Source organism: Erithacus rubecula (assembly GCF_903797595.1).
Source record: "Erithacus rubecula genome assembly, chromosome: 3".
Lineage (NCBI taxonomy): Eukaryota > Metazoa > Chordata > Aves > Passeriformes > Muscicapidae > Erithacus > Erithacus rubecula.
Genome location: NC_136689.1, coordinates 91,658,518 through 91,727,056, shown reverse-complemented (window position 1 = coordinate 91,727,056; position 68,539 = coordinate 91,658,518). Strand labels below are relative to the sequence as shown.

At 42.1% G+C, this 68,539-nt stretch overlaps 2 protein-coding genes across 3 annotated transcripts; one reads left to right on the top strand and one right to left on the bottom strand.

The window, feature by feature from the left end:
* Positions 1–25,546: 25,546 nt before the first annotated feature.
* Positions 25,547–37,541, bottom strand: DIPK1C (divergent protein kinase domain 1C). The gene is made up of 4 exons (XM_079302971.1): positions 37,194–37,541; positions 31,828–32,505; positions 28,387–28,551; positions 25,547–26,736 (listed from the first exon to the last, which is right to left on the bottom strand). Exons 1-4 carry the CDS (start codon positions 37,374–37,376, stop codon positions 26,521–26,523), a joined length of 1,242 nt encoding a protein of 413 aa, XP_079159097.1. The 5' UTR covers positions 37,377–37,541; the 3' UTR covers positions 25,547–26,520.
* Positions 37,542–51,078: 13,537 nt separating this feature from the next.
* Positions 51,079–65,924, top strand: CNDP2 (carnosine dipeptidase 2). 2 transcript variants are annotated; one of them, XM_079302135.1, is made up of 12 exons: positions 51,079–51,177; positions 53,748–53,844; positions 54,734–54,877; positions 57,321–57,483; positions 59,022–59,110; positions 60,015–60,215; positions 61,066–61,150; positions 61,281–61,441; positions 63,333–63,497; positions 63,976–64,117; positions 64,708–64,855; positions 65,259–65,924. In XM_079302135.1, the coding sequence occupies exons 2-12, from the start codon at positions 53,785–53,787 to the stop codon at positions 65,326–65,328; spliced, it is 1,428 nt and encodes a 475-aa protein (XP_079158261.1). In that variant the 5' UTR covers positions 51,079–51,177; positions 53,748–53,784; the 3' UTR covers positions 65,329–65,924. The 2 variants fall into 2 exon arrangements, with proteins under 2 accessions (XP_079158261.1, XP_079158260.1); XM_079302134.1 differs by having other exon boundaries at positions 51,141–51,173.
* The last annotated feature ends 2,615 nt before the right edge of the window (positions 65,925–68,539 follow it).

The following is a 68,539-nucleotide window of genomic DNA, read 5'->3' as shown; positions in this document are numbered from 1 at the left end:
TTTATATTGCACTAGCTGTATTTCTATTCACTTATTTTTCCAAGCTGGATTTTGTCCTGCTACTATGACAACTTTTGTTTTGTTTGGTTTGGTTTGGTTTGGTTTAATTTAGTTTTGTTTTTTCTTGGATGGTTACTGTCAACATAGCTCTAATTTCAGGGTGCCAATGTTTAAAAGAGAGTTTTTAAGCATGTCATTTTGTCATACATAATTTTAAAAACAACAACAACAACAACAACAACAAACCAACAAGCCAAGACAAATAATAAAAGAAGTTAATGCAATATGACCAGCAAGATGTCAAATTATAGTTACATTTTGTCTGGAAGCTGGTATACAAGGCTACTTTCAAATGTTGTGGTTTAGTTACCTTTCAAAAGTTTCAATGTATGCGACTGATCTTTCTCCTGTCTTACATGGAAAAGCCTGTAGAGTAGAAATTAACCAAGCTATATAAATTAGTTTGCCTGATCTGTTTCGTATTGTTACTTTTAAAATACTGCTGGTTGCCAACATTTGTCTTATCTTGTCTTATTTGTCTTATTTTGTGTTATCACAGAGGTAATGTTGCACTATTTTTGCATTTTTGAATAATTTTGTGTTATCTGTTCTAAAACTCAAAATACAGAAAAATTTATTTATCTCAGCTCCAATGTGTTCCATTAAAATAAACTACTGAGTTATTCATCTGTGCTAAATTGCCAGCTACTTCCTGGTCTAAATCCTGTTACTCCATTCCACTCACCCACTTCTTGTAAGTGCATGGGAAGGTGTTGATAGTGAGCAGAATCGTGCTGGGTGCAGGAGTGGTGGTGGTGGAAATGCCACTAGTGGGAAGGAAGGATTAGTGCTGTGACTGCCTTGGGAGGATTTGGTGATGCTGAAGGGACCTTTGCTGCCTCACTCTTCATTATTTATGTGGAGGGGTTGTAAGAGCCCACCTCATTTTCTGCTTTTAATCAGTTCTCACTAACTAGGCAGAACACCCTCACTTGTGGCAGCTGCCAGAACCTTTCAAAGCACAGGAACCCTCAACATCCAGGATCACATGGAGCTTCCATATGGGATATCTGCAGGCTTGGTTTCTCAAGATTAAAGAAGCAGACTACTCCACAGTTCCCAAAATATATAAATGTATGTAGGAGCAAGTGAAAATGTAAAAGGTTAAAACAATTCCCACGTGTGAGAAGCTGGTGAAGAGGTCAATTGGCAAAAATTATCACTTAGCCACTGACATCTGATGGATTTTACAGTGTTTTATAACTTTGCCATTAGTTCTCAAATCATTTGATTCTATATCTAAGTCAAGATTTACATTTTTGCCAAAGCTTTCTTTGGCCTCTGTATTAGAGGATTCAGCAAATATTTGTTGAGCTGAAGTATTTATGATGAGTTCACAATGTGTAGATATGCATTTCCAGAGAGCAATCTTTACTTGCATATATTCCTAAACTGACACTGTTCTTATCCTCCCTTGTCTTCACAGATGTAAGCCAGAGGGAATTTTTATGTACTTTAAATTGGCATATGTTCAAGCATTCTGTCAAATCTTAGTTTAAAAGTTTACAGATCATCTTATAGGTGCTTAAAACAGCAGGGCAGTTTGCTGTTTAGCTCCTTTGGTGCCAACTTCATACCAGCTTGCTAAAACCAGATGGTTTAAAAGAAATCAGATTAAGATCTCTAGAAGTATTATGTCACTGTATCACAAAGTAACTTAGCAAATACAGCACTTTAAGAACTTTGGGCTGAATATGTTTTGCACCAACATGCTCATCCTACCTTCACAGAGAACCAGGTACTGAAGAATTATGGGATCTCCTAAACTACCTCAGGAAAACATCTTATCCCAGCCCTGAAAACCATATGGTGTTCTGTCTCTTTGTAAATCTGAGTGGTTCTGTTGATGTATTCATAGCACAGGGCAGCAGCTCAACCTCTCATTTAAAAATTTGCAGCCAGGATGAGCAACTCTGCTTTCCCTGGGATCTGTGCAGAACTCGATGCAAACTCTGAACATGTTAATCTCCCCCCAGGGTAGTCTTAGAATCTGGAACAAGGCAGTTCAGCTTTGCTGGAAAAAATGTGAAAATTGTTTTCAAAGGACTTACCGATCCACCAGGAACACACATAGCTTCTTGCAACCATTTTTTATTGCTTAAAACAGTGACAACAAATTTCTTATTTAGCCCACTACACAAAAGGGATTTAAACTTGTTCCAGTGGAGAAGTTCAAAAGTCTTGAAGGCTAATATATCTGATCTTCTTGCAGGAAACTTCTTGTTTGGGATTAAATAATCACTTTCAGAGAGACATTTTGGTTCCATTGTGCTAATAGCTAAATATGTGTGTATATTTATATATAAACATGCACACACATATGTGTATGAATATGCACATACATACACACAAATGGCTGTGCTTCATTAGAGATGCTAAAAAAAATATGCTGAGTGTTTGCAATGTGAAAGATGTTATTCTAGTATAGACAGTTCAGATTGGGCAGCAGTGTTGGGAAGTTTCCTGTTGCCAAGTACCACGGGATGGTGCAAGAGGGATAATGTTCATCTTGTTTCTCTGTTTCCCCTGTCCACAATAGAAAATTTGATTTGCAATGACAGGAGTGGCTGCTAAAGCTTTGCTGGTTTTAATGGTGCTGGCTTAATTAAATACTATTAAACAGTCAACCACTATCTAAATAAATCAACAGTAAGAGAAGTGTGCTGGTAGCTGCAGATTGCAGTAGGTTATGGCATGAAATCTTGGGTGATGCCAACTCAGTAGTGAAGATAAAACTTTGACTCCTCTATGTGCCAGGACCTACCTGTTCCAACACTGGTCTGTGCACTGCAGGTGCCTGGGAGCTGGAAGTGATCACCTGGGTGGGTATTCCAAAGCTGAAATTTAACATAAATAAACACAAAGCATGCTGTTATGTGCTTCTCAGCTTCCCCAGTCCAATAAAATGCATTTCCCTTAATTATGCATAGTATCACAGCACAGATTTTGGCAAGAAGGAACATTTGTCTTGCAAAGCAGTTGGCCACCTGTCTCAGTGCAGCCAGTGAGAACCAGGGAATGGTGACCAGCAGGTTGAGGGAGGGGATTTTCCCCCCTCTACTCTGCTCTCATGAGACCCCACCTGGAGTGCTGCAGCCAGCCCTGGGCTGACCAACACAAGAAGCAGGTGGAGCTTTTGAAGCAGGTCCAGAGTAGGGCCCCGAAGATGATCAGAGTGCTGGAGCATCTCAGCTGTGGGGAAAGGCTGAGAGAGCTGCAGTTATTCAGCCTGGAGGAGAAAAGGCTCCAGGACCACCTCCCAGCAGCCTTCCAGCCAAAGGACTCCCACAGGAGTGCAGGAGAGGGGCTGTTCACGAGGGTGCAGAGTGCTAGGACACAGAGTAATGGCATTAAACTGAAAGAGGCAGGTTTAGATCAGATGTTGGGAGGAAATTCTTCACTGTGAGCATGGTGAGGCACTGGAGCAGGCTGCCCTGAGATAGCTGCCCCATCCCTGAAAGGGTGCAAGGCCAGGTTGGATGTTCAAGGCCTGAGCAACCTGGTCTAGTAGAAGATGTCCCTGCCCATGGTAGAGGGGGTTGGGACAAGAGGATCTTTATGGTCCCTTCCAACCAAACATTCTGTGATTCTGTGAAATCACCTAAAACTGCTCAGTGCCAAAATGTTTTCCAGGATAAAAATAAGAAGAGTTATTCTCCTGGGAGGTGCAAGCAAGAAACCCCTATATCTACACATCCAAAAAAAAAGGTACCTATTTAATTTTATGTCGCCTTTTTTATTACATTATGCAGCAGAAATGTTTTTATTGCAATTGGAGCTGGTCTCTGGGATATTTCAAAGCATATGAGGTAAATGAAACTAAATTAAGCCTCTGCTGAAGAGGGAAAAAAGAGGTGGTAAATCATAATTCAAAATTATAACATGTAGTTCTTAGCCTTCAAAATAATAAAAAAAAAAAATCAGCACATTACCTTAATTTATTTTCCATTTATACAATGGAAAATAATATAGGAAGAATTAAAATGGAGCCCTGATAAAGCAGGTAACATTCTGCAGCTTAATGTGCAGCTTTTAATTTATGTGGCCAGCACTGTAAAGTACTGAAGTATGTGTAAATTCAAACATTTGTTAACCAGAAAAATTCTGTAGCATTCCTTGTATTGCAAGAGAGACTTAAGTAAGGCTCAGTTCCATAAGTTTGTGTTTTCTGGGAGTTTGGAGACTTTGAAGACTGACAAAAGCTTTTCGTTGTCTATCAGATTTTGCAGCTCCTGTAGGAATGCCCTCAGTGAAATGCCACCCAAAGTGAGCACTTTGTGAGCACTAGTGAGCACTAGTCCTAGGTTATTATTGCTCAGTCTCATGCTACTAGCTGAATGCTCTGTCTCTGCAGGCTTTTTTTATTTTAGAAAAAGTACCAATGAAATCCAAAACCTGCCCATCAGTGCAAGTAAATGCATTCCAGTAATGGAAAACACATAGCTCCCAATACCTGGGCATCCAGCCAGCCCAGCTTGGTATTAATCATACATATTCATTAATTCTCATTCAGAGATGAGTCAATTGATGTTAGCAGCACAAGTGCACACAGTGTGAGCCACCATTCAGCTGTAAAGGGAAAAACAACACCAGTTTGGGGATTTCACAGGCACTGGGAATACTGGATAAGCACACATCCCTTGGCCACTGGCATGCCAACATCTACTGAAGTCTGAGGCTGCAGCTGGGTGAGGGGTGCTGAGCTGCACTCCCTCAAGCCCTGTGCTACCCTGGCACAGACAGATTTGCCATCTTTTGTACCAGAATGCCAAGTTTACCTATTTTCCCAGGCCTTCTCTGGGCTGGAGGGAGCCAACTGGGTGGGAGTGGGCAAGAAGCTGAGTTAAATTACAGACTCTCCTTTAGAGAGCTGATTTACATGTTTGATATATGACTACGGAGATTAATTTATTTTAAATGACTTAAATTAAAAGGCTAAAAGCTACTTATTTGCTGCATTGTTAGTTAGTGATAATAAGCCTGAAGAAATTTGTTATAACAATTACACTGGGAATTTCAGTACTCTGAATGCCTTAACTTTTGCAGCTTTATGGAGAAAAGTTCTCATCTACTGGGATCTTTTCAAATATTAATGGAAATTTTAACATGTGCTATAGAAAAGGCTTTCTTTTGAAATATTTGGGGTTTTTTCCAAACTTCAGTTTAAAAAAAAATGCTATTATACGGAATTTTAAACCTAAGATGGAGTTCTAAAGCAGTCATATTGACAACTGGAAAGGAGAAGAGAGATCTCACAGAAAGTCTCTGTAGATTAAACAGAAAAAGATACAGAGAAGGAAAGGTTTTTTGTGAACTAATCCCATTCCCTGCTGAGGGGGAATACAACCCCCTGACTGACTACCCGCCTTGCTGGAATCTCATCTGAACCTACTGAGTTGTGCATTGGTAATGAGATAGCATGGAAAGTATGCATCATTAATTTTTAAGAGAGCTACTGTTAGAAGAAAACGATCAGACTTTGTGAAGAGTGTAATAGACCTGTCAGGGCCACGTTTAACGCCAGAACATTTTTATTTTCATGTCTCCGAAGAGTCAGTTTCTGTTTAAGTTACAGCAACACTCATTTATTGTGCAGTTTCTCACAGTACCCAGGGGAAACTGCACATGCCTGCTACTGCATAATCAGGGCAAGTATTTTAGAATAATTCAGAATAATAACAATAGCCTTTAAACATGTTCATTATAAAAAAGAAAAAAAAGGAGTTTCACATAGACTGCACCAGAGACTTTTTTTGATATTTTTGTGCTAGGCTAAAATGCTTATTCAGTAACTCACTAATTTATTAAGATATAATATGTTGCATTTTCATTTTCAGATATAACAGTCACATAAGCTCAGAAGGTCTATAAAAATTTAAGAATCACATAGTATCAGTGGATGTGGCACTTGCATTTCTGATGAGCTTGTAGTCAAGCAGGACAGACGCATTTTTGGAGGCACAGACTATGGACAGGAACAGAGAGCTGGTGAGTTTCAAAATTCACAACTGGTTCAATGTCACAGTTCCCATCAAGCTCTTTGCACATTTAATCATCTCCCTTTATGATTATGGTGGTACTTCCATTAAAGGCAGTTGATCAATCACTGAATTCTGTGTAATTTTTGTCACTCAACAATCTCACAAGTTTATGCTTGCTCAGTCCAAAGGTGTAGTTCTCTGGCTCCATCCAAATGAGGGTCTTCCCACCTCTCTCACATGAGCTACAATAGGCTTAGACCTACAGTGTGTATAAAGCACTTTTGGGAATGCTCTACAGAAAGTAATTAATGGGGCTGGCTGTCATTCCTAGTGAGTCATGTTTGGGCCAGTAACAATTTTCATATGGTTTAGGTTGCTCAATCTTGCTTAATAAGACAGTTGTGATTAAATGCATTCAGAGTGTCCAAGCCAGGTGTCTTTTGAAAAGGAAATCTAACAAGAATTGAAATAAGCTTTATTTTCCCATTTTGGTCTTTTGAGATGGAAATATTTTGTTCATCACCAAACACATTAGATTTCTTTTACCTTTTCCTTCTAACATTTCTTTTTCGAAGGGAAAAAAAGTATTTTTACTTAAAACAAGACTGTGAGCATAGGTATTCAGCTCATGTATTTGCTCATGTCTTTGTTCATGTCTTTTTTATCCTTGGTCTTTTTGCACCAACTTCCGTTGCTTCTCACTTGTGCTTACAGTGTGTTGTCTCACAAAGCTGCCAAATCCCATTTGTGATGGTATTTTGCTTCTCACTGCTTTCCCTCCTGCTCTCTTCCCAAGTGGGTCACCCACAACTGCAGTTCCTTGGGGTTTCTCTGCCCCAGGGTGTCCCTGTGCCTGCCCCAGGGTGTCTCTGTGCCTGCCAGCATCTCTCTGGCCAGGGGTGCCAGCCCAGCTATGCAGTACCAAGACCATCATCTCCTGTGAGCAGACATGCCTGGGTTGGCAGGGCTCTCAGGCAGTGTGACACAGCTGCAGCCCTGGTCAGACAGCAGGGCCCTGCCTTCTGTGCCTCAGACTCCCCTTCTATACAGTATCAGAAAAGATCCTAACACAAATGGTCTTTGTTTGGATGCAAACTCGTTGTTCTAAAGTGCTGATCCCACCTGGTACTCAGGCTCTGGCCAGCTGGATGCCCCCCATCATGCTCTGATACCTATCCCTCCATTTCCCCATCCCAGGCTTGAAGTGATTATGCACTTATGAAGTTTGGTTCATGGTGATGATTGCCTCCTGGGTCAGGGAAGGCCCAGAACCAGCTAATTCTGTCTGTGAGTACATGCCAGAAATCTATTTCCGAGCAGTCCAGTGTGTGCCAGAAAACCAGACAGCACCAGCTTCTCCCACAAGGCTTGCTCTCTCCCACAGCCTTACTCCAGTCTGATGTTTTCTTATTTTCCCAGACAGAAATCTCTGTCACTAATCAGTGTTTTCTTACCCCGGTCCTGGCTTCCACAATTGTATCTGTCCAAAGACACAGGGAAGACCAAGAAATTTTCCAATTTTTTACTCTTTCAGTATTTACTTTAAAGAGACCTTCGAAAGAGGGAGTTTGAGACATGCCTTTTAGCGCAGTTGCTTTTCCAGCATGCAAGATTAAGGGAATGTGCTGCTGATTTCAGACAGATGATGCTCTTCCACTGACTGCACTACTACCTTTCTTCCAACTCCTACAGCCTTTCATGTCCAGTGATCTGTGATCACTGCCAAAAAGTATGTTCTTCCCGTTGTGTATCTGGATATCTGGAAACTGACCCTCTAGCATCCCAAGATGAGGTCACATACCAGCACAACCTCCCCATCCCTGCCAGAGCTAGAGCTGACACAGAAACTGTGTAACAGGAAGGTTCCTGGTGCCTGTGCTGACTGCACAACTTTAGGCAGCACCAGACCTGCCCAGTGAGCAGGCACACAGAGGGCATTAAAGGCTTAGAAAACCCAGAGGAGCTGGATCCATGACTGACACTCATCAGTAGCCCTGCAAGCAGCTTGTTTTCCATACATAAGATTTGGCCCCTAACTATTCTTAGTACTTGGGGAATATGTTTTATTGCTTAGAGCTTGTGATTAAATGGGGAAGTCGGTTCTCAGGCCCCTTTGTCTCCCATTCATCAGCATGGCTGCATCAAAACTAAAATAAATGGCCTTAGAAAGGAGAACTTTATGTTACAAAAACAACCCTACAGAATGTATGGAAAGCATGTGAATAGTTCTGAAATATGATCAAAACAAAACCCAGATGACTGTAAGAGGTTGAAGTAACATTATCTTTCCTTTATTCAACCCAACCAGAGTTTAAATCTGCTGCAGGCAGTCTCTAGAAATAGCATTTATGCAATGCCAGAGCATCCTGCAGAAAAGGTACAGCACATTAATGTGCATGGATTGTCTTTGATTTCCTTTAGCTCTGTGAAAAGGCTTAATTGGACAACTGCACTAATGGTAATTGTGTAATTGATTCATTCACAACAATTACTTAAGTACAGTGTTGTTCTTCCATGGTGGAGAGCAAAAACAAGAAGTTAGACCATTGAATCAATTATTAAAATAAATCTTGGCTAGTTTGGTTTGTAGGGGTTTTTGAAACTCGAGTTAGAAAAATGACAACTTTCAAGAGCAGTTCTTGGGAGGCTGTTTGGAAGGGTTTTTAATATTTTTACTTTTCCTGCCCTTGCCCCTGGGCTCTGCCTGATATGACATATCTGTAGGCCCTGAGGTTAGTGGATCGTCTTAGATTTTTGGTATGTCCTTATCCTGCCATCCTTCCCAACCCAGCCTGTAAACAAAGAGCCAATGGATCCACCCACAAAAGTGGTGCTGACAGGGCATGGCACTGACAGTCCTTGAATCTCAGGGGACTGTGAAACAGAAATATTTCAGCTGAAGTAGTAAAGCATATCTTAGCACTGAAAGGAAAACTTCCTTCAGTTCCAACAGATGTGACACAGATTTTTTAATTCTTTTATCTCCTGTATGTTTAGTATTTTTGAGTAATTCCTATTTTTTCTGAATATCTGAGGACTCAGTTTCTCTGTCCATCCTGATTTCAGAGTAGATTTTGCAAAGAAGAAACAGCATTCTAATGAAAATAGTTATTTAGTTATTGAATGCTATGGCTGGGTTTTTAAGAGATTTTTTGGCATGAGTTTTGTTAGAGATAGGTGAAACTTTGAGTTTTATTTCATTCTCTTTAGTCAACCAATCATCTGGAATTTCTTTTGGGTTTTCAGTACTGTTCTGGCCTACTCTTTATGTAGTGGATTTCTCTAACTTCATAAACAGACACTTGATGTAAAAAGGAATGCAGATGTTCATTATACAAAGCAGAAGAACATATCCATAGGATTTTTTTATCTTGTCAGTTCTCAGTAATACCTGCCTAGAGAAACATTAAAGTAAAACCATATGCTTATAGAGCATTCAGAACCTTTTAAAATTCAATATAAAACACTAATCTGTTGTGGTTTGGGGGGGGTTGTTGTTTTGTTTTGTTGTTTGTTTTTTGTTTTTTGTTTTTTTTTTTAAATTCCTATTCATTTAAATAAATATGCAAAGAGTTTTTCAATTAAAAATGCCAACAAGCATTTTTGCAGAGCATTTTGCTTGAGTGGACATAGCGTGCCTGTGCCTGACCCTGTCTTACCCAAAGCAGAGAAAGACACTGGAAGAATAGGTGGCTGGAAGCCAGCATCAGGCAGACTTAATTGAGAAACAAGTGAGAGTGATTAGCCACTGGAACAAACTGGGAAGAGAAGTGAAGGGCTTTCCATGTCTGGATGTCTTCAAATCAACAATCAAATCTCATATGGAAGAAATGAGTAATCAAACAAACAGTTTTGGGGCTTAACAAAGGGTAACTGTATGAAAGCCTGTGATCTACAGAAGATTACAATATTTAACAATTCTTTCTGGATTTAAGCCTGAGTTCAGGGAAAATTAAAATACTGATAACATGAGTGTGACTTTCTGAACCCTGAATTTCCTCTCGGAGATATTTTTCCTCAAGCCTGCCAAACTCTGAACATCCAACTATTCAGTGAGTATGGAAATAATTTTCAAAAAGGCCAATTTTGAAAAGTTGCCAGGAAAACCATGGGCCCACATGTTACAATAGACATATGTAGGTGCAAACTCCTCACAGCAGAAAGAAGCTGTTTTTATCCTGATGGGCAATCAAGGAGCCCGAGATATTTTCTGCTCGGTCTTTGGCCCAGAAACCCTTTTGTTTACCTCAAATGTCAGTCTGAGGCAATTCTATTACTCAGTAAGTTGGTCTGGATGGACATCAAATGCAAATGCTGCCTGGATTTGATTGTCTTCATGCTTGACAAGGACAGAAAAATGGATTGAGCAAGCTGACTGGTAAGCTATCACCAGTTTTTCCAATCCCATTTTCCATTCAAGCATTAACTTGTGTGATAAAAGCATTTCATCATTTGATTAAACCGAGATGTCAGGGGGTAAAGTGCAAGAACCGATTACCACATGGCAAACAATTAATCCCACACACTTCTTTCATCAGATGTTTGTGGTGGTGAAGTCTGAGCCCAACCAACAGGGGCACCCCTCAGGACTGCCCTGGGAGTGCTGCATCGAGTGTGGGGAGCACAAGTAGCCCAATCACCCCTCTGTGGGAATAGCTTGGATAGCAAGCAGTGTCAGTATTTCAAATATCATGGGAGAAGTGGCACATCTTCTGCCCATACCTAACAAATTAATAGTAATGAGAGGAGGAAGAGTTCAGTGGCTCCTCCCTTAGCAATAAATTATAATCTGCAAAATATTAAAAGAACTTCATCTCTTTCAACCCATTTTTTTACTATTTCTATTGCAAAGTAAGTGGATACATGCTTTAATTTCAGGCAAGCACTCTAGCCAGTGGGGTTTTGTTGCTTTTCAAAATTAGAAAAATTGGTTCCTTTGCTGAGTGGATTTGTGTGATCTAAAGCTGCAGTGTCTGTTATCAGTATGCAGCTGCTTGCTTTAAATCACTAACTTCTGAAACACTTTCTCAAGCATTCCTGAAATAGAATATTTCATGTGGAAATAAATGAGTTTGTGAAACCCTTTTAATTATTTTACTTCAGTAAAAAGATTAAAATCTAAATCTCTCTGAGTCCACATCGATGTTGTAACTTAGAGAATATAAAAGAGATTTATAATTTTCAAATACTAAATACAAAACAAAGTCTATTTTTTCCTTTTCCCCACACAATTTGAAAGGCCTCAAACTCCCCCACCCACCGTGTGTATGAGTTGAACATTGTCAAGTACAAATTAAGGATCTGATCTAGCAATTGCTTCTGAGCATAGTCTTACAGAGCTGAGCCAGCTGCACTGGGGAAATCTCAGGCTCGACTCAAAGCCTGCAGAGCACTTCCCAATCATCAGGCATCTCAGAGGAATAAAAAGGCTCTGAAACTGCAATTATGAGCCATATCTAATTGTGTATCTAAATATATACATATATATATATTGCTCTCTCAATTGTAAAAATGAACTTATGATCATTTAGCAATAAGATGGCCTGATGTGTTTTTGGAAGGGAGGGTGTACATGTCTTGAGGGGTTGTCTCAGGCTCAGGTTAGTGAGAAAGCAGACATCAAAATTTGATTTCATATGGTCTTGCAGTGCCATTTTTTTCCAGAGAACACAGTAAGCCTCCTGCCCCACTCCCAAGGAATCTGTTCACTGGGAATACATTAGGAAACAAGGGCTTATATGTAGCCTAGGCTACAGCTGGTAGCTATGAATGCCATGTCACTCACTGCAGAGCCATGAAAACCTTGATTGCAGTTTGGATCGCTGTAATTAGCACTTTGTATTTGCACTATGCATTTTAAATCAGGTGCTCATTAATACATCAGTTATCAAGATTGAGCAGCACAGAGCATCGAAATTTTTATAAAGACTTATTCAGAGCTAGATGATTTTTAATGTGTGTGATTAGTTGCAGTCAAAATTACAGTAATAAATAAAATTATATACAAAACAGGATAGGAGGCTTCTACATAAGAATGAGGCAAATGGTACAACAAATGCCAAATTGATTTCTAATGCTGGTTCAAATAAAATGTTTATAGGAATTGCTTATGCTTTGATCTCAGTACTGAAAATGTGAAGATTTTGTTTATTAAAATATTTTAAAGCTATTAAAAGCTTTAATAGCTTTAAAATATTTTAAAATACTTTATATGCACTCCGTTAATAGAGGACATGCAAGAATTTGTAAATGCCTTAAAGAGTGACACTAAAATTAGAAGTTTGTTTTATGCAGCATGGTGATGTCATTCATAGCAACAGAGGAATCCTAAATGTTATGGAGAGTTTTTTATCTCAAAGTCCCCATTTACTCAAAATTTCCAGTTCCCAAATGGTGGGTCTGTTCTCTGAAAATCGTTATTTGCATTGGGATGTCTACAGTGCCAGTTTTGCAAAAGGGTTTTAGAAACTGGGGAAATATGCTTTGAGGCAACTCACAAATTGGGCTATTCTGACACCAAAATTTAAGCATTTGCATGACTGCTCCTTTTGCTGAGAAGCCACAGATCAACAGATTCTAGACATTAGGCATAGTAGGTAACTTGGGCAAAAAAAAAGCGCACTAGTTGTATTGTTATGGACATATTTCAAAGCAGATCCCTTTTTTTCCCCAGAAAGTATTTGCTTTAATTAATTTGTATTCCTCATTCTTTAAAAAGATGCTAAAACATTTCCAAAAGCAGCTGGCTGTGAAGGCTTCACACTAGAAAGAATACTGAAGGACCCTTGAACCCAATCCTCATGAGCACTGCACTTCTTTAGAGCAATTTAAATCCAGTCTTCTGTAGGGTCTCATCAACTGTTTTCTGTTTTCCCTGGCTCTGCTCCACACCTTGGAGTAATTTCTGTCACCAGCTCTCTCAGTGGCTTCAGCCTGAACAGATTTTCTGCTCAGTTTCAGATTTTTCCCGTGTCTCTCAGGCACTGTGGGTTTCCTAATGGAATTAGTCTGTGCCCCTCCAGCTATGATTTAGCTGATAGGATAAAGGGTTTATTTTCTCTATATTTTGTATTTTATGTTTATTCACCTGTTTCTCCATTTGTTGCATATGTGTTTCAACACATTTCATCACCTGCTTCCCTCTGGAACACAGCCAGATGCCACCTCACCTTTCCAGCCTACCAAGGAAAGGGAATGAGCTTGCAGTGAGCCTGCTCCTGACCCCAGGGAGGCTGTCCTGGGAGACACCCTGCCTGGCTTTCCTCTTCCCCCTTCCAAAAAGAGTGAAGGAGAGAGGCACAGGCATCTCCATGGACATCCCTACCACCTGATTTCCTTCCAGGGCTGCAGACCATGGAGATGGTTGGTGCTGTAGAGCTGTCAATGCCAGCACTACCTTGGGTTTCTGTGTGCTTTGCTGGGCAGGCAGGATGCCAGCCCAGGGGGGCAATGCAAGGCATTGTTGTTGAATACTACTGGGAAAAAGTAGCCTTGAGGCCTTGCCTTTCTCAGCCTTTACAAGGTCAAGGAATTATAACAATGATTATGCACCTGCAGGGTGCATGAGAGTCGTGTTGTTTTGCAAAAGTATGTTTTTAGAGAGGTGTTGCCTTCTTTGACCAATGAGTATTTTCTATTTTGTTTTTCACGTACTACCCTTTATATATGTGTAGTGTTTCTTTAAATAAAGCCCTCCTTCTCTCTTGCTTCTCCATACATGAGGAACTATGTTGCATTATCCTTTTCACTGCTCTTACAGCCTTAAAATGCAACAAGGCATGGTAATGCTGGAAGCTTCAGGGTGAAGATGCTGTCCCAAAGGTCAGGGATACCTTTCTTCCTGTACTTTCTGTATGCTGGTTTTGTTTTTAGTTTTACGGAAGGCCAAACCTTCGAGGAGTTCACTTTTAGATGTCACCTGCACATTTCATTAATAAAAATGAATTTACTCTTCTGCCCCGAGGTAACCAGTAACAAATATGAAGTAGCTCATAACAAATGTGTATCTCAGAGCACAACTTGTCTAATTTCACTTGCAGCACTAGACGAGATGTTAGTCTGTCACTAGAACCATGCCAGATTGCAACCAGTGAGGATCTGACTGCTAATTTTTCTCTTCCAATGGTATGTACTGTTTTGCAAAGAAGTTTTCTTTAATGAAAATTCCATGAACATTATTCTCTTTCACTCCTGTTACAAAAGAAGGCTCCATTTACTTTATTAAAAAATGGTTTTTCAATTACACTTATTCTGACACTTTCTTGTTCTGGTGATGAGAAATTCTTTGAATAACGTGAGAAGAATAAAAATGCACTGCCCTTTTTTTTTTCCTTCCATAAGTAACATATTGTAAAAGATACCAACATTTGTGGCTTTCCTGCTAGCAGGGCTGCTAGACAACTCTTTGATCTGACTCAAGAGTTGCTGATATGTCTTATTTGATAAAGGATACAACTGCACAACCAGTTTAAAATGCTCAGCACCAGGTCCTCAGACTGTGTGGAAAGCTCCAGCTCCATTAACTTCATGGAGATGTGTCTATTTATATCTGCTGGCACAGTGGGAAATGCAGCTATTGTCCAAGGAGGGAAGGGGATAGGAAATGCTGGACAGGCATCCACTGACAAATCGATTGTCTCTGACAACAGAAGAGGAGCAGAATGAAATTCCCATCTCTTTTTTCAATACTGCTATTAAATGCTGATCCACTAAGTAATGCCACAAATCTTTTTCCTCCTACAAGCAGCAGGCTTGCAGCACAATTTATAAGGGCTCACAATTTCTGAGGGGCCTTCCAAGGAAGGTCCTAAAGGAACCCTCAGATATTTGCAGCAAAATTACATCACAGATCCTCAAGTATTCATCCTGGACGTTAAAAAGTCAAAATGCTGTTGTCAATGGTCACAAACCAGCTTGTATCAGAATTTCTGGGAAGCCTGTGCACCTGCTGAAGAGAGTTTGATAGGCTTCTGTGCTGTGGCCACTCCAAGTTCTGGTTCAATAAAGCCCCAGGGTGCCCCAGAGATTCAGCAATTCCTGCCAGCCACTTCCAGCTGCTAACTTGGAGGATGACAATATCCCTAATTCTCAGCATCAAGCCTTTGCTCTCTCTGAGCCCACTGATTCAGAGGAGCTGGGTTTGATTTTGCTTTTAGCAGGCGCCGTTCTCTGTTTCCTCCACCAAGCGGCAAAGAACACATTGCCAATTAGAAAATGAGGGGATTTACTGCCCCTTCTCTACAGATCTGATAAGTTATGACAATGGATACACAGTCTTCATCCTTTCTGGCATTCTGATGAACTGCCTCGATGGTTTTTTGGCAACCCAAGCTGCCCTCTTACTACAATGGAAGGATGAAGGCAAGGCAGGAGCATCTGTGCCTACAGCTGAATACCCTTGCAGATTCAAGCAAAGGAGGCATCCCAGCCTGTCTGAGTTTGTTCCTACTTAGAGACTCATGAGATGCATGCAGTTCTCTCCCTCATCTCACGTAGGTCAAATTTATGGAGAATTAATGTTTTTGCAGCATTGTAAGGGGTCAATTTCAAGGTCTCCAGCACTGTTTTATTAATAAAAATCTAAATGGTAGAAAACTGCTAATTAGATCTTAACACCCTTCAACTTAATCTTCAGATCTGTAGTAAGTTATGTATGAGAGACTATTGTTTCATGCCATTATAAATTAATGAGGAGTGTGTTATTAGTGACAATGAACTCTTTGTGGTTTATGGTTTACTGAAGAATATTTTTTAAAAGAAGACTTTGTGCTCTCAGGGCAATTTATGTTGGAACAAGAGTGTGTATAAACTGCAGGTGTCTCATTAAATTCTGCTGGTGATTAGAAGAAGCAGCCATGTGCAGAGATCTTCATCAGGGGCTCTGTGATTTGTGTTGTCATGCTCAGTTTTTCCCTAATAGCTACACATTACTTAGCATTGATGCTCAGCTGCTGTGAGCAGAGCTCTGCAAAAATAGTTGGTTTCCATTCAGAAGCAAATGGCATCAAGCCAGCTATTGATTTATAGACTGACATATCCCCCATTAAAATGGCTATATGAATACTGACTACTTACCTGTTACCTTTCTCTAGAAGTGTGTTAAAAATAATTTTCCACTTGATAAATGGAAACACAGTGTGTGATATTTATACTGGTCATTTTCATAGAGAGCTCTGAAAAGGGCTACTTTATACAACTGCACTAGAGAGAGGGAGAGAGAGAAGGGTTGAGAAAGTTTGTCAGTATTCCCAGTTCTGGTTAAATGGTTTGGCCTGAAAGCAAGATGGATACATGCCCATTTCTTCCCAGCATCGACATGTGTTTGAAAACAGCAACTTGGCATAATGTTTTTTAAAAAAACCATCACTAAATACAAAACAACAACCCTTTTGTGTCTGGAACATATACTGCTTCTTTGGGGGAAAGAGGCAGTAATATTCAAGCTTGTAACAACAGTAATACATTATTTAGAATTGTACTATGTCTTACTCATCTGAACAACTAAAGGACATTTATTTTCATATTCCTATAGAATCCATTTTTAAATTTTCTGCTAGTAATGTGATAGCTACTTTTTAAAATTTTTATACCTCCAGTGCTTGACTGGTCCTTTTTTTGTTTTGTTTTGTTTTTTTGTTTTTTTTTTTTTTTTTTTTTTTTTTTTTTGTTCTTAATCTTGCAATTGTGCTTGGGATAAAGGAGGAGTACTGGGTTTTTCTCAGGATTGAGGTTCTGTTTGGGACAGAGAATCTAAGCCACATAAAAGAATACACCAAACTGTTTGGGGTGATTCTGATTTTTCCTCATGTTGAGGTCTTGCAGTGAACATAGATTATACTGATATAACTCAGAGAAGCTCAGACATGAATGCAAACTCAGGCATTGTTTATTGCCCTGGTCCTGTCCAGGCCCTGGCACAGTGAGGCCCTTATGCACTTGGCCTGGGACAGATACCAAAATATTTAAACCATGACCATAGTTTCCTAGAAGTTCAGATGTATATTGTTTTGGGATCCAAGTATTTTACAGAGGATTCACCCTATTAGCAATGCAACTCTGCTGTTCCTTGGCATTCACGGAGCCCTTGTTCTTCCCATTCCTCAGCTTCCTCAGCTAGCTTGAGTTGGCTTTGGCTAGACCAGGGTGTAAAATCTGTTCTTCAGCTGAGAGTAGAAGATGCCTGCAAACTGATAGGCCACCTGTTAGATGGAACCTAGGCCCTTGGCTTCTTCACGTGAATAAGAGCCACAGTTAAGAGAAACGTTTAGGTATTTTGAATAACAATAGTTTGCAAAGGCCATTATGTTTCTCTGATTTTCAAACTGTGGCTGACATTTCTGAAAGGCTCCATGTTGCTACTGAGACATAAAGGCCACCTAGTCCAATCTCTAGCTCAAAAGTGATCAGTTAGACTGGATTTCTCAGGGTTTTGTCCTGTCAAGCTTCTTCTGTCTCCAGGGGCATATACTGGAGTCAGTGAATCAGGGGGTCTCTGAATTCTTCAGAGAGAAATCAGACTGCAGTGATTGAACTCTACAACCTCTTTGGAACACTATTCCAGTGCTTGGCCCTTTTCACTGTATAAAACCTTCTCTTAATACTGAGTTGGAATTTCCTGTGTTCCTGCTTGTGCCTGTTGTCTCTTGTCCTGCCATTGTGCACTTCTGAGGAGGGTTTGGCTCGATCTCCTGTGCATGCCTCCATTAGCTGTACACAGGAGTCACTGCTTAAGGTTAAACAAGCCCAGTCTCTCAGACTCTCCTCATAACAATCTTCCCTGATCCTATGCAAGACAGAGGGTGTGAGGTTTTCTGTAGGGCTTGCCTCTTCTAATGAAAAGCCACTGTTATCCTCTGTTTTTAATAGCAAGCACTTCACAGTACCAGAAGTGACTGCAGAGATCCATACAAGCACCCTTTCAAAGCCCATACCTATTGATTTGGCATGGCTCCAGCTGTGCTCGGCTTTCCAGCATCTTTGCAGCTTGAGAACATGCACTCAGAGCAGCCAGTTTAAATATTTATTTCTATGTAGTTGCACAATCCAGCTACCAGACTTTTATCCAAATGCCCAGACAGGTGTGTGTGCCTGCATTTAAATCTCTGTTGTGCAGAGATGGCATCTGAACTGGCTGACAGCTTTGTGAACTCCTGGACTAAAAATTAGACACATCCTTGCTTTGCTTTGTCATCTATAATATAAAAGGATGGAGCCAAACAAATTCTTTCTCTTCCTTTATACTTAGAAAAAGACTACTCTATTTTGTATTGATTATTCAGGCAATCCTTCTCAGCTTCCCACATGGAAAAGCAGATATTAAATACACCCCCACAATTTTTTTGCATCAGTCTACACTATGAGAGTAGGTCTTTCTCAGTAAAGTTTGTGTAAAGGCTGTGGGATAGGGTGATATCAATAGATGAGGAACATCCATGGTGCCACATTTGTTTTGTGTTCTTTCACTGCTGCTCTTGGCATGAATGTGATGCTCCTCTGAAGTGCCAGTCTCATTACAGAAAAAGTTATTTCCTTTTCTTCTGCAGCCAGAACAGAAGGATGGCAGGGGTGAACTCCTCATCATTGTGCTGGGACAGGGAAGGGTCCCAGCTATTAAAGAGACTTTCTTGGGTGAGACACTTCAGTACTGGGAATGATGCTAGAGAATCATCCTCCAGCTGGAGATCCATTAGAGAAGTAGTTTTTATTTCCCAGTGAGTTTTCACTCAAGAGTTGAGAGAGTGAACACTTGTAACTCAGTGCCTAATGGTCAGTGCAGTCAGAGGAGAGGGGCTGAGATTCAGCCCTCAGCCAGCAGGGCAGTCTGATCTATCTGCTCATTTTCCAGGTGCAGGAGAGAAGAATTCTCCTGAGCTGCATCCCCAAATTCCTTGTCCTGCCCCAGAGCCAAGAGGAGGTGCTTGCAGTGAGAGCAGAGCCCAGCCTCTGAGCCAGGCATCATCGGTGAGTGTGTATGGAGGGATAGCAATGGGCTGTGCCACAGTCCTTGAGGAAGATCCTTGGATCATGTCCAGGTGGTGTAGCCTTTCCACAGAGATTCCCACTATGGAAAAGAGAAAAGCACTGGGCTGTGGTTAAACATCTGCGTTCTCACTTTTATTAAATGAGTTTATTGCTCATGTCACTCCTACTTCTGCCCATTTAAAAGCACAAGGAGCCCCTGCTCTCCTGCTGACATGAATCAAGAGCACACACTTAAATGCCACTGAATTATGTTGGTGTAAATCCAGCCTGAGCCTTCAAACATGCCAGTATCACATGTGACTTCGTATTTGGGGGAAAACTAATGCAAAATGAATGAGGTGGGACTGAAGAACTGTCCTTGCACAGTCCATTTTCAGGCTTTTCAATGGAGCTTATCACTGTCCTGTCCAGATCTTGGCTTCATTTCTTCACTTTTGAAACATATCTACTGAAATGGCAATGGAAATTCAGGCAGTATACTTACATTATCTAATGCCTCTTCAGTGATATTGCTTTGGCTAATATAACACTGTTTATCCAATATTTTCTAAGAGTTGGAGACTAGAATCTGATCCAAAAAATGTAACTCTTTAATAACTTAAGAAAGCTCAGTGAAATCAATGGGCAAAACCACAATATTTGATTAAGCATTCTGTTAATTTTTCATTATTTCTGTGCACTGTGTGATGCTCGTTCATGTTGCTAATTATTCTTGCATTTCCCAATTTATATAGAATATAATATGAAAAATAAAACCCCAGGCATTTGTGGTCTGCCCACTGAGCATTTGTAACATGAAGTCACAGTTCAACAAAGGAACTGCTAAGTATCTGTCTGCACACTGCCTTTACTCCACAAAAATAGAATAAAAAAGACTAAAAGAAAGACCATGGCTATGACATTCCAAGGGGTGGTTTGTTCCTCCATGCTCTGGTCAGTTTTGCTAAGAGTGAAATGCAGGCTGAATCCATGTGAATGCACATCTGGACATATGTTTGGCAAAGCACTTACATAAGTATATAGAATCAGATAGACAAATACTGGTATCATTGCATTAAAAAGGTTCTGAACACTGGAGTAATTACTTGAATATTTATTTAGCTATTATTAGACATTTTATTCCATTAAATAGGCCCTGGTTCACTTAATAAATATTTAGCCACTGATAACTCCCTACAAGATTAGATTGGTACTTAATAACCCTTGTACAAGAGGAAAAAAACCCAAATAACTGCGTTTTCCTAGCTATTCCCTTTCTTGGGATAAGGGGAAAAAATCAATTTCCTAAGGTCAAAGATAAAACCTGAAATGTCTAACATAGAAATGGGAAAGAATTAATTACCATACCCGTGAAATTTGGACTAGTAAACACATTGTGCTTTCTAAATTTTCTTTTGAATTGGAAAGAAGGAGAGGGCTTTGAATTATGCAAATACAGAGGAATGTTAGCTCATTAATGTACATGGGATATTGGCTGAAATACATTTATTTCCACTACTTATATTTATCTTCCTCTTTAGAAATAAAACCTGACCTCTGTTCTTTCCTGCATGTCGTACCTTTAAGAGAATGAACCCATCCTGAACTCAAGGCAGTTTGTTTTTTTCCTGCTGTAGTATGAATCTTGGAGAGATTATAACCAATTTAAGCAGGATGGGGGATTCTGTTTCTAACTAGCTAGAAGCAAACTGCTGAAGAACCAGCAAGGGAAAATGAGAGGTATTCACAATAGTCTCTAGCTTGGATTACATGTATCTTGAAAGCACTAGCAGCAGATGCTTGTGGAAGTGATTATGCACTGGATCATGCACACATCCTTCTGGCTGCCAACATCACTTAGGCACATTTTGTAGTGTAGGAAAAATCCCCTCCAGTTTACAGGAGAAGGAGCTCAGAGTACACTGCAGAAGGCACCCAGAATCATGGTGTTTAAAGGAGCTCAGCAGTCACTCTGCTGCTCTGGGGCCCAAGCCTGCAGGATCAAAACTTTACCCACAGGATTATGGATTGTAGCCTTTCAGGGATTTCAGCATTTTGCCATACTTTGATTTATAGACAAAATAACACTATCAGTGAGAAAAGCTCTCCTTTCTCTCTTTTTGGCTGACATTGTTGCTAATTAGGGCAGTTTTATGCATTTATGTAAATAGTAGTTCTAAAAGCTTTTTCTAAGTGATTTTATTCTGTCTAGCCTTTAGGCTGCAGATGTCATTATGCAGCTCCAGTCTATTTGACAGATCCTTAGACACATACAACAAATGGTTTTGGAGATGGCTGCACTATATCCCCTGTGCTACTGCACTTTTTTATTTTAAAGAACTACAATGGAAATGTTGGAATTTTTTTCCCGATCAATTCATTGACATTCTCTGATTTTTCAGTATGGAGTTTCTTATCTCTTTGGCTCTGACTTCAATTGTCCTGGATTTTCATTCTTCCAAGCATCTCATTCTTTCCCTCGCTATGCGTTGCTGCCTTTTTTTGCTACTGAAAGCCCAGAAGCCTTTCTCCTGATTTCACTGAAGATCCAGCAAAGTGGCAGCAGCTGAGGCTCCTGCAGGGTGACTCTACTTTTTGTGTGGACTCACTACATGTGGCTCAGACAGAGGGATTTCATTTTTCATTTGTACTAGGCTTCAGAGGGCATCTGCCAAAATAGCTAATCTGGTTGTTCACATCCACTGATACAGGCTCTGGGTTTGTTTTATACTTGGCTGTCCAGATGCATAGACTGGTATCACAACTACAAGGCTCCCATGTTCCAGCCAGAAACCCATTAAAAGCTGCAATTTATCACCCTCCTGGACATATGACAATATGATCTGCTGAAAGACAGGCAACCTGGAACATGGCTTCTTTAAATGTTTAAATTTGGTTTGTTTTTTTTATTTAGATTGGAGGTTTTTTGTTTGATTGGGGTTTTGTTTGTTTGTTTGTTTGTTTTGCTTTTTTTTTTAATCTACACAAAAATAAATAGGCTGGCTTTATAACAAAGGAAAAAAATTATCACTGAGGAGTCCCTAACTTCTCCGAGTATGTGATCCCATTTAGGAAATGTGTTGTTCAGTCAATGTTTTTAATTTAAAAAAAAAAGCAAACCCTTCCCTCTCTTTTCTCCCAAAACCAAATATCTGTTGTTATCTCTAGTGATGCCTACATCAACATATCTGAATGCTCTCAGTGAAAGGGGAGTCTGGGAAGTCACATTAGGGAGTTAATAGTATCTGTAAGAACAATCCTGGCTACAGCAATGACCTGCTTTTCTGGACTAGTTGCCATTGAGTTAAGCTAGAAACACAGAGGGGACAACATAAACCCTTTGGGACAAGGAGCTCTGCTCTGGTTTATATCATCCTAGTGCAGGACTATTGCTTGCAGATGTTTTTTGCAGAGCATAAAATGCCAGTTGGAGAAAATCAGAAATAGTTCTGTAAAAATCTTGAGCACAGGGTCGAACTTATCTTTCCTAAAGATTTCCTAAAGATGAAGTAGACCTCCAACTGGACTCACCTCTTGTAAAATGTGGGAACAGACAGTGTATTTGGATTATTGCAGTTGAAGCACATGCTGCTAACTGAGATGCAAAGAAGGAATAAACAATGACTTAATGCCATTCCTGTTTCACAGGCAGCCATAAATATGGGGTAGAAGTTGCTGACTAAGGCACTAATTCAGCAAGTGGTAAAAATTAATCAGGAGGTAATGCCACTTTTATAGGGCAAAAAGGATATGGGAACAGATTGACAGAGCAAAGGGATGGGGCTGAGATCAATTGAATGGGAACAGATATTTTGGACTAAAGTGGCTGTTGCCAGTGCAACCAAATGCTATTAGTGAACCTGTGTAAGACATCTTTTATATGGAAGGGATGAGCAGTGGGAAGAATCTTACATAGTCTTTGCAAAGCTACAGTACACTAACTACCAGAGAGGGTGGGCAGTGCTGCCAGGGCAGCACAAAAGGGTCTTCATCAGAAAGGAGCACCAGTCCTTGACAGGCTCTTCCTGTCAAACACCTATAGAGAGTTTTTGACCAAAAAAATAAAAAATAAAGATATTTTCACCAAAAATGTGGCTGTAAAATCATACAGGCTCAAATTACAGGCAGTTTGCACTTGTCTCCTTAAGTTCAATGGCTACTAAACAAGGACCTTAACTTTTTCTTTCTGTCCCAAGGAGATAAAAGTACAACTATGGTTTTATTCCTGTTTTGGCCATTGCTACCTGTGTTAATTAAATTACAATATTTCATTTGTTTCACTGGTAGTGCTTTCTCTCCTGTTTCCCAAGATTTAGTGACTTTACAAAGCATGTGGGGGGCTGTGAAGAATCAAGCCCTGTGTTCCCAGAGCATGTCAGATTCTCCTTGCCTCCTTGAAGGTGTGCACCAAAGCCTGCCTGGATCTGGCTGCATCAGTGATATGTAATCTCACAGCCCAGTCAAGGACAAATAGCCCAATTGTGTCGATCTTAGAGGTTTCTGAGGATTATTCTCTGTATCCTGAAAAGAAGTGAAACCTAATGTCCTGGGAAAGTATGGTGTGGGGGAAGGAGGTCCCTGCCAGGTGGAGGTGGCTGCAGCCAGGCCCTGAGGGGGTTGGAGAAATCTGTCAAAGGCAGCTTTCCTTCCTATATCCTGCCAAGGAAAAAGGATCTTCTGAGCAGAGTCACATTCCACCAGCATTTGGCTGCCACCAGTTTTCATTTCACTACGTTTTTTCCACTTGTTTTAAAAGTGGAATATCCCACCCAACAGAAATTTATTCTGTCTGAAATGGAAAAACCTGAAAATGGGAAGGGGAACCCTGCCATGGGGGAAGCATGACTGCTGCAAAACACTGAAGATCTGTATGATGCCTGTTTTTCCCTGAAGGTACCCTCTGAGCTAGCTAGGGAAGGAGGAAAGAATGGGAGCAGGGAAATAGGAGCACAATGAAATATAAGTACCTTCAGACTACCCAGCAGAATATATCCCCAGCAAAAATATATTTAGGATATATAGTGAATTCCTCCTGACCTAGCAAGGATCAGTGCCAGCACCAGGGAGGTTGTGTGGGGGAGACAGGATCACACCAGCAGGCTCTATAGCATCATTTGCACATGGAATTGTGAGATCATTGGAGATCTCTATGCCTTCCCTTCATGGGAGAGCCCTAAGATTTGCATAGATAAAGGGAGAGATATGTATTCTTGAGTCTCAGAAGAGGGGATTTGTTGTGAGGGAGTCACAAGAGCACAAATGCTAACTGGTGATAACAGAATCACATGACTTGGAGATAAAAAGTTACCTCAAGGCAGCATCATCAACTTCATGTACATAATTCCTGACAGGCACTCACTCTTGCCTGTAGTTAAAAACCACACTCTGTGAAGTCCTGATGCTTTCCCAGATTATTTTTTTTGTTATTGGTGTCGTATCTTCACTGTTCCTTTCTTCAGAAAGTCTGTAGCAATTATCTTACCTTTTCTTCCTTGCTGCAGCTTAAGCTCATTGCTGGCCATATCCACCAAGGTAATCTGGACAGGGCAGTTTTCTCCTGCTCTCTTTTTATCAACATCTTTATTTTTTTTTGAGAGAGTTATCATGTTTATCTTCAGTCTCTTCTTCCTCAGACTAAATGCCACTTTATTTAATCTCAAATCGAGAAGTCTTTCTACAAAGGCTGACATATTTTTTACTTCATTTTTTTTTCTATTTTTCCTTCATCTCTCTTTCCTTGTGCTCTCTCTAACTGATACTTTATCTATCCCCACTCCTTTGCCACAATCTGATTATGTCCTTAATTATTTTCTCCATCTATTTCATTACTTTGTAACAGGGCTAGTTCTGGAATTTGTGTTTCTTCTTATTCTGCTTTTCCTTCCTGCTTTTGCAAAGAATGATTCTAAAGTATTGAAACATTTTTTGCTTGGCTGGCTGAAGGAGAAGCATGGACTGAGAGCCACTTTACCAGTCAGGAGCTCCTAAGCTGGAGTTTCAGTTTAGCAGCAGCTTGTCCAGCCCCAGGCAAGGCAGCTGACCTTGTTCTTGCTTTGAGTTTCTTGAGGGCTTGCATGATTTTTAAAAATATGATAGCTTATTGCAAGAAATATATATAAAAACACACTAGCATCAGTATGAAAGTTTGAGCTAGGTTTTAAGGGGTCAAGGTCTCCTAAGCAGCTCCCATTTTTCTGGTCACAGGCAGTCTTTACTTTAGAGAGCCATTCCAGAAATTGAAAGTTTATGTCTAATTAGTGCTCGGAGGATTCACAGCTGTCATAAGGCTGAGGGACAAAAAGATGGAGCAGATTAAGTGTTGTTACATGTCTCATATCCACAAACCAGTATTGCCAGTCCTAACATTGATTCTTCCAAGCTGAACAGGCTGCTGGAATTCCTGTTTGTGAGGTTTGTAATGCCCTCATGCCAATGTCATGGGGACATTGGTGGCACCAGGTCTACACACTTGTAGTATCTCCTGAACCTGTATTTGTTTCTCCATCCACAAAACTGCACATTTGAAAGGCAAAGTTAATATTTTTAAGTTAATCTAGAGATCTTTATTTACATAACTGATTGCAACATAATGAATTTGTACAAAAATTTTTCCTTTTGTTCATTAAAAAAATACTGTGGAAGAAAACTCTGGGTCTGGATATTGTTCTGTGCAAAGGACAGATTGTTGACATTCCTGGGCAATTCTGCTCTCTGGCAAAGTAGTGCTTCTTATCAAGTGCTCTGATGTACAAGTGCCTGAGGGCTTGTTCACATGGGAAAATCCAGTAGCATTATTCATACCTCTTCACTGCAGAATATGAGTACCCACATGGGAGCTCAGCAAGGGTATAATTATTTTGCTCTAGAAAAGTCCAAAGAACCTTTATATAATTTTTCTGCAAAAGAGTTAGCAATGGCACAGGTAATGCAATGCCCTGGAGAAAAAGCATTTGGGGACATCAGAAAGGACTACTTCGTACAAAAGCAAAAGCAACTCTTTCCTTGTGTCACAGCACATTTTCCTGTTTGAGATCCCCCCCACCCTTTTTTTTTTTTTTTTTTTAATACAGAATGCTCTGTCTCTACTGTAAAAAAAAAAAAAAGGCTTATTTGACAAAGAAACTAAAACAAACACCATACATGTACTTTTCCACACCCACTGACCCACCCATTCTTTTAATTATTGATAGAGTTTTGATGCACTTACACTTTCTTCTGTTAATGCATCCTCTGAGCATCACACTCAGACTGATGCTATCTGAGCAGTGACTACAGCTCAGAAGGTTGTGCTGAATGCTGATGGAGAGGGGTAGTGCTGGCTCAGGAAAATAAGCAAGAGCAGAACCCAAGTAATATAAAGCAATTTAACACTTGACAGGATATTATCAGGGCATGCTGCACCTGCAGCCATGAACTTCATTTGCATAGCAGAAAAGCAATCTCTGTGCTGTAAAAGTACAGGGTTAGGAGGGATGGCAGAGAGACTGGGATGTGGCCTGTGCAGTTGTGCCTTTTGTGCCTACTCTGCCCCTTGCAGCTCCCGCTGAGTGACCCGGAGCAGGTGGTACAGCTCGGAGAGAGATTTCAGAGTCCTCTGGTGCCCCGTGGCACCCGTGTGCCCCGGCTGAGCACACTCCTGCACGGCTTTCTGCAGCTGCAGCTGTAGGGGCAGGGAAACCAGTGGTCCTCTGAGGTTTGGGGAAAACCAGCGACGGAATATTTTGTCACAAATTACCTGGGGAAGGGAAAAAAGCAGATGGCTGCGTTTCAGAAGCTACAATTAATGCCCCACTGCTTCCCTGGGACTATAGCAAAATGTCATCTGAATCCAAAATGCCTTTAGCCATTTGAAGAGGGAGGTGTGGAAAGGGAGCATCCACAAAGGCCACACTCTAGCTAAGGGATGGCCCTTTTGCTCAGGCTGCTCCTTACTTCACACATCTCATGAGTGGCTGGGGGAGCTGGGGTTGTTTAGTCTAGGAAAGAGGATGCTGAGGGAGGACCTTATTGCCCTCCTGAAAGGAGGTTGTAGCCAGGTGAGGATCACTCTTCTCCCAAGTGACAAGCAACACAAGGGGAAATGGCCTCAAGTTGTGCCAGGAGAGGTCTAGATTGACTATTAGGAAAACTTTCTTTACCAAAATTGTTGTCAAACACTAGAATGAGCTTACCAAGGAATTAGATGAGTCACTATCCCTGGAATATCTATAAAAATGTGCAGATGTGGCACTAAAGGTGTGATCTGTTGGTGGACTTGGCAGTGCTACGTTAATGGTTGGACTTGATCATTTTAAAGGTCTTTTCCAACCTAAGCAATTCTATGATTCTGCATAACAAGTGATGAGGGTGAGAGGGTGGGAGAAGCAGGCAAAAGGCTGACAAGCTACATCCCCCCCACCCTCACTGCTGTGCTGGTGACTCCCACCAACACAAGCTGGGTGAGCTGTAAGACGCCTCATCCCAAAGCCAAGAACCCCATGGACACCCCTTTCCACTACACCCACACACTACATCTGTAGATGGAGAATCACAACCACTGCTCACCCTCAGACAGCCTCAACTTTCACAGAATCAAAGAACCACTGAGGTTGGAAAAGACTTTTAAGGTCATTGAGTCCAACTGTCAATGAAGCTCTGCCAGATCCATCACTAAACCGTGTCCCCGAGTGCCACATCTACAAGTTTTCTGAATACTCACAGGGATGGTGATTCCACCACTTCCCTGGTCAGCCTGTTCCAATGCTTGACTACCCTTTCAGGAATTTTTCTTCATATTGAACCTAAAGCCTCCCTGGTGCAACTTGGTGCCATGTTATCTTGTCCTACCACTTGTTACTTGGGAGGAGGCCAATGCCCAACTCACAGCAACCTCCTTTCAGGTAGTTACAGTGAGCAATAAGATGTCCCTGAACCTGCTTTTTTCCAGCCTAAACATCTCCAGCTCCTTCAACCACTCCATGCAAGACTTGTGCTCCAGACTCTTCATCAGCTCCATTACCCTTCTCTGGACATTCTCCAGCAACTCAATGTTTTTGTTGAAGTGAGGGGCCCAGAAATGAGCACAGGATTTGAGATGCAACTCAAGAAGGATGTGAATTTACCATCAGTGGAGACAGAAGTGCTAATCCCCTGCCCCTACCTACTCTGCTCTCCTGTCTGTGGCACTAGGCTAACACCTACAGAAAACCATAAACACTACATATAGTAAATATAAAGATCTGTTTATGTGCCTCAAGACAACATTTCTGAACAGGACTGACACTTAAGTGGCCACATTTTAAAACCTGGCTGTCTTCATCTCACAGTCTCCTAGTACATACCATGAATTTTATAGTCAGGGTGATTTTAAAAGGAATGGATGCATAAAACAGCTGTGTCTACTCACTTGCAAGTTGTTATTGGCTCTCTGTGCTCCACATTTTCTGATTTTCAGATTGCATTTTGAAAAACAATCAAAAAAATTACAATCTTCATCTCCTGTGCACTTCTGTTCCAGGATATCCCTCATTTTGGGTTCAAAAAAGGCCATATCCACATCAATGGCCACCACCTGTGAATCAAAACATCCCATCAGATCTGGCACAGAACAGCCTCTGGGAGAGGGCTGAGCAGGCATTCTCTGCTGCTTGCTTTTGAGAGCATCTCCTGGCAGGGAACTGGGATCACAGAGGCTTTATTTGACTAAACTGAGCCACACTAACCTTATAAACACCACTTTTTAAACAGAAACAGCTAATGCCTATGACATCATGAATGGAAAAAATATTTGTCACCAGTATGCATCTCTGGGGTCAATTGGATTGATTTGCCATAAAGTGGAACTATCCAATCTGAAGACTGATGTACTTCCTGGTGCAGTATATACAGATGGCACCTCAACCTCTCAATTACATTATGGTGCACAATTACCCGTGAATCAGACAGTAAACCAACATTCAAACTAGACCCCTGACTTTGCCATTGTGAAGAGCAGCAGTGGGATGTGCAAGGATAGCTGCACCTGGTACAGCTCCTGCAAACCTGTCCTTGCATTCTGTGGGTTTGAGCCTGTTCAGCTGTAGGAGAACCCTGACTTTGCTGAAAGCTGGGTCTGGCTTCATTCAGTCTTCTTTGCTATGGTTTGGCACATTTATTGTGCACAGTTCTTGTTCTTATGGTCCAGGTATATGTCCTGTAACTGAGCCCAGGCAGAAGTTGGTCACAGCAGAAAAAAGCTGAGTGAAAGGGGTCAGTCACTTTCCTCCCCCTGGCACGAGGCTCTCAGAGCAGTGCATACACAGCACGAACTGTTTGCAGAACTGCAGCCCATGCTGGGAGTCAGACCTCTCTGGAAGCAAAGGGCTGTGGTCTCTGTTTCTGCCAGTGCCACTCCACCCATGAATGCTTCACTTAAAGAAATCACAGCAATAAAGAGGGAAAGAAGGAAATCCAGTACAGGGACGGCAGCTGTCTGATGTAAGTCAAGCTGTGGGTGACCACAGGGAAGGAAGCCAGTGTCCAACACCATGGACATGCAGCCAGCAGATGTTCACAGCTGCATTTCACACTTGACAGTCAGGACCAGGGATGCTCTCTTGCAGCATCTGACACACATTTTCATAGAGGAAAATGTCTGGGACCTGGGCAAAGCAGAGTTGCTTGGGCTCTAAGGATAGTTTAATTTTTCAGATTCGACCTCCCAAGTAACAGGAGGAGAGGAACTGTGTGACTGGAACAGCAACTGGATCAGCCCCAGGAACTAAAGATGTCTGGTTTGGTGGCAGGCCAAATAAACCTTCCACAGGCAAAATAAAGAACATGGTCTAATCTTCATTTTGTTCTACTCCTTTTTCCATAGGGAAAATTCTTACAGAGATGAGGCATATCTTAAAAACATAAGTATTTTTAAGCATTTTGGAGTGCTCTATAATGATGATGTAGCCTAAGGAATGTTACATGTTTATACAGACAGATTGTTGTTGTTGTTGCTGGTTCTTTACTTCCCTAAGCTTTCTGTGGTTTTGGTGTTCAGTTCTTTGGAGAAGAAACAGGGAGAGTAGTGCAGGGCTTCCCCAGGCCCAGGGTCACTGTTCGACCTCCCAGGTGAGGACTTTTCCAGCACATTTGATCCATTGCTCCATTAGGAAAATCAGCCCTGGTTCCCAAATACGCAGCTGCCAAAGGGTTCAGTGGCTCCACTGAAATTCGTCTTTTACAAAAATATGTGGGCATCCAGTTAGACCCTGTGAAGGCACATCTGGGTGACACTGCCTATAAACAGCTACATTTTGGTGGGCTTTGCTATGATCATAGTTGATGTAAAAAGTACCCAAGGATTTACAGGAAGGATCCAGCTTGGCTCGTGACCTGATTTAAAATCATGTTTAAGGTGCTGTAGCTTTTCCAGTTTTCTCTGAAGTGTTGGCAAAAGAGGAAGCTCTCCCTGAATACAGTACATTCACCCTAACCTCCTTCTAACTCTGTACTTTATGTGGCTCCATGGCAGCTTAAAATTCTCCTGGATAGTCTACCAGACAGCTTCTCTCTGTGCTGCAGGAGAGCATGAGAAGACTGGAGGATTATCCCCTGCCACACATGAAAATAATCCTCAAAGTAAAACTGTTGCATTCCAGGCACATTTCTTTGGGTATTAGAAGTCTCATTACTTCAATGAGAAATAGTGGTACAATTGTGGGGGTTTTTATTATCCTATACAAGAAACCAGCGAGTGAAAAAATAGCTTAAAACAAACATAAGAGACAAAAAAGAGGCTGCATTGCTATGTTTCCATTCTGGAACAGGTTGGTCACTGGAAGATCCCGGCAAAACAAGCCTCACCAAAAGGACTCATAAGAGAAGACATATCCAGAATTCATCCCCTTTCCCTAAATGGAATATATTTTCCTGTAACTAGATTGTGAAACAGATGCTCTGGCGTGTGCTCAGTCACAGGCAACCACAGCCCCGAGTAACTGAGGAAGATGGGCAAAGCCTGCCTTGAGGAATTCCTGCTTTGCCTAAATAGTGGTACAGCTTGCTTTAGTTTCTTGTTGTAGCTCCTCACCCGTTCCCTGTTCAGCTGTATTGCACCTGAGTAAACAAGGGGAGGGGAGGGAAGGGTGAAGGGGAAACTTTCTAATTGCTCTTAATGGCTGTATGTTTAGGTAGTGTTTGTCTAGTACTCTGAAGATACAAGTGTTACATTAACAATCAGTGAGTACTAAAAATAGTATTAAAATCCCTGAAAATGCTCTATATTCACTCAGAGTGCAGAAACTCCACTGATGACACTGCAAATTTGGAGCCTAGTTTAAACACTTATTCACTGCACAGTATCCCCAATCTGTAGACAAAATTCCTACCAAAACCAGAGGAACTTCTGTCCACATGTTGCTGTCCTTGCATAGTTTCCAGACCTAATAAGCTGACTATGAATTTAGCCTTTGTATTCAAATTTGTACAGTTTTTTTCATTTCAGCATCACTACCAAAAATATTACTCCAATTACAGCTTCATTTAGAGCTTTTGAAATCCCCTTGCCTCCAGGAGGTGTCCCTCACTACTTCCAAAGGACCTTGCACCGGTGCCTTTGAAGAAGTGAAGCAAAACAGAAGTGAGCAAGAAGTTTTCAAAATAAGCAGCAGGATTTAGTGCTCCAGAAATGTGGCTGTACACATTACAAGGAGGAAAAGCAGTAGAGAATCTCTCTTGATGCTTGTAAATTCATTGGCTTTGCAAAAATTTAGCCAAAAGCTACGGAAGGAGGGAAGTGTTATTTTTACACAGTCACCTTCAGACTAGAATTTGACCTCAGATTCCTGGACCACCACCCCAAGGCCTCACTTACCGTGAGATCATGCCTGATAGCGAAGTTCTCTGGTTTGATGTCGCACAGGTGAAGTCTGTGAGAGAAATCATTATCAAAATGCTGCACCATGTCCAGAAAGCTGAGTGCAATGTCAATGATGGCTCTCACCCTGCTTCTGTGTCCAGTAAGGGAGGGGCCAATCACGTTTTCCAGGGGAAAAAGAGTTTTGTGCCAGGCGTGTCCAGCTGTGAGATACTCCACAGCATAAAAGTGTCCACAAGAGCCAATAATTCGTAGCACATGCTTGCTGAAGTCCTGCAGCAAACTGAAGTAGATATATTCCTCCTGCTGGAGCAAGGACCACATGCTGGCCACCTGTGCTTTCCAACGTGGTCCCTTCTTTCTTGTCCACAGGGGCCCCATGGTATTGTTAGACAGTTCTAGCCCCAGGGCATTTTTGACCTCCAAAGCTGCCATAAGCAGAAGCTCTGTTTCAGGGATATCCTGTGTTTCTACCTCCTCTAGCATACTGAGGTGCTGGTAGCTGGAAAAGATTTCTTTTTTGGATTTCAGTATGATGGGCTGGCCTCTCCAATCAGCCTGAATGACCTTCTTACCTCTGTCATAGTAAAGGCAGTGTTTGTACACCAGCTTCTGTGCCACACACAGGTCTTCACAGAGGTCCCCAGTCAGGGCTCCACTGCTGTAGTCGAGGCACTGGAGTGAAAGAGCAGAAGATTCATGGCAGAGCCATACCCCCATGGACCATGTAGAAGAAAGACAAATAATGAGCAACGGTCCTAAGCTCTAGGGGTTTGCTGCAGTCATGGAACTGCAAACACACACCTACAACCATTGGGTCATTCAATGGTTTTTCAGAAGTCTCTAGAGATCTTTTACTAGGGAGTCTTGCTTCAAAAAGGGGATTATAGGGATGGTAAAGAACAGGCTTTTCAGAGGCAAGGAAAGGGACTGGATGATTTGTTAATCTGACATTTTTTACTCATATGAGTTCAGTGAGACAAACTGTAAACACTCGGGGCTGTGTTGTGTTTAAGGCATAGAGTAATTCAGGACTTGTCTGGAAGGTTCAGGGCAGTATAACTCAGACATGGCCACTAAAACTACAGGAGAATCCGTATGCAGCTGGATTTCTGGGACATTCCACAGCTCTGCATGTTTCAGCCTTGCACACAATATACCCTGAAGGACGCTGTGATAACCTCCTCCTGCATCACCAGGTTGCGTTCAATGAGTTTTGGACCAAGAACTTTCAGAATTTTTGAGTATGTAAAGGCTGCAGAACACAATAACTCTCCAGGTTTTATATGTAGTTATCAGAATAGACATTTTAATATTAATTGCTTCAATACTTAATCTTTTTTTAGCTGGAAAGAAATTGGTCCTTGGGAACAAGGGAACTGCTGCTTGATAATTTAGCGGTCAATGCAAATTAGTACAAGAACTGCAAGGATTCCCTCACCAGTCCTCTCAAGCCAGAATAATTTCTATAATATCATTTCCAAAAGTGGAGACAGTTGATGTATTCCTGTGGTCATTCAGAAATGCAGCTGCAGGGACTGCTTTGGGTTGCTGAGTAGAGGGGATGATCAGAGGTCTCTGGTGCAAGGGGAATAGAAAGGGTGGTGTAGAAAGCCAAACATCTGTGAGGCAGCTTGACAATGTCATCCACCTCCATTGCTTTCTGGCATTTGAACCTTCATTTAAACAAACTGGCAGGTCCCCTTGCATGTGCAGGAGCCCCTTCTCATTTGTGACTGGCTGTTACACGAGGAACGTGACCACAGCATCCAAGTAATGTACTTTCTTGGGACAGTCTCTGAGGTGTGTACACCAGAGGAATATATTCTGGTGCCAAGCAACATTTAGAGTCCACCCTTTAGTAACACACTGGAGAATGGGTGGAGGAATAAGTCCAAAATCCAAGAATGGTTATCAGTTGACAAAAACAGTTCACTGAGGACAGTTCAGAGAGACAAAAAATTTCTTTGTATTCTGATGTTCTCACAGCACAGGTGAGAACATTCAGTGCCAGGAAAGAGACTCAGATAGGCAAATTCCTGCCTGAATGTCTGGACACTGAGTCCATGCATGTGTGTACCACACACACATTTGCATCCTCATCCACATCAGGATGGCTGAGGAGGCTCACTCAGCTGTCTGCAGACTTCAGAGCATGCAGATCAATGTTCTTGCTTTTGAAAATCTGCTCCTACTAATGCAATATAATTTTACTCTAACTTTTTAAGTAGAAAATGTAGTTTTCTCAACAAAAGTAGGTTAGCAGTTCTTTCCATCTGGAACTCTAAGCAATTTTAGAAAGAAAATTACAAACAGAAGGAATTTTTGGGGGTTTCTTTGGATTGTAAGTATAAGCACATTTAAAATTCTATTGACAGACCACAATCTAATTCTCTTCTGGTAAAGTAAGAGAAGATAGGAGTCAGTCATGCAACTGGGTTCACATGGGTGCACACTTGCCCCTGTGGACAATTTTACTGTGGTTCACTCTTAGAGGGTTCACATTCATTGACTTCTGTGATCTAAAAGAACATATGACCATGACCTGTAGTCAAACATGTCAAGGTGCAGCTTATTTTCCTGTCTTGACATCATGTCATTCTTAATGGAATTAGTGAGAAAAAAAATAGTTGTGGAAAAAGCAGACTCAGATTTCACAGACAGAGGAGACAGATGCTGTTTATGACTTTTCTGCTGTTTTTTCAGTTTAAGCTATAAATATTTGATTATTAACCTAGTGTCTGAATCATATTCTTCTTACAATGAACTTGGGCAGTGTTTTCCAACTGGGATCTGTGTAAGAGTACTTGACCAAAGAGCTCATGATCTCACAGTGATGAAACACAGATCAGCTTTCCAGAAGTGCATTCTCAGCTGGTCACAAAGGCAAGCAAGGCTTTCAAAAAGGCTTCCTCAAGGAAGTAGTTGAGAAGATTGAACTATTTCCTATCAGCCTTTTAGGCACAGTCTGAACTGGTAGTTCATCTTGAAGCAATTATTTGACCCCTACATTAATTCCAAAGACAAGGTTTTACAGGACAGTCTTCCATCATATTGGTATAGCTTCTATTGTTGTGCTCCCCAGTGTACTAGCTTGTATTTTGCAGTATTAAAACACAAATTTGGTGGACTGAAAACATTTAATCAGGTAATACAGACTACCCTGCCATGACAAGATGGACAATTTATTATTTACCAACACAGTAAGCTTTCCACTAACTTCAGACCTCACTATACAAGATTGTCCATCATCCTGCTGATAAAAGGTAGAATCAATTCCCCAAATAAATATTTCAGAAACGGTCCTCCACATTGCTATCTCTGTCTTAATGACAGAATTTTGAGATCTGTGATGAGACAGTTTTAAATCCACTTAGTGATTGACCTTTGAAAGCCACAGATTCTTCTTTAATTGCCAGATTCTTAAAACTAAAATATGAAAATGCTATTAAGCCAAAAGCCTTATAAAGAAGGAGCTGTACTACACAAAAATGCCCACACAAGCATGGCTTGGGCTCACTCATATGTATCTTATTAAAATGGGCTGCATAAGTTTTAATGTCTTCAGTGCACTTACCAAGATAAGTTTTAAAAGCAGGTTTTAAATTAGTGTAAAAGCTTACATTAATGTAAACCTTGCAAAGGATTTATAAAAATTTGAATAACTCACTGTACCACCATCAGTGCCCTGAAACTGATGTTTTGCCGTGTTAGCTACTATTTCTATTTAAATGCAATACAGAGCCAGGTTGGGAAGGCATCAAAATTAATTGATTTCTCCAGAGGGAACAGAAATTGATTTCTATGACTTAGTGTGTTCAGTGTAAATGAAGATGAGACTGGCATTAGGAAAGAGCAAGGGGGGTTTTTTGAGAGGTAAAGCTGGTCCTTGCAAATTGTCCAGTGCTATTTCAGCCTTTTCAGTGCAGTATACACCTGTACAGATGCTCATTTTACTCAGAATAAGGAAATAAAACCTTCAGAAGTTCCACCTGCAAGGACATTTTCACCCACTCCTTTAAAATATCTCATCTTCTACTGAGAAATACTAGGAAAATAGTTTTTATTAGAAGCTGATTTTTGCTTAATGGAAGGTGTGAGACTCAAGCTGTCAGGTTATTTGTTTCATAGATCAATTGCACGTTCCATAACTGTGAAACTCATGCAGAAGATGCAGAAAAACTTATTTTGGGGGCGGCGAAGACAAGCTCATTTTTTAATGAAGGACAATCCCTTTCTAACATCACCTGGGAAAACTGCTGCTTACAAACCTTGGATATTACTGGTTATTCACCTACTCACAGAGAAGCACAGCAATCTCAGCTACTCTTCCTCTGCAAGAGGGTCTGAACCTGAGCTGTCTCAGTGATAGAGACAACTTTACAAGCTTGCGGCTGAAATCTGATCCCTGGGCTTTAGAAGCCTTGCCTGACGCTTTCCAAACTGAAGAACAGCAACAAGTCTCTGTCCATCTGGTTATTGGCGGCAGCGATGGCAAGGACCTGGACCTCCCTGAGCTTGGCAGCTCCTTGCACCTCCATATCCCAGTGTTCTTCCCAAGCACGTAAGGACGAGGCAGGAACCATCTTTCAGCTGCAAACCTGAGCTCAGCCCTACTTCAATCTGGTTCCTGAGGTACGAAACTGGAGTTCACTGCCATTAAAAACACGCTGTCAGGCGTGTCAAGTGCTGCCTACACTTGAATTTTCTTTACAGAATCAAGGAAAATCTATGATCAGTTTTTGCTTGCTTGCAGTGATAGATTATTTAATTCCCACTAGGATTCCTCCTTTCCCACCTAACCACTGGCACTACAGATACCCTGACTAAGAAACAAAATTTAACTAAAAGCATTAACCCACACTGTTCCTCTTCTCAAAGTGTTTCCTACACAGTCCTAAATCTGTTCACTATAATTTTTAAGGGAATTTTTACTGAATATTCTCAAATCCTTTCTTGAATTTTAACCACGTCTTACACTCCAGACCATAAGGGAGGCGACACAAGCTGCCTGGCACTTCTGAAAGTCGACTTTTGTACAAACAGGACAAAACCCCCCAACACCAGGAGGAAGGCTTTCCGAGGGCAGCGCACCCGCATCCCACGCCTAGGAGCCGGCCCGCCGCCTGCACCTGACCTCTCCCCGGGAAGGGAGGCAGGGAAGGAGGCAGGGAGGGAGGGAAGGAGCGAGGTAAGGAAGGAGGGAAGCAGCACCCGCCCGTGCGCACCGGGGCCGCCGGCGATGCGGCACCTCCGGCGGCCGGAGCCGCTCAGGGCGCCCCGGGAGCGGCCCCGACGGACCGGCAGCGCCTCGTCCTGCGGGCAGCCCCCGGGAGATGCCCCGCGTCCGCCGGGACACGTACCAGCCTGGCCAGGATCCGGTGGCTTTTCTCGTCCGTGCAGCGCTCGGAGAAGACGCTCCTGTGGAGGAGGAACAGCGCAGCGCTCACCACCACCCAGCAGGCAGCCCAGAGCAGCAGCAGCAGCAGGGCGCATCGCCGGCAGATTTTGAGCCGCAGCCGCTTTAAGCCCGGGATGCCCCTCATCGCCGCGCCGGGCTGGGCTGGGCTGGGCTGGGCTGGGCTGGGCTGGGCTGTACCGGGGCGGCCGCTCCAGCTGCGGGCGGCGGCGGGGCCGGGGGAGCCGCGCTGCGCCCCCCGCTCGCCCGTCCCACTCCCGCCGGGCTGCCCCGGCCCCGGCCGCTCCCGCCCCCTCCCCGAGCCGGGGCTGCCCTGGCCGAGCCCGGAGAGCCCCTTTTGAATTTAAGCCACGTAGTTCCGCCGGCTTTTGTCTGCGCTCCCCTGTGCCAAGCGGCCCCTGCAGCCACTTGGCGGCTGCTGCCCGCGCCCCCCGCCTCTCCTCTGCGAGTTTCTCACCCGAGAATAAAAGGAGTTTGAAGGGTGATGGATGCTGCTGTGGGAACCCTTTGCCATCCAGGCGGCTGCTCGGTACTTTGAAGGAGGCAGCCTGGAGACGGACAGGTCCCTCTGCTGTAAGCACGGTCTCCCGACAAATGGGGAAAGGAATAAAAAATTGTCCTTTATTCTGGAGTAACTTCTCCAGTTTTACCCTCCCGGAGCTAATGAAGGAAGAGAGAGAGAAGCGACTCAGATGCCCCTCCAGTAAGGCAGCGCCCAGCGCCCCCAGGGTGGGTCGCCCTTGGCTCCCCCAGCCTCCGGACGGGGTCCAGGCTGGCTCCTGCCCCGCACCCCCGAGTTCTGCATCCCCGAGCGGCCAAAACAGGCAGGGTGTACTGCTGCAAGGATGCTGGGGTCTATAGATTGTCTCCCTGCCCTCTCGTGGTCTCCCTGGCACCTGTGGCTGTGTCCCTGTTATGGTGTGGTCAGCTCCACCGGACAGCCTTTGACTTCTGGGGAGTCAAAGGCTCAGATGTGTGTTCCGTGCAGCAAGGAAGATCCTGGCATCCTTTCCTCACTCCAGGTGCAGATGTTTGCTGTCTCTGTTCAGAGAGCTCGGTTCAGTGATATATATTCTTAGCATCATGTCTAATTTAATGAGAAATACTTCCTTGACAAGTCTTTAAAAAGATAGATGTCTCTATTGATATGATCGAATTTTATCTCTCAGAACAGCAAGGGAAGGACACAGGTGCAGCAGACTTGCTGTTATCCACACTTTTTACATGATCAGTGCAATTCTCCTCTACCTGGCAGAGCAGGGCTTGAAAAGGAGCTTCTAAGTAGATGGCATACTGTGGCAGAAAAGAAAAAGAAAGATAAAAATATTGCTGGACATATTCCAGCTTTCCTTTCTAGACACTGTCAGTGGGGAGGGAGATGCAAGGAAAAGCAAAATTACTTTCATCTCCAAAGTCTCAGAAGCAGAATCATTATCATTAGCTACATCTTCCATCAGTGTGTTTTGCTCAATTTCTCTACCATCTCATTTCTTCACCTGCTGAAGCTGCCTTTGCAAATTTTCTTCTTCTTTCCCCTGATCCTTTTACTGAGAGGCTTACTTTTGAGGTACTGGTGATGCAGTCTGTTTCTTGGGAATGGGGCTAGCAACAAAGACCAAGGAGGCAGCTAGGAATTAAAACATTTTAGTCCTTGTTTCTCAATCTGATAGAAAATGCTTTCAGAAACTGTCTCTGACCAGCTTGGGTTGTTATTTGGAAATTTCTAGGACAATAAGTGGGCAAGGAGGAGTTTTGCTCAGCCATTCCTGTGTAGGAGTACAATCTAGGCTTGAACACAGCCAACCTTCATCAGCGACTGCTGCCACCTAGGAGAAAAAATTGCAGATCTGCCATACCGATGCCTGGAACAATTCCGAGATATGTCCCACATGGAAGAGGGATGCAGGTGGTGGGGAAAGTCAAGCATAAATCCTACTGCTTGGTCCTAAACTGTCTGGGTAATAGTTTAGGCACTAACAAACCCACAAGTATTTTAAAGTGTGGCACTTGACTTCTCTGTGTGCCTCAAATCCCCAAAGGATATATTGCATTTTTATTAAGTGTCTGTGAAATTCTGTATATGTGTCATTGGTGTTTTGACAATAGTTCTGAAAACAAATCTAATTACAGCTGACTTTAAGCCAGGAACAAAATGCGGAGATTTAAGATCAGGTTAGGTGTCACAGCTGACCTTCTCCAATTGCTTCTGAAAAAAACAAGCATGTTCCTTTCTTCTCCACCACCACCTCCCTGTTTTCCTCTTTGTCTTGCCTGCCTAGTCCAGGCACTTTCCCCAGTTAAAGATATTCCTTGCTGCCCAGGGAGCTTTCTCAACTTGCAAACAGGACAGAGAAGTATAAATCTGTTTCTTGTTGAGGTTATTTTCAGAGAGATCAGCAAGCTCCAAGGATGCTGCCAGGCTGGTGCAGGGAGGTGCATTGCAGGGCTGGGTGCTCTGGGATGCTGGAGGCAGAGCTGTATCAAATGTCTGCACCTCAAAGATGCAATGAGATATTGCAGATAAGGTGATCTTATTGGAAATGGTGGCTGGAAGAAGCAGTCCTGTCCCCATTTCCACCCCAGCCATATGCTGCCACTGCTCCCTCAGCAGTGGATTGGGGTAGTTAGCCCAGCAGGCAGCATCACCAGGGTGTCTGGCTGCATTTTTCATCTCATCCCAAGACACCAGTTAAAATTCACTGGATTTGGGGGTCTCTAAGGAGCCCACACTGTCCTCTTTGATTTGGAAGCAACTGCTACTTGCAGCAGGAGCAATTCTAACTTTAACGTGCAGGTATCGGATGCTTTGAAATTACAAAATATGAAGAAATAAACTAAGAAAATAATAATAGGTTTTAATGTAGTTTTAATAATTTTAATAAAAAATAAAAGTGCATTATGAACAGAGCTTGATGAAGCAAATGCAAGCTGTATGACATTTATACTGGGTAGTTCACCAATTCCATTTTATGGTAAATCCCATAGGAAACATTTGCAGGGAATAACGCCCTGCCTTCCCAAAATATTTCAATATAGCATTCAGGTGGGGGAAGGGGTTGCATCTAGCTGTTCAGACTCTGAATTTTTAAATATCTCACTGACTTTAGCGGATGGGAAAAGCTAGACAAGTCTGGTAAATATGTATGTGTGTGTGTACACATACCTTCTTGCACACCTGTACATAGAGAGCTTCAGAACAGGTCAAGAATAGACTCAGAAAGCTTAGATTTAGTTAAAGATAAGAGTCCAGGTGATTTGGGATCAAGTGGTTTAGCCTTTAATAACAGTATATTGCTAGCTGTAAAATTCAAGTCTAATTTCAGATTTCCCTAAGCTTCAAGGTTAAGACTAACAGAAATACATATATATATGTATGTATATATATATATCTTATGTGCCATAGCAATTTTTCTTTTAAAAACCCCTCTGCATCAGAGAACCTTTGCTTTCTGTATGTATTAAACTGTGGCTGCTTCACATTGCAGTCCTGTGTTCCCAAAAGAAGCAATGTTGCTATTCTTATTTTGACTGAGAATTAAACCTGATGGAAGTTAATTAGTAGAAGTTGAATAAAGGCAAGTGACATTGGGACAGTAAAAATAATCCAGGACTAACTGAATTAGTTCCTACCCAATTAATCTTTGAATTAGTGCTTGGAGCACAACGTCAGCATCACATTGGTCTCCTCTTTGTTGCTGTGTTGGGCACATCACAAAATCGCACATCCCCGGTGACAGATCAGATGTGGAATAACCAGAGGCTGCAGTAGCCAGGAGTGAGAGGCCTTGGGTCAGCCAGGCAGGAGCCTGGCATGGCATTCCCCTGTGCTGTGTGCCTCTGCAGGGGCTCAGCAGCTCCTCAGCCCAAGGAGCTGCTGAGCCCTCACATTTCTCATCACCTTCAGACACAAACTGCATTGCAGGCTCGAGTCAAATTATGCTGTTAGACCTTGTTTTCCTAATTACTGAATTCTTCATGAGGAAAGAAAGTAAATCAGTCATTAGGAGCTACCTTGGCACTCAAGTTAATGAAATGTAAAACTGGTTCATTAGGACTTATTGTTCTCTTTGATTGATTTTATCACCTTCTGTCATTGGTTTTCTATGGAAATAGGGTACGTCTGCTAATCTTTCACATGGCATGTATGAATCTCCTATTTTCCTTCTAGGTCAAAAAACTTTTAAGGGCTGTTCAAATAGACTTTGAAAATACATTTATTTCTGATTTCCTTTGGCAAAGTTGCTGCTGAGAAAATCTCACAAGGTTAGACATAGGTTTGAACATGCCCTTTAGGTAGTAAAATTCCCCTGTAGAGTACTGAGTCTACCAGAGGAATCCAAATGTATTTTCTCATTTATGCCATTAATCAAAAAGAGTGTGTTGCAAACTGCTCACAGAAGTTTTATGGCACCAGTGAGCAGTGAGTTTATTGGGTCACATTGTTAACCAGAAGCAGAAAAATGGCACAGTATAAAAAACAGAGTGCAGCTTTGTGGGCAAGGGAAAAGCCTGGTATAATTCACTAATTTAAACAAGGGCAAGTGTTTAGACAAAAAAAGCTTTGCCATGAATAAATAGAATTTTAAAATTATACTTTTTCATTTTTGAAATATCTCTTAAGCATAGTTGCCCAGGAAAGCCAAAGATACCAGCTTTCTCTTTGCCTTTTAACACTTTCTAGATTCCACATAGCAGACTTCAATTGTCCTGCTCTTCTCACATATCCCCTTTCAATTAATTTCTTTTTTAACCTCGTGCCAACTTTTCCCTCTCATTTGGAAACAGTATCGCTTGAAGAAGCCAGTAAGATACCTTGGCAATCGCTGTAGCAGACTGTGGTTTACTTGTAATTCTTCAAATGAGATGGAAAAATTAAGAGGTAACAAATACTCTGGAATTTTTGTCCATATATCCAAATAGTGCCTGTTACAATATTGCCTATTGCTTCTCTGCTACATTCTTTGCCTGTTTATGTTACCAGCCACCCAAAGGAAAATTAGCAGTAAGATGAAGCTGAATCAGTTTGTGAGGGGAATTATAAGTGGCATTTTCTTTGCCTGGGATTGGAGTCAGTGGCTTGAGAACAATTTTCCAAGCCTAAGAGGATGCTCCCCAGTGAAATCTGCTGCTATATGGCATGATGTTTATCTGTCCACAGCGTGTGAAAGGGTGAACAAAAAAGGGAAAATGCTGAGATTGTTTTCCAGTCTTTCTGTGTGCAGTTTCCAGTCTTTGCATCAAGTTCAGGCCAAGTGATCTCATTATGCCAATACTGAATCTGGCTCTTTGTAGCCTCTCTTTATGAGTGTCTGAAGCAATTCCAGAAATACTTAGAAGTTGCAGTAGGGCTGTGTAGAAAGAAACACCCCACTATCTAATAAGCTAATTCTGTCTGGCATTGGGCTGTTATTTACATGAATGGCTTAAAGTAATTTAAATGAGCAGAATATTACACATAATAAACAGATGGCATTCACAGGGCTGTGATAATTTAGATATGTGGTAGCTCAAAAGAAAAAAAGTTAAGTGTCATCTTTTCTAGTCAAATGACCAAACTTATTATTTCAGTGCATTAAAAAACATTTAGACAGCTGATACTACCAGAAGAGATATCATATTGCTGCACAGATTAAATTAATCCAGCTCTATGGCTGAAGACCCTGAAATGAGTTTATGCTCGGAATTTGTACCAGACTGATTTTAAATTTGTTTCTACTGGCAAGAGAGACTTAGGATACCCAAAGTTCACAAGTTGGCATCTTGTTATGTCATAAATTGCAAAATGCAGCCATAGGTCTTCATGCTGTCTGTTACTAGAAGAGAAATGGAAAGCAAAACTGCTTCTTGGAGATGGAATGTGCCTCCTTTGTAGGCACAAGTAACCACCAAGTGGATACTTGTGATACTGCACAGGAAAAGTTTTGTGAACTGGAAATAGAATTTCCAGGGAGAGTCTGTGCTGCTTTTCTCCACTCACATAGGAAAATTTTAATTTATAGCAGTTTTCTGATTCTTCTGCTTTGTTTTTTTTGGCTTAAGGGCTGTGCACTACAGTACTGCATATTTAAAAATTAAATTGAGCCATCACATACAGTTGATCATGAAGCATTTACATATTAGCATGTCCATTTTTTGACTTCTCTTCTAAAAATCCAGACCTGAAGTAGAAAAAAAATGATGGTTTAGGAAGATCATGGATGATTTCAGTACCAGTTCTGTAAAACTTAATTACTTTCAGTTATTTCCTTGAAGCTGTCCACTGCAGTTTCTTTGCAAATGATGAATAGCCGGGCATGGAGCAAACTGCAAATTGATCCATTAGTGAAATCCAATTTTCTATCAGACTTAATAAGTAATTAGCTTTTCTTTAGGTAATATATTGTTAGTTTGCATGCATCCAATGTTGTATGACATTTGTTTAGGGAAGAGTAGACTATTCAATTTCTGTATTGCTTACAACAAACAGCTCATAACTCTATCAAAGTTAAGCAGCCTTTAGTGCAAGTGATTCCCCTGTGTTACTCCTGAGCAAGGAATCTATGTGTGGGATCCTGAGCAGCAGCAGTGCCACTATTGTAGGGTGTTCCTCCTGTTTCATGCAAGCATCCTCCAAGAGCCTGAGTGGTTCTGGTGGCCAGGCTGTTTCTGGGGAGTCACTGCTTCACGGGCACCAACAGCCAGTATAACAGCCAAGCAGTGCCATGGTGCTGGTGCTGCCTCCTGCTTTGAGCAGAAGAGTTGGTGACTGGGAAGCCTCAGGAACAGATTCCTGTAGCTTCTTCCACAGGCACAATCTTCTGTTTTCTGTCATTTGTCTTCAGTACAATCCCGTTTTCTTTCCTACTTTCATTTTTCTCCTTATTCTTCATTGATTTACCTTTTCAGTTCTTCATAGCCCTTGTTGACCACCAACATCCTCTGTCAGTCACCTCTCTCCTTGGAAGACTTATTGTATTTTAGGAGCCCCTTTCCCCCATCTCTAGCAACATCATGTTTCCTCTTGGGGGACAAAAAAAATAGTCCTTAATTCTGATCCAGAATCAGTGGATTTGCTTGGACTTGCTTTTGATTTACACAAAGGAACATAAAAGGAGGAATATGCAGAGATGCCATTGTTGGACAACATTCAATATTGCTGGTTTTGCAGGTCCCTGTTTCCTGCATAGAATGAAATTGTGCTTTCAGCCCATGCTGTACAGACTCACACACACATATGTTCTGAGCAAAAGAACTCATAGCAAGTTTCCAAAAATTAAAAACAGGGATTACAATGTTCCAGATGTGATCCTCAGTCCTGGAAGAGAGAAGATCCACCAAAGGAGTGGGAATGAAACCACAGTGAAATCACAAGAGATACCAAAAGCAGCCCTGAAGAGTTGTGTCTCTGGAGTAAAATTCCAGATGGGAAAGCACTTAGGCTCCATTTTATCAAGGAGAGCATGCACTGCTGGCCAAACTTCTTTAATATTTCTCTTTCACACTGACAAATCAACAACTTATAAAAGAGAGAAATAAAATCTCCCAATATCCCGAAATATACTTAAGGAGAAATTGAAAATGGCATCTACTCACACATATGGCACATCCCATGCACTTTCAGCATGGATAAACTGGGCATGGAGTTGTGATGAAACACTGGAATGAAATACAAGGATAGTTGAGATTTAGCAGAAAAAGAGTGAATGTTTTTGCATTTGGGATTTTTGGTCATTGCAAAGAAAAATGCTGGACTGAAGCAGTGCCCAAGAGCTGTGGTTCTCATTTGCACTCAGAGCACATCTAGCTGGGTTATTGACTCTTTGCTTGCCTTTACACGTGCCTGTTACATGACACACATCTCACCATTCCCATTTGAGCCATTGACTTGTTACATTAATGCAGAGTACCAGAACAAGCAGGCAGAAGCATAGAGTGCATTAGTCCCTCAGGCAGAGGAATAGACAATGAGCAAAGGGATGCAGGTGCATGTTTTACTCCTTTAGAAGCACTGGCACACCTGACCTAACACTTCAGCAAACAAGGAATCTTTGGCATGCCCATTCAATGACTTTCTGAGATATGTTGGCTCTGCAGTTTGCAAGCCAGTCCTCTGAGGTGCTGGAAAAGAGCAATTTACTAACAGCCTCTCACACCATTCTTTAATCAGTGCCTTAAAATGAGAAGCAGGAACAGTACCTGCCCTCTCTGAGCACAAGATCCATAAAATAGACTGCCTATTCCTGGACTATGTTAGGGCAATGTAATGGGGAGAATGCTGCCAAAAGCACATTGATATCTGTGAAATTTGCACACTGAATTTAGAAGCTGGGGGAGGGTTTGGATTTTTTTTTGTTGTTAGCTCTCTTCCACTCTCTCTAATTTTGAGGGAATCTCTCCAACCCTCTAGACAGGTCAGTTTGGGTGTTTCTGACAGTGACATTGCCAACGTGTCACTGGTGCATCCTGAGAAAAGGAAATGGAAAGGACAGGTTGAAATATAGTGTACAGACTCAACAAAATAGCACTTCTGGGGAAGGGCAAAACCACCTTAAATAAAGCCAGGAAAAAAGGAGCAAAGAGTTATCCAGCAGCATACAGCAAGACCCTTGATTCTACTTTATGCTGTCATGGTTTGCAGATCAATCTAGTGCCTAGGAGGAAAGACTTCAAGATCTATGGTGTCCTGAATTGGCTTAGTTAAGAAATCAGCTGAAGGCCGAGTAATCCAGGATGTTTTGGTACTTTGTAAAAATACAAGAGGATCTAAAGCATTTTGAGTGTTTTGTTTTGGTTTTTTTTTTTTTTTTTTAATCAGGAGAGTTACAACCTTATTGGTACAGAGACTACCAGAGATGCGAAGAAGTTTGTTGTGTCAACCACTGAGCCAGGAAGCTGGGGAAAGGAAGAGATTTGTAGAGATTGGTAAGGAAGGAGTTCTGTGAGCATGCTGGGCCTCCTGAGTATCCAACCCACGACTGCAGGGCAGATTAGCTCCTCATGCTTGTGGCAATCAAGTCAGAGAGTCAACCTAGCACAGCAGTACAGAGCCACGCTGTGTGCCTGTCTGCTCCACAGTGGCACAACACCATGGGGGCTCATGGAAGACCAGTGTAGATCTGTCTGCTCTGAGCTGGACTGGATGGAGCCACAGGGGATATAAATCCTCCACTTGTCAGGCTCAGCATAGTGAGAGGACACAGAAGATGACAAAAGGAGTAGTCAATAAATAGTAGAGGAAGGGAAGAAGCAGAGAGAGGGAGAAGGGTCCTCTAACATTTACTATTGCTTGGGCTACTGAGCCACACAGGTTCCATTTCACACTACTGCTCCATTATGCAAGGATGGGAAGAAGGATCACAGCACCAGGACTCTAGACTTTGATTCAGTTCTTTCTCAGTTGCAACATTCCTCTGTGTGCATGTTTCACAGCAGCAAAAGCTGAGTGCAGAGTCCAATGAAGTGCCATAGAGCATTCTGTCTGGGTTCTGACCAGGGACTTGGGCACACAGACCCCCACACTAGGCTTTCTCATGTCAACATCAACATTTACTACGTGGTTAGGTCTAGGTTAAGTGTAATCTGTCCTGTATTTTGATTAATCACCTATTAAAAATTATTTTGTTGGAAGAAGCCTGTGAGGATCAGGGTTGCTAATTACTACATGGCACACATGCATATGTAGATTAGAGAGGCCATGAACACACCCAAGTGTTCAGCACTCTGCAATTACAGTATATCACACAAGCAGCCCTGCATTTTTTGGAGGCCAGGACAAGGTTACCTCTGGAGCCAAATCATTGACTGGATAGTAAATGATACTTTGATTTGTTTTGGTTTAATGTTATTCCTCTAAATGTGTTTGGGCTTTGAGGCCATCTGGTTTTGAAAAGCAGGAGTAATAGGTGAGGCTAACATTGCTGGAATGTCAGTGGCAATGCAATTTCCAGGGATAAGCAGATCTGTTCACCTTTAGTCAACAAAATCAAACCCAGCAGAAGTGGGTGTACTTAAGGTGAGCAATGTTAATGGAGTGAAAATGTCCACATTCACATGGGTGTGATATAAATAGGACAGAGTTCAGAAGGATTAAAGCAACCAGTGAGGACATCCTTAAACATCCTTATTAAAATTTGCTGTCACTACCTCAAAAACTATTGTTTGCAGGAAAGCAAAGAAATCCAACAAAGCTGCACTGTTCTGCATATCCGTATTTACAATCTTCCCTTTCAGTCTAGCAGTTTGCCCAGTGCAGTGTGAGCAACCAGTGTTTAGAAAGTTTGGCTTGTGAATCACCCAAGCAGAAATGTGCAAAATAAAGAGGAAAGGGGAAGACAGAGCAAGAAATAGCAAGATACAATAAAGAGGCTGAAGACAACTAATTTCAGTTTTCTATGATGCTCAGAAGTGCACTAAAGCAAATGTTGTGACTTATCTCATGTAAGAGAAAAAAAAAATTGAACAATGTGAAATTTTTAGATGGCATACACCTGCAAATAGGTGGTCATCCCCACCTGAAATTTCAAAAAAAGTGAGAGTGAGATTGTGTATGTGTACTGTAGAAACATAGAAACTTTCTGTCCCCTTTCATCATTTCTCATGGATTTTTTTTCAGAAAGGACAGCCACACTATTAATGGCATTTTTGCTGACCTCCCACAGCCCTGTGGCTCTCAGCCCACAGCCATCCAAAAAGCTGATTCACACAGTTGTCCTCTCCCAGACCAGTGCTTATATTTCAGGCTCCTCACTTACTCTGCTGCTCCTGCTTCAGCTGACTCATACATGCTACATCCCTGTGATTAAAAGCAATGACACAAGTACCTACAAATTATTTCTTTAGAACAAAACTATTTCAAAGACAATGTAGTAAAAAAAGAAACAGAGCAGCTTAGATGTTTAGATATCTCTGGCAGAATCAGAGAATGATGAGCATCCTTATATTTTCTTTATAAAGTACCTTGTTTGTCAGCCCCTGTCCCTAAATCATTTCTGATAAATGTGTCTTTTCCCACCTCTCCTTTTTCCTCCATTCCCAAAGGATTTTTATGATGCATACATTATTTTCACCTCCAAATTAACAGCCTTGTAAAACAAAACGGTGTTTCCATAAAGACAACTTACAAGGCTCTCAAAGCTGATAACTGGGCCTGTTATCTTTCATAATAAATTGTTGTTTACCCTCAGGTAAGTTACTGTGTGGTTTTTGTATTTATTCCTCACATAATCCTTTGTGGATTTAGATCAATACAGGCTTACAGAAAACTGTGATAATACAATACAAAATAGTTGCTACACAACAAATAATTCTTTAATGCCTTTCTTTTGTCAGCTTGTGTCCTTGATTCTTATTCTGGTTTGTGAATGTTTTTAAGAAACATGAGAAAAAAATAGCAGAAATTACTTCCATGTAGGAACATGAGAATAAAATAGGTCAGCAGAAATCATCCTGAGTCATGTCACATAACACCCTTCATAAATGCAACAAACAGTTTTTTAGAAGCAGTTTTTTAGAAGCAGTTTTTATTTCCTTTTCTAAATTTTTCATTTGTTAAATCTTTTTTTCCCCTGTAGCTTCCAGGCAAGATTTTTCCTAACATAAGTGCAAATAGAAACTTTACTCCATTTTCTAAGTTCCATATATCCATTTAGGGTACATTTTGCAATCTGTTCTCCCAGAACACGTGAGGTGTCCTGGTGTCAAGGCTTCCCCAGAGTCTGTGCTGCCAGGAACAGCAGGAGCTCCCATCCCATCCCATCCCATCCCATCCCATCCCATCCCATCCCATCCCATCCCATCCCATCCCATCCCATCCCATCCCATCCCATCCCATCCCATCCCATCCCATCCCATCCCATCCCATCCCATCCCATCCCATCCCATCCCATCCCATCCCATCCCCAGCCAGGAGCCAGGTGTCCCCAGGGAGTTGCCTGGGGACAAACCAAGGCTGGCATCAGCCTGTGAATCTGCAGCTCAGCATGGCCTGTGGCCAGACCAGCCTCATGCAAGGCTCTAGAACTTACCTTACCCCACACAGCACCACCAGCCAAGTTCCCAAATTATGTACCTCCCCCCCATGGCAGCTCACAGACCAGCTAGTATGTCTCACTGTTTCTCACTTGTTTCCAGCTCTTGAGCTTCCAGCTGCCTAATTTCATCCTGGCTTTCTTTCTGTGATCCTCAGGGTTGTTGAGCTGTTCCTTTCCTGTACCAACTCCACTTCCCCAGCTTTGTGCCCTCAGCAAATTTCAACAGCCCTTTTTCTAATATTTGTGGCAGTGCCCAATAGGTTCGACTGAGTGGTGAACCTTCCTCAGTAATTTAGGTAACAAATACTTTTACTACAGCCAAGGGCCAGCTGTCATTTTTACATTTATTTTAAGAATGTCCAGAAACCAAAGTGAGTTTCCAAATTACATCCATGCATGATTAGCAGCTGCACATATCAGAGCTATTCATCGGCAGCAGCAATTCCCATTTTATAAATGCTGGCTTCATGCAGAGCAGGCACAAGGTAACAGCAAGTCTTACTTGGATTTCTATCTATCTTTTTGCATGTAAAATTACTTAATTCCTTTCCATCATTGTTAGGAGTTCTTCATTAGGTGACCTCATTTCACTTTCTCATCTTACTATTCGTACTGCACTTCCCTTATCCAACCAATGATGTTAAATTGGTTTGCCCATGATAATAAATTGAGAGGGGGTGTAACTCCCTGGAAGGTAGGGAGGCTCTGGAGGCAGATATTGATAAACTAATGGGCTGGGCAGACACTAGCCCTATGAAATTTAACAAGGGCAAGTGATTCTGCACCTGGGATGGGGAAACCCTGGATGTACAGACTGGGGGATGAGATGCTGGAAAGCAGCACAATGGAAAGAGACCTGGGGGTCCTGGTTGATGGTAAGTTGTGTCAGCAGTGCCCTGGCAGCCAGGAGGGCCAACCCTGTCCTGGGGGACATCAGGCACAGCATCACAGCCAGGCAAGGGAGGGGATTGTCCTGCTCTGCTCTGAGCTGGGGCAGCCTCACCTCAGTGCTGGGGGCAGCTCTGGGTGACACTGTAAAAAAGTTATTAGAGAACATCCAAAGCAGGGCAACCAAGATGGTGAGGGGCCTTGAGGGGAAGCTGTGTGAGGAGCAGCTGAGGTCACTTGGTCTGTTCAGCTTGAAGAGGGGACTGAGGACAGACCTCAGTGCAGCTACAGCTCTCCATGAGGGGAAGAGGAGAGGAGGCACTGAGCTCTGCTCTGTGTCACCAGTGGCAGGACCCAAGGGAATGGCTTGGAGTTGTGTCAGGGGAGGTTTAGGTTGGATATCAGGAAAAGGCTCTTCACCCAGAGGGTGTCTGGGCACAGCACCAGCCTGCCCAGTTCCAGAAGCGTTTGAACCTGCTCTCAGGCACATGGTGTGAGTTTTGGGGATGCCCTGTGCAGGACCAGAGTTGGACTTTGACAACCCTTGTGGATCCTTGTCAGCCCAGGATATTCTATAACTAATTCTATGATTAGAATTCTTGATTATTAATTCTAGGGACCTGTCTAAACCACATCTAAATCTATCTAAATTTATTTAACCTATCTAAATCACAAGTATAGGAAGATCATAAGGATACTCCCAGCTTCGGCTGGAGCAATTCAGTTGTCCAGACTGCTCTCTGCCCCTGACCCCATGTTATATTCACCTACATATTTCATTTCCCTTAATTACAGTCCCGTATTATTCCGGCCCCGCCCCACACGGGCCGCCCGCCGTCACGCTCGGTCTCGCTCCGAGGCCCCGCCCCTTCCCGCCCTTAGCCCCGCCCCCGAGGCGCTCCTTGCCCGCGGATTGGCCGGCGCGGTGCACTCCGTGGGGCGGGGCTGCCGCGGTGCTATTTAAAGCGCCGTGGCGGCAGCTGTTGTCTTTACTTGAGGTGGAAGCCGGAATTTGCTGGTCGCAGTGAGTGAGTGTCGGGAGGAGTCGGGGGGACCGGGTCCCTTGGCCTTGTGGTGCGGCGGCACCTGCGTACGTGGCCGCCCAGGCCTGGCGGAGAGGAGCCGGCAATGCCGGGTGCGCGGCGCCGCCGGCGGGCCGGGCCTTGCTCCGTGTGCCCCGGTGTGGCGCGTCCGTTCGGCCTTGGGGCGCGGCGGCACCGTGGCTGCCCCGGAGGGAAGCTGCTCCTGTCCCTTCCTCTCTGTCGCTGTCTCCCCCCGCGTTGCCCTTGGGAAGCCGCCGCGCTCCTGCCTCCTTCCCCCCCGCCCCAGGCTGTCTCCTGCCGGGGGGGCTGCAGGGGGCTCGTCCCCGGGCGGCAAAAGCCTGTAAAGAAAGCCCCATGTTTTAACCTTTTAGTCAGTCTCGGCCCGAAGTGCTGAGCCTGCGACGTGAGCACGGGGCTCAGTGGTGGCTGTAGAGAGCTCTGAACTCGGCTCAGTGCTCTCCTCACGGATACTGATGTTGTTTGTGGGTAAGGAGGGCGAAACTGTTACGGTGCGGTCATAGTCCCGTGGGTTAACTTATTTCAGGGTGCAGCTTCTGTAGTCCTGTGAAAAGGTAAAACTGTGGAGCCTCTCCTGCACGGGTAGGAAGGGTTCGGCTCTCCGTTCTGAGGACTTAGTTCAAAACCTGATTTTGAAGACGAAGGGGGAAATAATATTCAGCCTTTTGCTGTGTAGCAGCTAATACTTCTTGTAGTTTGAAGCTTTCTGGAGCAGGCTTCTTTGCAGCTCTTCAGTGTGACTTGTGTGATTCAATGCCCTTGTGATTTCAGAACTATTTAACTATGGTTAAGGTAATATTTAAAGTAGTCCAGGTAGTCCCTAACTTAACAAGTAGTTCAGATCTTGTTTGTGTTGGGCAGAGTGTCAGCCTCCATGCCGCTTGTATTTTGTGTCCGTGCGGTGAGGCTGGAGCCCTGGGTTGCTACAGAAACCGGTTGAGTGAAGGGGAGGGTCAGATGCCCTGGAATGATGCCTGTGTGCTGGTTTCCTGAAAAGCTCCACATGAATCCTGCCTTACTGCAGGTGAGGAGGGTGCCTTCATTAGGGAGCCCCAGCTTCAGTGAGAAGCATTTAACTTGGTTATGTCTGCGTAGTCCTTCTGAAGGTGTTCAGTTTTCACCTTTCATCACTATTGAAGTGAATGCTTACCTGTCTGGTGATTTGGGGATGTTCTAATTGGTTGTGTAAACCTAGTTATTGAAATTTAAACTTGATGGATGTTTTAAATTAAATTGATGCTATCTCTGATGAGGGAAAGGATTTTTCTGTGTCAAACACCAGTATCTCTGCAAGTGCAACCTTGCTTGAAAGAAAATTTGGGGTGGAGCTTTTGTTACAGTGTATTGTGTGGGACAACCTGCTGCTGGAAAGGGTTTATTTCAGATATGTAGAGTAGTCAGCTGCTCGAGAAACCCTGAGGCGTGCAGTCAGATGTTTTAACAAATGTCTTGTGACTACCATGTAGAAGCAGAAGAAAGGCTTAAAGAATCTGGCATAAAGCTGACTCAACAAAATACTGAATCACAGTGGCTGGAGCTGCTGAATGTGCTTGTATTACATGGACACTGGAGTTTTTCCTCCTAGTTCAGGCACTTGGATTCCAGAGGCACACTTCAGGGAGCCTCTGTCTCTGGAGTTATTCAAAAGGCTTCTGGACACTCTCCGGAGTAATGTGTTGTAGGGTCACATTTTAGACCAGCTAACCTCCAGTGGTCCTTTTCAACCTTAGAATCCCAGAATGGCTTAAAGCTCATTATTTTACTGGTGTAGATGAGGTGCTGTATCTCTAGTTCTAACCTGAGACTTAAGCTTAAGCTTATTTACTTTGTTGCTTTAGTGGACAGTATTCCTTTTTAGTATTGATTTCAGATTGGTAAGATAGAAAACTGAAAAGAAGAGAGGTGTTGGGTTTTTTCACATGAACTTCAGTTGAAAGAAAAACAAAATGAGGAAGTGGTAGCACTGAAGTAGTCACTGATCACTTGCTCATGACCTACTGGGGCTGGCCTTTGTTGCCATGGCTTCGTTCTGACCTTATTTGTGAAATCTGAGTGGCAGGTTGAGACTTAAGGCTGAAGAAAGCACAGTTCTCCAGCTGCCTGCTTTTAACCTCTGCAGAGCACAAAGTGTGGTGCTTTCTTGGACCTGGCTACCAGCATTCAAGCCTATGGCATGCTATTAGTCAAACTCATAATGAAATCTACTCTTTGAAGTTGTATTTCACTTGAGTGACATTTTGCTTGTAAGTCTGCAGTAAAATTAACTGTGTGACTTCATTGAGGTATCTCTAGAGACAAGACTGCTCAGTTTAACTTTGAAAGTTGAGGGGAGAGGCAAAAAGAATGGTGTTGAAATTTAAATATGCTTTTGTTTAGCTGCTTCACTGTGCTAATTTCATGAAAGGGAGAGGCCTCAGGTTTTTTATTAGTACAACTTGGCATGTGGCATTAGAAGCTGAAAAGTGAAAGTCTCCTGTGGTTCTTGATTACTGACTGTCACTTCTTAAACCTGTGAAAGCTAAATTATTTATGTTATAACAGAATCTTCAGCAACACTGTTCTGAAAACTAGGCCAAAAATGTCAGCTCTTGAAACCCTCTTCAAATACATTGATGAACACCAGGACCTCTATGTTCAGGTAAGTTTTATTTTGAGTTTTGTCCTGCAGCATGGGCAGCTATGCTATATTAGAAGTTAGGTGGTCAACTTCAAGTTTGTTGCTGCAACTATATGATATGCTCAGTAATAATGTCAAGTCATGGGAGAGAGGGGAGACCAGACAGCAAGTGAGGGATTTGAATCAGGGCAGAGAACTGTTTCTTAATGTCCATGATAAATTTATTAAAAAATTATATATTACTGTATAGTGCAACTGGTGACCTATTTAGAGATACAGTAAGCTGACCCTGACTTCTGAATGCCAAACTAAGTTTATAGTTTCTTCCCTTTGGAGATGGGAGATAAAATATATTATAAATGAGGCTGGGAACAAAGCTTTCTTGTATAAAACAATTTATGCTGTGGTACAGAGGGCAAGGTTGCCCTCTCCAAAGAGGTACTTTGCTGCTTGACCTGCTATTTAGTTACAGGTTGTATTGTAATCCCTTTCACCCGTGGAGGAATCAGTGGTGCTGTGAACTCGGGCATGAACTATGCCAAGTGCTCAGTTGTTCTTGCTGAGCTCACACGGGGAGACCAAGCTAAAGTGGCCTTTTTGAGAGGCCTAAAAGACTTTAGCTGGTTTGGGATACTTGAAGAACAGCAACTAAAAAGGCACAATAAACACAAGTGGTCATGTTCATGAGCTTACTTGGTGTAGACTTTGTGACATGCAGCAGAGACAGCTGTAGGCTAGTGAGGATTCAGGGTGCTTTTGAGGGTACTATTAAAGCTCTTCTTTGAGCAGAGGACAGATCTGATTTGCCTCAATTTGAGCTTGACTTAAACCAGTGTTGGTTGAATTACGAGGTGTGGTGGTGTTTGCATGGTGCCTGTGTAGTAAAGCATGTAGTGTCCCGTGTCTCCAGCGCCTGGCAGAGTGGGTGGCAATCCAGAGTGTGTCAGCATGGCCAGAGAAGAGGGGTGAAATCAAGCACATGATGGAGGTGGCTGCGAAGGAGATTGAGCGGCTGGGAGGCACAACCAAACTCATGGATATCGGGAAACAAAAGGTATGTGAGCATCCTCCTTCAGCTTAATTTAGGAAAAAATCTCTTCAGAAGACAAGGTGCTTTGCATGAGAAGGTGCTGGCTTCTCATGCTCCCGGTATGAAAGGCACCCAGACTCCATTAAAAGGCTGTTTATTTGACTTAGCACTGTAAAGAAAGAGGATGGCATGGATATTCTTATGTCCCTGCAGATACTAGCACCTCCAAGCTGTGGAGCATCTAGCAGGCATCCAATATACTGTGCAGATCCCATGCATGGAAATATTTTCCCTTTTTATTTATTCAAACTATTCAGTTCCACTGACAGGATTTTGTGAGAATTTCTTGATGCACTTTTTGGTTAAGTCAAGGACATGCAGGTGATGTAATCCCCAGTACCCAGTGGGAGCTGCCTTCAGGTTGCAGTCAAGTGGCTCAGTTTATCCTGCAGTCCAGGAATATGCACAGCACAATACAGGCAGGAAGGTGAAGCTGTGTGTGCAGCATAGGATAGCACAGACTTTGGGGTACTTGGGATATCTTTGTGGGTCTCTAATTCCTGGGTGTCTGATGGACTTCTGGGTCAGGATCATTAGACAAAGGGTCCTGTGGGCAGTGGCCTGGAAAGGCAGTAGCCTGTTGTGATGTAGGATAATGCCTATCCTGCCACACAGTCTGAACCTTCTGTTAAAAGCCTTTATTTATAGTAAACCTTGGGTTGGGACCCAATTAAGGATGTTGAATTAAACTTTGGACTGTTTTAAATACTTTTTGAACTGAACCTGAATAGAGCACCTGCAAACAAAAATGTTAGCTATTTTAAACAGCAGGCTGGTATTGGTCCTTAGACCACAGACTATAAAAGTGCTGACTTAAGTTTCAGTAAGTCTGCCAAAAGACTTTTGGAAAAACTTTCAGAAGTGTTACATTCATCACAGGATTGCATTGCTCCCTTACTAGATTCAAAAGTCTTGTTAAAAGAATGACCTCCCTCTTCATTTTTAGCTATCCAGACTGTTTGGTTTTTTTTCCTGAGAAATGTATGTGCTTATGAGAATAATAATGATAATCTTATTGTAGGGAAATGCCCACTTGATATGCTCCTTCTCTGAAGTGCCCAGCCACTACCTGCTTCAGAGTAAGACCCATACCAAAATTGTTAGACTAAGATTTGGGTAGTGGCATTAAAAACCTTGTTTGCTAGCTTACTAGTAAATTTACTAGAATGTTTACTACTTTTAGGAGATTGTCCTTGTAATTGGTGAGAGAGACTGCTGAGTGAAATCTGTACTTATGGGCGCCTTCTGAGCCAGTTCTTGCTTTGGGCAACTGGATTACTCCTGTTTGTAGCTACAGGTTCCAGCAGGAAATCTTGGGAGGGAATCTGTTAATCCTAGCTGCTAATTCTAGCTCTGCTACTATCTACAGCGTAAAACCCCATCAAAAACATTTCAATTAATTCAGAGACAAAGTTGTTCCTTTCATCACTGTAACTTTTTGGTAGCAAGAACTGATTTTAGAGTTTTATATGTAAGTATTTTTATTAGATAACTTTAATCCATCTGCGAGGGCTACCTTCAGTGTTCAGTTTTATATTAAGTACAGAGAGCTAGTCAGTGTTGCTGCTGTATCTATGAAGGGCAAAGTAAAGCAACTGAACTCGTCAGAACAAAGTTGCTTTACTGCTGCACAGCAATTTGTTGTGTATTGATTACTGTAAATTCTTGTAGAGCTGCAGCTGGCCAAAGGACCATGTAACCTGTTGATAAAAAATTGAAACTTGAGACTCATATAAGCAAAAAGTCAAAGCTGATCTTGATCTGCTGAACAGTGTGTAGAAGTGCATGTTCACTGGAAGGGAAATACTTGCTGACTGGGAATAGTGTGATAATTGCTTATGGGCTATTCCAAGGGATTAAGCTAAATTCAACTGTTGAACTCCTGAACTGAGTTCATCACTACCCTGCCCTTAGTGTAACAATGTAGGCTGGTACAGAGAAATGTCTTATGCTGGTTTTATGTGGGTGTAGGCTCATGTTACACCCAGTCTTACCACTGCCAGGAAATCTTTGTCCAAAGAGCTATACTGTGGGCAGGATGAAAGTGCAGAACCCAATAGTGAATGGAGTTTATCACTTATGCTTAGGTCAGCATTAGATATTGCAGTTTGGCATGCAGTCAGCTTGCTCTGCTAAAAATCTGATGTAGGATTGGTAGTTTAAAGCTAACAGCTCTAAGTGGCTTGGAACATTTTGACTGTTACTGAGACTTGTCAGAAAACTAACTGGCATGATGCCATCAGGCCTTCTTGGGCACCCTGCTTCTGGCAATCAGTTTAAGTAGATTAGTTTTGTTTAGCTGTCTGTGCCTCTACTTTCAACCTCCATAGTATTAAAGTAATTCATATAGCTGATTAAAACTTGGATGTTCCATATTTTAATAAAACTTCTGCCTTCCTATTTCTAGCTGCCTGATGGATCAGAGATCCCCCTACCACCAATTGTTCTGGGAACACTGGGCACAGATCCATGCAAAAAGACAGTGTGTGTATATGGTCACCTGGATGTTCAGCCAGCAGCACTAGAGGATGGCTGGGATAGTGAGCCTTTCACACTGGTGGAAAGAGATGGTAAGGGCAGTGGAGTTCACAAACTGATGAGCACTTCTGTAACAAGTGTAGTATTCCTCAGTTGTTCCTAAGCTGTACCATTGATTGAAAGGGGGAAGGAGAGTAAGAACTGGTATGGGTGTTTATTTAATGTATTGAGGTTAAAATGTTCAGGTGGGAAAATGGTAAAAGTCAAGCTACAAAATCTCAGCTACTCTTGGGATTGTTTTATTTTCTGATAGTCTAGGCTGTAATTTGCATGTTTGCTTCCTTGTAGCTGCAGCACAATCTTTACTGCTGCCTTCTGTGGCGCCGTCTTTTTGACAGAGCTTTTTAGAACTAATTTCTTGTTCACAGCTTGAAGTCTGTAAGGTCATGTCAGACTGCAGGAATTTTGAACTTTTACTGAGAAAAATCACACCACACAACTTCTTTATGCCTGGAGGCAGGAGTGGCACAGCAGCCTCTCTGGGTTGCCTTGTGTTTAACTGCTCTACTATGTGTAATACAGAAGCTCTTTTGCAGTGGCAGTGCCCTAAAATTTGTCCCTCTCCCATAAATGGGGATGAAGAAATGGTGCAGTGTCTCCCATTGAAACAGCATTACCAGCACTTAAAGAAGACAAACTTCCCTTTCTAGTAAAAGCTGGTGCTACCAAGAGATTCTTTTTTGTTTCACTTTCTCAGTGTTAAAGATCATATCAATAGAAAGACATCAACCACTCATGTTGCATAAGCAGTGGTTGCCAGAAAAATGAGTATCTGTGCAAAATAGTACTTTTGCTTGTGCACTTAGTCTTAGGCAGCAGAGTCCAAGTTAATAAACTGTGTTATCTGCTGGCAAGATCTAGACTTGCCTCAGGCTGTGGCTTGTCTCTGTGCAGCCTGGCCATGCAGGAGCCATTCACCAATGGCTCTTTACCTTTGCCAGCTGTCTGGCCTGTTCTGTCACTGGTTATGTGGTGTGCTGAGGGGTTGTAGCCACACCTGGGTTGCACTGATAACTACCTCTGCTGTGATCCCATGTACTACATTTTCTGGGAATTCCCTGTGGCCTGTGAAACTCGTCTTTGACTAAATTCCTTTCTAGGGAGATCCACTTTTCTCTGAAGAATCCAGAGAAGTGATTTGTCATTGGCTACTGAATTTTTACTCTTCAAAGCAAGAGTTATTGCACTGAAGATGATACTTGATAGATTTCTGTCAAAAGTAGAAAATTTGTTTTTGTTCTTAGGCGTTTGTACAAAATTGTATTATTTTGAAGGATAAGGCAGCTGTATCTTTTCCTGGCTTATAATAAACTCCTATTGGGGGAGCAGCTGGGTGAAGAGGTGGGGTAGCTGTGTCAGTGGGAGAACTATTGCAGTCCTGTACCTATCCCACTTGAAAGGAAGTGTGAAGCAGAATATTAAACTGCTGCTTATGAAGAATCAGTAATAAAAGTTTTTTATATAAGTAGGGTTAAAAAAGTTATCCAAAAAATTGTTCTCCTCTAGGAAACAGATGGAACTTCTTGCTAATTTTTTTCCTTACTGGTTAATTTGTATCTTGTTTCTACAGGAAAGCTGTATGGGAGAGGATCAACAGATGACAAAGGTCCAGTGCTTGCCTGGCTGAATGCTTTGGAGGCTTATCAGCAAACTAACCAGGTATGTGCCCAAAACATAATCTGCTTTTTCACACACAGCTAAGTCTAGCAATAAATGTTATCCAAGCCACAAACTCTTGTGAGGGAAGCATGCTTATTCAGCTGATAGGAGGAATGATGCAATCATCCTGTAAATTCTCTGATTTCCTAGTAGGGTTAAGTTGACTTGCAGACAAGTTAGTATTATAGATGCTTGTGTTGCACTTCTAACAATTTTCCTTTAATGAAATATGTAGGAAGGAAAATACATATGAAATGTGGAGCAGGAGGAATAGTCAAATGTGATCACTGTTATGTAAGGATGTCAAATTGCTTTGGCCTTTATCAAAGCTTAATATCTCACTGCCACTGAGCTCTAAGAGGAGGTTGACTTAATACTAAATTTGGGAGCTTTGCTTATTTCTGTTAAGGAAAATGTGCAATCAGAAAAAGCTCAGGACGTTTGCTTTATCTTGCAAGACAAGTTTCTATCACTTCTGAGAGGCATAAGCAGTTCTCAGTTGCTGTCTAGGTGTATGTAGAATATGCTAGACTGGATAGACAGGGTAGCTCTGTTCCTACTGTGGCATGCAATTCCTGTGGTCTATAATAGTTTTCCTAGCCTGGTGGCTTACCTTTGGCAATGCATTTCTGCTGTGTTCCCATGCTTAAGGGGTTTGGGGACAAGTTTTTGTGACTTTTCTGAAGAATTGATACTCCATCAAATGAAGGGTGATGTAAGTGCCCTCAACATAAGCACAGTCCAAACTTTAAGCCAGTTTTTGTATAACTAACAAATTCCACTGTTGTGGAACTATTTTAGCCATGTCTATTTTTCTGCTTTGAACATGACATGAAAATTACTGATTACTGAAGGAGTCAAATGTTTTCATATGCTTAATCTGTTCTTGTTTTTCATTTCAAAGGAGTTTCCAGTAAACATTAGGTTTTGCCTAGAGGGTATGGAAGAATCAGGATCTGAAGGCCTTGATGAACTGATTTTTGCTCAGCGAGATGCTTTCTTTAAAGATGTGGATTATGTTTGCATTTCTGACAACTACTGGCTAGGCAAGAAGAAGCCTTGTATCACTTATGGTCTGAGAGGTATCTGCTACTACTTCATAGAGGTAAGTGTTGAAATACACTGCAAATCCAGTATTATTAAACTGAATTTTCCACTGGAGAAGAGTGGTGGTGCAAGCCTTTTCACTCCAGTAGCTCTTTTACAGAAAAGATGAAACAGGCTGCTTAGGTGAATGGCTTTTTCTAATTGTCTAAATATCCTTCTCTTGCTATCCTGTCTGATACTTGAGTGATTGGGTTAGCTTTCAGATAAGTGAAGCAAGGTAGGCCAGCACTTTCACTGAAGGTTTGTCTCATAGCATAATTATTTTCATTCACATACACCCTTCTTATAGATAAATGTCACATTTGTGCTTTTCTGGTCAGCTGGAACATCTCCAGTTAATCAGAGCTGCTGGTAGATGATAGTGGTTTGATAAGTTCTTTTACCAGTCCCCTCTATACTTTGGGGTGAAGTGGATCCCATCTGGGCCCATGGACTTGTGAGTGGCTAATTGACATAGCAGGTCACTAATCATCTCATAGATTATGGGCTTCCCTCATCTCCCCATCACAAACTTCCAGCTCAGAGCTGGGTTGACATAGCAGGTCACTAATCATCTCATAGATTATGGGCTTCCCTCATCTCCCCATCACAAACTTCCAGCTCAGAGCTGGGCATCCTGAGGACAACTGATCTTCATATTGAAGACTGAGACAAAAAAGACATTAAATATCTCTGCCTTTTTCTCATCTCCTGACCTACACTATCCTCTGCTTTCCACAAATGATAGGGACATTCCTTGACCCTTGGCCAGATCATGTTCTAGCTGGGCTTTGTCTGTTCTGGTCTCCTCCCTACATGGCAATATTTCTGTGCTGAAGTTGACCTGAATCTTCATTCACTCCAATCAGGTGGAATGCTGTGACAAAGACCTTCACTCTGGAGTTTATGGTGGTTCAGTACATGAGGCCATGACAGATCTCATTGCTCTGATGGGTAAGAAAACACTTTTCACTGAATGCATCTAAAAAGGGAACAAGACTTCTGTTTCCCAAGGAAGGTGTTCCAGCAGTAGCATCTTGTATCTTCTGGTTGAATGCTGATATTAGGTGCTTCTTGTTTACAGGTTCTCTTGTAGACAAGAAAGGGAAAATCCTCATCCCAGGTGTTAATGAAGCAGTGGCACCTGTTACTGATGAGGAGCTGGCATTATATGAGAAGATTGATTTTGACCTGTCAGAATATGCAAAAGATGTAGGAGCAGCAAGACTTCTGCATGATGCAAAGGTGTGTTTCACTCTTCTACTCTGTCTAGATCAAGCTGTCTGTATTAGTACAAGAAGAAACTAGCTTCTGTGAATGTATCTATGTAATGAAGTAATTTATTAGGCAGAGGATTAATCTGATTTCTTCAAAATGGTCAGGATGCCTTGAAGATGATTTTGCTTAATGTATAGTAGACTGCATACTTAACACTTTGCAAAGGATTTGCCAGTGTTAGGTGTTTGAAAACTTATTCTAGGTTATCCCATGTTTAACTTAAGACGTCTTGACAATTCTAAATTTGTTTCTTACTCTGTATAAATAGTATTTGAAACTGCTGCAGAACTTTAATGCTGTTCTCTTCACACTAGATAAGAATGTTGGCCATCTTCCAGAGGTCAGATAACAATCTACACAAAACATCTGATTTTCTACATCTGTAGGAAGTTCAGTAGGTTATTAGAAATAAAGTAGCTGCTCAGAGATGACTGCTCCTTAGGTGAGAAAAGAGCTTGAAACCTAGCTGTGCTGAATTCAAGGCTGACATGCTGAACATGTTCATAGACCTGGCAAACAAGGACTGTTTAGTAATCTTGAGCTAGGCAGCCCAAATCTTTGAACAATCTCAAGCTCAATAAACTTCTGTCTAAAGTTAAATCTTTGTCCTGGGAGCTCTCCAAATGAATGCTTTTAACAACACTGGATCTTACACGTACAGTTATCCCATACTAATTTAAAACTGTGCATGTAAATACATCTCTTGTCATAAAAAGCAGACACAGGTGTTGTAAAAGGCAAGTTTACATGTGCAGGTCTGTCTTCTGTCCTAGTACTGTCAAGAGACTTCAAACTTAACTCAAATAGGTATAAGTAACAATTTATATCCTTAACCTTGTCTTTACATGCTCAGGTTTATATCAACTGGGAGCACACAGGCTTCCCTGCTTAGCCTTGTCCTTTAAAGTAATGCATGAATTATAGCTTGGATATAAAGAGGAGCTGGCAAGATGTTCTTTGTGATATTGAACTGAAACTGTTCAGTCTTGGCTCAGCTGAAATTCCAGCTAAGGGACTTTTAAGCTGCATACATGCAGGAAGGGCTTTAGGGCTAGGGAGAGAAGGCTGTAACTTTCAGATGAGAAGCAAATGTGCTTGAGAGATTTGAACTGTGACAGCTACATTTGCTTGGAGAGGAGGTTGGAAACAGGTTGCACCTGGAAAAAAAGAAACTTGTAACATAAAGGACACAACTTTTAAGTCTTCTGCATTTCTGCAGTGAAGTTTATGCTGGAGACACTGTACCTGTGTCTGCTCAGGGCAACTCAACTGAAATGAATTCAGGATCCAATGTGTTGAGCATCTGTGTCCAAGGTAACAGGAAATGCAGGAAGTGTACCTGGAAGGCAGTGGTGGTCAGTTTAATCAACCTGAAGTTCAGGCTTTTCAATACAGCTGATATTATAAAGAAAAGCACACTGTAACCTCAGTCTGAGCAGTGGTGAGGGTTTTAGAAAAATGTGAAATTACTCAGTGTCTTGGTGATGTTGGCTTCTGCCTGTCTTGAGGCAGTGGGAATTAGAGCTTTCAGTGTTCCCTACAAGCTGTGCTTGAGCACCTTATAAATGGTGCTTGTCCTTATCAGAAGCTGACTTGTCATGTCCCATAAGTTCCACTGAGGTAGGAGAGAACCAAACTAGAACTGCTGAGTCTCTTAAGGAACTGAGAACCCAGCTGTGTTACCAAAATATGTGCTTAATGGGAGTAACAGCTTCTGAGTGGTCTTCAATGAGCTGCATTTCTGCATGGGAAAAAAGCACTATTTCTTCTAAATTCTTTATTAGATTGAAGAAATCATTAGTTTAGGGACCTTTGTCAAACTTCATGTGACCTTGCATCTTTTTCTTTGCTTCTGCAGAGAGAGATCCTCATGCACAGGTGGAGATACCCTTCCTTGTCTCTCCATGGAATTGAAGGAGCCTTCTCAGCCTCTGGTGCTAAGACTGTGATTCCTAGGAAAGTGATTGGCAAGTTCTCAATCAGGCTTGTGCCAAACATGACTCCTGAAGAAGTGACAAAGAATGTATGTTGAGCTGTTTGGATAGCAGCAACCCAAGTGTCTCTAAACTTCTGTTCACACTACCTTGGGGGAAGAGTTTTTCTGTTCTCTAAAGCAGTTCTGTTCATTTGGTTTCCTACTATATTCCTTGTACTGCACCTCAACATGAGAACTGAGGGAATCCTGTGGACTGTAATGGTCTGATTCCCCAGTGAATGCTAACTTAATTGTAGGGTGCTTGGACTGCCAGAAATGCATATTCAAAAGCAGCAGTGTTTGACATACTGACTAATTGTCCTACAATATTCTGTTAATTTGCCTAAAGAAGATATTTTGACTCCAGAGCAAAGAATCATTGGAGTACTAAGAAATAAGAGCAATAGGAAAAGTATTGCTGCACACTTGTAGTGACCTAAGTCCCTAAGATCTTATTAGAATGTGATCTTTGCCAGTGCTCATACAAATGCTAGCAGTAGATAAGGTCATTCAATCTTTCTTACAGGTTGAAGACTACTTGAACAAAAAGTTCGCAGAGCTGCAGAGTCCCAACAAATTCAAAGTGTACTTAGGCCATGGTGGAAAACCCTGGGTGTCAGACTTCAACCACCCCCACTACATGGCTGGTAGGAGGGCCATGAAGACAGGTCAGTGAGTTTTTCACTTGGCATTGGTAGGATTAAAAATCTCTTGTTCCAGCACCTCAGGAAACACTGAGGAGATCATGTTTGCTGAATATTTAGTGTTCTGCATTCATATCTAATAAATTTGGCCCACTAAGTGAGGAAGCATGTCATCTGCAAATTTTAAACTGAAATCTGAGGAAGGAAAGATACTGGATATCAAATTAATATCTACTGTTCTGGGACAAGTTTGTTGGTGTGGTGTTGCTTTTGCTTGAGTCTCTTAGTTCAGACCATCTGCTAAGCCAAAATCAGTGAGGCTTGGTCATCACAGCACCCTTCTTAATCAGTTTTGCTAGATTGTATTGGGTAGCTGGAGCAACTCTCACTTGTGTTGGAGTACAGACAGGCCTTCAGATGAAGTGTGGATGTGTAACTCTGACAGTGACAATACTCCAGTGCTGCATCTGTGGGGAGAAGCTCCACAGTTTTGTGGCCTTTGCAGTCTGGCTGATTTGGCCAGCACCTGGTACAGATGAGTACATGATGGTATAAGTAAGGGTTTGTGGAAAAAGAATACAGATTTCAAACTGACTAGAATATCACCTTTCTAGTTTTTGGAGTTGAACCAGACCTGACAAGGGAGGGAGGAAGCATTCCTGTTACCCTTACTTTTCAAGAAGCCACAGGCAAGAATGTTATGCTGCTTCCTGTTGGAGCTGCAGATGATGGTGCTCACTCTCAAAATGAAAAACTAAATAGGTAAGAGAATATTTATTCATGTGCTGGGGTGTCTTGGCACATATAATGGAAAACACCAAGAATTGAGCTCTTGCTTTTGTTTAATTCTCTGGATGGCAATGTGCCTCCCCAGCAGAAAATGACTGATTGGGCAATACTTTGTAGCTGAATGTTGTTTTCCAGATTGATGTATTTGAAACCAGAAGCAAGCTTCATTATTTTGGTGTCTGGGCTTGGCTGCCCTCTCCCCCAAGTGTGCTGTTTCTGTCTTGCCAGATGTAGGGAAGATCTAGGGGTTTGGGGAGTAGTGCCTGTTGCTTGCAGCAGCAATTTCCTTAAAGTGTGTGTAAGACTGGCTTTGCAAAAAGGACATCTGCTAGAAATACAATGAAGACACTGCTAAAGGAAATTGTCTTCTTTGCAGGTACAACTACATCCAGGGAGTGAAGATGCTTGGTGCATACCTCTATGAAGTTTCCCAGCTGAAGGACTAAGTTAGACACCTCACCTCCTGGTTTATGGATCAGAAGTCTGAATTTTCTTGCAAAATGTCATCAATTACCAAGTCTTACATAGCTTCCCTTTTCTACCAGCACTCTACTGCTTTGGTGGGAGAGAGGGAAGCAGGCTGTTCCACTTGACAAAGAACATGATACACCAAAAATACTTTAAGTACTTACTTTAAATGAACAGATTATTCCTTAAGTGGTCAGCAGTCCTGAACTGCATCTTCATCCCCTCTGTATCACTTCAGTTTGCTGTATTCATCTACTTTTCCTGTAAATCAAGAGGAATGGCTTGCTCTCAACAGTTTAAGCAGCCACAGTTGTGGCGGAACTTCCAGCCTATTTAAGTTTCTTATTCCTAGGTATGTCCTGGAAACAAGCAGTCAAGATTATGGGGCAACACTGGAATGTGCTGAAGCTGTAGTGAGTGAAGAGGAGTTTGTAGGCACGCATAAACTTCAAGAGACAGGTTTCATATTACAGGGAATCAGGTTGTAACAAATTTCACCGTGGTAGTGACTACTGGCCATTTTTGTAAAGCTGCCATTGTACTACCACAAAATAATAATAAATAATCATGCTGTCGTTTGGCTCTTGGTCTGTAAGGTTTAAATAAAAACCTTGGGGTGGGAAAGCAACTTTGGGAATTTGGGAGGGGCAGTTCTGTAGCTATAAAGGCAAATGAGCAACATGGCTACACAGATTGTGGGAATACAGTTTTTGTTTCTGGGCTCTTGCTCTGTAAGAACTTGTTGACTTGAAGCAGATGCTGCAAACTTCTCTCTCCTGAGAGAAAACAAGCTTAAAATGTTTCATTTTGGCTCTGTAAACCAGGACATCACATTGTAGCATAACTGATAATATAGCAAGGGAGTGAATGGAGTTTGTAAGCATAAACAGGGAGAGATCACTTGTTGCAGCTGCCACTGACATCCAACTTGAAGCTATCTGCTGGATACATTAAACTCCAATACTTTTGTTACTGTTTCAAAAAACTGCAGAAAAAGTAAACCTCAAATAATTGCTGTCTGAAGTGGGTGGGGCTTCCTGCTTCTGAATTACCTGACCAGCACTGGCAGCCTAAAGTAGGTATTTCAAGTGATGGTGCTTTGCTCTGAGCATGGTACAGTCCTGTGACCTGACACAAGTCAGCAGCATGGGATGATTCCTCCTTTGAAGGGTGGAAGGTAAGAAAATCTTATCTACCTGGTTTTCACAGTTGCATGATCTGGAAACTTAACTGGAGAGCTGTTGGGCCAGGGAGTCTTCTGGTCTCACTGATGGTTGTTTTGATTGTTTTTAGTTTGTCATTGAAGCTGATGGCTGGAGATAATCTGGTACCGTATAACCCTTGCACTTGCAGCTGGGGTACAGTCAGACCATCCTGTGTAAATTCTTGTGAGCATTGATCACAAACACCAGGGAGTAAATATTTATGAATTTTGCTGTGAATTGTGTTTAGAATCCATGTGTAATTGTTGTATTGCATTTGCAACAAATTTCTTGAATCAGTTAGTTGGCTCAAGCTCTGCGCTACATCATGTCAGATGCTATACTTGCTGACTAAGTACAGCATGGCAGAGTTGTGAAGGAGGCCCAAGCAAAAGAAAGGGTGTCAAGGGGTTTGTAGAAAAGTCTGAGAAACAAATATTTTGGTATGGGGAGAGTGCCAGTACCCTGTGAAAAAGGCATTAAAATAGGACTTTGGCCCAAGCAACCTGTAGGACCCTATATAAGCCCACAGGAGTAGGTTGTCAAAGTAATCAGTACTTAAAGAGATTGAATGGGACTTCAGATTTTAGGTGAATTTTAAATTCAGAAATCATCAGTATCTGTTAGCTTGTTTCAATGGGGCTTGCTTTAGCTGTAACCTCTCTATTCCCTGCAGAAGGTGACCACAAAAGCAGTAGTATATGGCCTCAGTGAACAAGGCAGGCAGAAGAGGACCAGTGGTGCCAGCTTATTTCTATGGCCTGTGTGCTTCAGACCTGACTCCTTGAAGATTGCTAGCTGCAGAGAGGTGGCTTGCTGCATCCATGATTGCTTGTGCATGGTGTTAAGAGTTTGCTTAGCCCAAGCTGTTTGAGTAACAGCACTGTTGGACAACACAGAAGTGTCTGACATGACAGAAATGGTGAGCTGATCATGAAAACCAAAATGCATCAGTGAAGGCCAGGGCCTGACACCCCTGTCTGCTGGGTGTGCAAAGGTCACTTGGCACTTCCACACAGAACTGTGCAGTTTTGTTTTACCTGCTGAGTTTTAAATTGGGACATCTCTTGATTGTTGGCATGTGGCTGTCAGTAAATCTAGCTTGTTTGTACTTGTAGTTCTCCCACTCCAAGAAGGGAAAAAGATCTGCAACATGGATTTTACAACTACTTGTTCTAAAGGTGCATTTACTGCAAAACTGAGGATGTGGACTTGTGCCCTCATTGCTTGCTAGATTTCTTGTGTCTTAGCAAAATCCATGGCAATGCATCTTGATATGGAAAAAGCACTTAAAAGAAGCTGGAGTTATTGCAAGCTATTATCTCTAAATAACCCCTAAGTGCCATTTAAAATGTGATTTTTGTAAATTTTTTTGTGTGTGTTCTGGGAAATACGAGGACACTCATTAAAACACAGCCCCAATTCTCATCTATGAAGTAATCTATTTTAGTCTCATGCAGTACAATGTTTCCTAATTTGAAACTGTTTTTGACTTGCAAAAGAGAGTTTGGTTTAGCATAATGAATTTGGATGCACTAACTAAATCAAAACTTGAAGAGCTTGAGTTTTGTGATCTTGACCTTGAAGCAGTGTGAAGAGTGGAGATAGCATAGAGCAAATCTAGATAAAGTATTCATTTGTTCTGTTAAACTAGTAGCTCAAAAGCTACAATTTTGTTATCAATTAAAATATAAGAGTCATGTGTTAAATGTGCATTTACATTGAGACATCTGCCTAAATTGCCTTCCTGATAATTAACAAAGTTATACAGGGGTGTGATTTAAATCACTCTTCAGAGAACATTCTTAGGCTACCCAGGAAAGTTTAGTGGGTAATTTTAATTCTAGTCCCTTGCTATCCTTGATCATACCATTTTACATCATGAGGTTAGGTTATAACAAGCCCTGAGTGCAGAGGCATGTTTTTCTGGTACTTTTAAATATTCATTTTTCTATTAATTTTGCATACTCTTAGCGATCCTGAGATT

What these genes read in the sequence shown, in the direction of transcription:
- DIPK1C (XM_079302971.1), bottom strand. Translation starts at nt 37,376, where the DNA reads ATGAGGGGCATCCCGGGCTTAAAGCGGCTGCGGCTCAAAATCTGCCGG. An exon ending in ACCGGATCCTGGCCAGGCTG is followed by an intron (nt 32,506 to 37,193) that starts GTACGTGTCCCG and finishes CTTTCACTCCAG; the next exon opens with TGCCTCGACTACAGCAGTGG. An exon ending in CTATCAGGCATGATCTCACG is followed by an intron (nt 28,552 to 31,827) that starts GTAAGTGAGGCC and finishes TTTGATTCACAG; the next exon opens with GTGGTGGCCATTGATGTGGA.
- CNDP2 (XM_079302135.1), top strand. Translation starts at nt 53,785, where the DNA reads ATGTCAGCTCTTGAAACCCTCTTCAAATACATTGATGAACACCAGGAC. An exon ending in CACACTGGTGGAAAGAGATG is followed by an intron (nt 57,484 to 59,021) that starts GTAAGGGCAGTG and finishes TTGTTTCTACAG; the next exon opens with GAAAGCTGTATGGGAGAGGA. An exon ending in TCTGCTACTACTTCATAGAG is followed by an intron (nt 60,216 to 61,065) that starts GTAAGTGTTGAA and finishes CACTCCAATCAG; the next exon opens with GTGGAATGCTGTGACAAAGA.